Source organism: Rana temporaria, chromosome 11, assembly GCF_905171775.1.
Source record: "Rana temporaria chromosome 11, aRanTem1.1, whole genome shotgun sequence".
In the NCBI taxonomy this organism is placed as follows: domain Eukaryota; kingdom Metazoa; phylum Chordata; class Amphibia; order Anura; family Ranidae; genus Rana; species Rana temporaria.
Window position 1 is genome coordinate 22,845,390 of NC_053499.1, and position 51,328 is coordinate 22,896,717.

The 51,328-nt window shown below is 46.6% G+C and overlaps 1 protein-coding gene across 3 annotated transcripts; it reads left to right on the plus strand.

The window, feature by feature from the left end:
• Nucleotides 1-26,921: 26,921 nt before the first annotated feature.
• On the plus strand, nucleotides 26,922-41,871 carry SLC35C1 (solute carrier family 35 member C1). 3 transcript variants are annotated; one of them, XM_040328162.1, is made up of 3 exons: nucleotides 26,922-27,029; nucleotides 34,339-34,853; nucleotides 40,779-41,871. In XM_040328162.1, the coding sequence occupies exons 2-3, from the start codon at nucleotides 34,367-34,369 to the stop codon at nucleotides 41,342-41,344; spliced, it is 1,053 nt and encodes a 350-aa protein (XP_040184096.1). In that variant the 5' UTR covers nucleotides 26,922-27,029; nucleotides 34,339-34,366; the 3' UTR covers nucleotides 41,345-41,871. The 3 variants fall into 3 exon arrangements, with proteins under 3 accessions (XP_040184096.1, XP_040184095.1, XP_040184094.1); XM_040328161.1 differs by lacking the exon at nucleotides 26,922-27,029 and adding an exon at nucleotides 34,096-34,194; XM_040328160.1 differs by lacking the exon at nucleotides 26,922-27,029 and having other exon boundaries at nucleotides 34,201-34,853.
• Nucleotides 41,872-51,328: the final 9,457 nt, after the last annotated feature.

Below are 51,328 nucleotides of genomic sequence, written 5' to 3' on the forward strand. Positions count from 1 at the left end.
TGGTCTTCTCTTTTGGGGGCACCAAAGTAAGTAGTCTAGGGAAAGATGGGGGACAGCCTGTTTCTCTATATGGACCCAGTCCGGTTTATCAAATTTGGAGTAAACTACTGATAGTTGAGCCAGCCTGGCGGCTAAGAAGTACTTATATAGATGCGGTAATCCCAGCCCCCCTCTTTTCCTATGGTTATATAGGGTGTTTTGGGGGATTCTGTAACCTGACTTGCCCCAGATTAATTTGAGTATTTTGCTTTGTAAAGACTGCAACTGGTCTTTTCTGATGGGGATGGGAAGGGAGCGAAATAGATATAAGATTCTAGGAAGCAAGGTCATCTTTATAGAGTTAATTCTGCCTAGCCAGGAAAGTTCATATTTGGCCCAGTTATTCATGTCTGCTGTAAGTTTTCGGTATAGGGGAGGATAATTGTTTGTGTATAGGGATTCTGTACGCGCTGTTAAGGAAATCCCTAGATATTTGATGGATGAGGGACACCATTCAAATTTGAATGACTGTTGGAGGAGGGATACTGTGGAAGGTGGGAGGGACACATTCAAGGCTTGTGATTTGGCATAATTAACCTGAAGCCCAGAGATTTTAGAGAATTCTGAAATTACCCTGTAGAGGTTTGGTAAGGAAGTAATGGGAGAGGTTAGAAATAATAGTAAATCATCGGCAAAGAGCCCACATTTATGAATTTGATCTCCGCATGATACACCCAAAATGTCAGGGTTCTGTCGGATAGCTATTGCCAGGGTTTCAATTGCCATTGCAAAAATGATTGGGGAGAGAGGGCATCCCTGTCTGGTACCCCTAGCTATGTCTATTGGGGAAGAATAGTACCCTTGGATTCGGATTAGGGCCTTGGGGTTGGAATAGAGAGCTTGTATCACCCCCAGGAATCTCGGGCCAAAGCCCCATCGCTCTAGTAGGGGGAGGAGATATTGCCAGGACACAGAATCAAAGGCCTTCTGCAGATCAAGTGCTAGGAGAAAGCCTTGTTGTTTCGGACCTCTGTCCCAGTTGGATTGCAAGATTGAGACAATGTCTACTGCCCTTCTCACTTGATCTGGGCCTTGTCGACCTGGGATAAACCCAACTTGGTCCTTGTGAATATATTTACCAATGAAAGAGGAGATGCGGACAGCTAGAATTTTTGTAAGAATTTTTAGGTCATTATTTATCAGGGATATGGGGCGGTAATTACAAACTTCTTCTAGATTTTTCTCCGGTTTTGGAATAACCGTAATGTATGCAGTATTCAGTTGTGTACCCAAGGGGGAGCCTTGAGTCTTGAAATTAAAAAAGTTTGTCATATGTGGGACTAGGGTATCTGCAAATGTTTTATAATAGGGGACTGATAGACCATCTGGGCCTGGGGCTGAACCCTTACGGAGGCCCTTGATTACTGTCGCCACCTCCTCAACCGAAAAAGGTGCTTCCAACCTGTCTCTATGTTCTGTGTCTAAGGATGGGATGGATAGGCTGTCCAGGAAATCGTCGATCGAGTCCCTGGGAAGCTGTGGAGGAGCACTATACAGGTTAGAATAGAATGTTTGAAATGCTTCCAGAATCTTTTTTGGATTGGCCGTAGGTTCTTGACCCGCTATGCGTATCTTGGGCAAGGAATGAAACCTTGTTTTAGGGGACAATTTGGTCGCTAACATCTGACCTATCTTTTCTTTTTGGGTGTAAAACTTATTGCCACTCCAGCGGAGAGATCTCTCCGTTTTTGTTGTGAGAACTAAATTAAGTTCTAGTCTCAGCTTGTCAATATTCTCTAGTAAGGCTAAAGACGGTTTCTTTTTGTGTTGTGCCCTTAGGGTCCTGTATGACCTCTCCAATCGCACAACGTCCGCTTCGTGTTCTCTTTTGATTCGTGTGGAGATCTGAATAATTTTACCTCTAATACAAGCTTTATGGGCTGCCCATAGGGTCTCTGCGGAGATATCCTCAACATTGTTAATTGTGAAATATTCTTGAAGAGCTTTATTGATTTCTGTTGTTGTGGTTGGATTGGAGAGAATGGACTCGTTTAGCCGCCAATGTCCACTCTTTGCCATACCGGCTATAGTGCGTATGGACATGATGACCATGGAGTGGTCAGACAGGACCGTGTCTCTGATTTGGGCCTTGATCACTGCCGGAAGGACAAATGAAGGAATTAAAATATGGTCAATCCTGGCATAGGTATTATGCGGGTGAGAGTAATGGGTGTAGTCTCTCTTTGAAGCATTAGACTCCCGCCAGACATCCGTCATCCCCCTGTCATGGAGTAATTTGGCAATTTTCAGGCTGACCCTAGTGGGTCTAGTAAGTTGGGCAGATGGAGGTTTGGATTTGTCCAAACCTTGGTCAAAAGCCACATTGGAATCCCCCCCCCAAATGACTGTGCCTTCCATAAGGGGGGTTACAGTATCCAAGATTAGTTGGAAAAACTTGTCTTGCCTTTTGTTGGGAGAATAGTATGAGACCAGGGAGTAAAGATGACCCTCAATTTTTCCCTTAACCAATATAAACCTTCCCTCTGGGTCTTTGAAGTCAGAGAGATATTCAAAGTTACAGGATTTGGAGAGAAAAATTGCAACCCCATTATTTTTTTTCTCAGCATTAGCCAAATAGAAAAGGGGAAAATGAGAGTGGACAAATTTGGGACTGTACCGCCCAGGAAAGTGGGTCTCTTGTATCATGAGGATGTCAAGTCCGAGCGCTTTGTAACTATCAAAGATCTTTCGCCTTTTGACGGGGGAGTTCAGGCCCTGAACATTATGTGTGGCTATTTTGAGGGAGCTCTGTACGTGATCAGCCATGGGGATCCGAAAAGTCACTGTGTCTGTCTCCACCTCCACTCACCCTTAGATGTCTTCCGCTCTCCCAAACCTGCCAGCTGTCAGGATGGACATCAGGCAGCCAGGTGAACACCCTTTGTTCGTAGGTAATGCAAGCTGTAAAATATTGAAAGGTTAGGCACATGTGGGAAAGGCAAGGAACAGAAAAGGAAAGAACAGAATCGAAAGAGAAAAAGAGATGAAAGGAAGGTCTCCCAATCCAACTAAAGGAGAATAGGTAAAAAAAGCGAAAATACATTCTCGGGGGGGGGGGGGTTGGGAGACGCCCTCGAGAACTTCTACCAAGGTAGAACAAGTCAAGCTTGCTCCAGGAGGGAACAAGCGACCTCGCCCCCAGAGACCTTCTGGAGTCTGAGGGAAAGGCGGAGGTACATGGGGCCCACCCCAGCCAGGGCGCCCCTGAAAAAATGCATGAAACAATTTTCAAAAACAGTAACTGGAAGGAATCAAGTAAGTCAAGACCCAGTTCGGTCGGATCTAGGTCCGACCCGAAAGTCCCCCTGTCCTCCGCTCTGAGGGAATCGAGGAGGGAGGGACCCCAAAATCAAGGTGGGGACATCCCCCTGCAAAAAAAAAAGGGGGCCGATCTTTTAAGGAAGTGAAGTAACGGTGTAATAGCAAGTGTCCAAGAAATTGTTAAGCTGATCAGAGAAAGTCTAATCCTCATGCTTAGGTCCATCCGAGATCCTCTAAAGTTCAAGGTGAATATGACCAATGTGTCAACCAAGGTCAGATGGGTCCGCCGTCTCTAGCCTTCTTGGACTTTGACCTGGTCCAGAGCAGGGATTGAGGACTGGTGGGGGTCGGTCTCTTGGAAGTATTTGGAATACTATGAGAAGTATCCATGGCGGGTTCTTGCGATATGAGCTTAAGGCGTAGAAGTAATCTTTCACCATCAGGGAAAGTGGAGAAGGAGTAATTCTTCCCTTTTTCTGAGAACTTGACCGCAAAGGGGAATGCCCATTTATATTTTATATCCTTTTGGGCCAGGACTAGAAGTAGCGGTTTCAATGACCGTCTTCGCTGCATTGTGGAGGGAGAAAGGTCTGCGTATATTTGGACGGGATGACCTTGACACAAAACATTGGGCACAGAACGTGCTAGTCTCATGACTTCATCCTTTACTGCGTAAAAGTGAGGTTTGGCGATGATGTCCCGCGGTAAGCCGTCCTTTCTGGGTGGCCCCAGGGCTCTGTGGGCTCTGTCAAGCTCTAGGCGGTTTTGAGGAATGTTAGGGATCAGACCCTGGATCACATTTTGTACCGCTGCTGGAATGTCAGTGATGGATTCAGGCAGACCTCTGATCCGGATATTATACCTCCTGGATCTGTTCTCCAATTCGTCGATCCTGGAAAGGGCCACATCCAATTGCTCCTGTACTGTTTGGATATGCTCTGAGTTCTGGTTTGTGGCTGCCACAGTTTGATCAAGCTTGTTTTCTATAGCTTCAATTCTGGTGCCCAAATTCTGAAAATCTGCTTTTAATTCTCCTGTTATCTTGGTAGCAGTTTGAGAAAGTCCCCTATCCAGAAGTTCAGCCAGTGCCTGATATAAATCAGTCACTGAGAATGCAGAGGCTGCAGTCAGGGGGCTGACAGAGAATTGAGCAGCCTGATTTCCTATGTTAGGTCCCATGAGGGGAATTGCAAAGTCCTCCATATTACAGCCTACCAGGGGTTCTGCAGAATTTATTGAGGGGGGTATATCTTGCTGATTATTCACTTGAACCAGGGGGTTAAAAAGTAGGGGAGCCGCTTCTGAAAGATTCCTTCCCTCAGGCATCTCCTCAGCTCTGCTCTTGTGAGGTGCAGCAGCAGCAGCCATCTTGGATTTCTGCCGTTTTTTGCAGTGTTTTTAAACAGCAAAATAACAGCTTTAATGTGTCCCTTTAATTAATCCAAGTATATAGAGGGGTGCCCTGGTGTCTGGGGGTGCTGTGTGTAGCGGTGGCACGACTTCCAGACTGTTTTTGGCTTACTTACAGGCACCGCTGGACTGGGGTGGTGAGGAGCTCCCGGCTCAAGCAGCCATCCTCTGGGCTCCTCACATGCGCCTCTGAGTCTTAGATTTCGAGTAGAAAGCCATACTAAATCACCGATGTTGTATGCTGGTGGAGGTGTTCTACGAGTATCATAATATTTTTTTTGTCTTTGCTGGGCTGCTATTAAATTGGAACGAAGTTCAACCAAAGTATCCTTTATAGTAGTGAGATAATCGTTTACTGCTGGAACATCATTTGCCGAAATAGTGGAAGGTAGGCTGTTGGGATGGAAACCGTAATTAGCAAAAAAAAGGTGAGAACTGAGAGGAGGAACTGGTAGTTTTGTTGTAGGCAAATTCAGCACAAGGGAGTAACTGGTACCAATCATCCTGGAGGTGACTACAATAACAACGAAGATACTGTTCCAAAATTTGGTTTATACGTTCAGTTTGTCCGTTTGTTTGAGGATGGTATGCGGAAGACATCCGGTGATCAATGTGTAAAGACTTGCATAGGGCCTTCCAAAATTTTGAGACAAATTGTGATCCACGATCTGAAATAACTTGAGTAGGAATTCCATGAAGCTTAAGAATGTGTTCGGTAAAAGCTTTAGCTGTCTCTAATGAGGTAGGAAGTTTCTTTAAAGGGACAAAGTGTGCCATCTTGGTTAAAAGATCCACAGTGACCATAATCGTGTTTGCGCCTTGTGATCTTGGGAGATCGACAATAAAGTCCATAGAGACTACTTCCCAAGGTCTACTTGGTACAGGAAGAGAACATAAAAGTCCGTATGGGGGTCTCTTAGAGTGTTTATTGGTGGCGCAAACATCACAGGAGGAAACATAAACCTGAACAGTTTTGACCATCTGAGGCCAACAGTAATCTCTTTTAAGAAGTAAATAAGTCTTCTTGATACCTGGATGTCCAGCTAGAGGAGAGTCATGGAACTGTTTAAGAAGTTGAAGCTGTAGTACTGGAGGTACATAGGGCCAAATCCTCAGCCAGGCGGCGTAACTTAACTTTCAGCAGTTAAGTTACACTGACTTAAAGTTTTTACCTAAGTGCCTGATCCACAAAGCACTTACGTAAAAATTTCAAGCCGTGTAAGTTAAGTGCCGCCGTCGTACGGCGTTCCTTCTCTCCGGGGGGCGTTTACAATTTAAATGAGGCGCGCTCCCGCGCCGGCCGTACTGCGCATGCGTGTGACGTCATTTTCCCGACGTGCATCGCGCGAACGTAATTGACGCCGGGCGGCTTTGTGGATTGCGACGGGACACTAAAGTTGCGACGGGTGAAAAAAAGACGCGCCGGGAAAACAAATAATTAAAACAAAAAATGACAGCGTCGCTCAGCATGCATTCCTGAGAGGGAGAACTCCATGCCAATTTTCAACGAAAAAACCGGCATGGGTTCCCCCCCCCAGGAGCATACCAGGCCCTTAGGTCTGTTATGGGTTGTAAGGAGACCCCCCTCCGCCGAAAAATTGACGTAGGGGGTCCCCCTACAATCCATACCAGACCCGTATCCAAAGCACGCTACCCGGCCGGCCAGGAAAGGAGTGGGGACGAGCGAGCGCCCCCCCCCCCTCCTGAGCCGTGCCAGGCCGCATGCCCTCAACATGGGGGGGTTGGGTGCTCTGGGGCAGGGGGGCGCACTACGGGCCCCCCCACCCCAGAGCACCCTGTCCCCATGTTGATGAGGACAGGACCTCTTCCCGACAACCCTTGCCATTGGTTGTCGGGGTCTGCGGGCGGAGGCTTATCGGAATCTGGGAGTCCCCTTTAATAAGGGGGCCCCCAGATACCGGCCCCCCACCCTAAGTGAATGGATATGGGGTACATCGTACCCCTATCCATTCACCTGTAGGCAAAAAGTAAAATGTAGTAAACACACAACACAAGGCTTTTTAAAATAATTTATTATTCTGCTCCGGATGCCCCCCCTGTCTTCGTTATTAGCTCAATTACCAGGGGGGGCTTCTTCTTCCACTCTCCGGGGGTCTTCTTCGCTCTCCGGGGGGGGCTTCTCCGGACTCCGGGGGGCTTCTTCCATCTTCTCCCCTCTTCCGCTCTTGACTCGGCGAACCCCGGTTCTTCTGCAGCTCTCCGGTGCCTTCTTCTTCAGCGCTGGCTGCCTGCTATGTTTGTGTGTTAGCTCGATTTCAAACAGGCAGCCGGCGCGGTCTTCTGTGGCGTCAGGGTCTTCTGGTCTTCTCCCCTCTTCCGATGTTGCCTCGTCGCCTGTTGTCGCTGTAATGATGGAAGCGCGCCTTGCATCACATTTATATAGGCATCACCGTCCCATCATGCTCCGGTAGGTACCCACGTGGTGGGTGCACGTGGGTAGGCACCCACCACGTGGGTACCTACCGGAGCATGATGGGACGGTGATGCCTATATAAATGTGATGCAAGGCGCGCTTCCATCATTACAGCGACAACAGGCGACGAGGCAACATCGGAAGAGGGGAGAAGACCAGAAGACCCTGACGCCACAGAAGACCGCGCCGGCTGCCTGTTTGAAATCGAGCTAACACACAAACATAGCAGGCAGCCAGCGCTGAAGAAGAAGGCACCGGAGAGCTGCAGAAGAACCGGGGTTCGCCGAGTCAAGAGCGGAAGAGGGGAGAAGATGGAAGAAGCCCCCCGGAGTCCGGAGAAGCCCCCCCGGAGAGCGGAGAAGACCCCCGGAGAGCGGAGAAGACCCCCGGAGAGTGGAAGAAGAAGCCCCCCCTGGTAATTGAGCTAATAACGAAGACAGGGGGGGCATCCGGAGCAGAATAATAAATTATTTTAAAAAGCCTTGTGTTGTGTGTTTACTACATTTTACTTTTTGCCTACAGGTGAATGGATAGGGGTACGATGTACCCCATATCCATTCACTTAGGGTGGGGGGCCGGTATCTGGGGGCCCCCTTATTAAAGGGGACTCCCAGATTCCGATAAGCCCCCGCCCGCAGACCCCGACAACCAATGGCAAGGGTTGTCGGGAAGAGGTCCTGTCCTCATCAACATGGGGACAGGGTGCTCTGGGGTGGGGGGGCCCGTAGTGCGCCCCCCTGCCCCAGAGCACCCAACCCCCCCATGTTGAGGGCATGCGGCCTGGCACGGCTCAGGAGGGGGGGGCGCTCGCTCGTCCCCACTCCTTTCCTGGCCGGCCGGGTAGCGTGCTTTGGATACGGGTCTGGTATGGATTGTAGGGGGACCCCCTACGTCTATTTTTCGGCGGAGGGGGGTCTCCTTACAACCCATAACAGACCTACGGGCCTGGTATGCTCCTGGGGGGGAACCCATGCCGGTTTGGAATTTACAAATTGCCGTGGAGTTCTCCCTCGGGAATGCATACCAAATGCCGTCGCTTGAATGGGCCTTTACAAGGTGTGACTAACTTTACACTTTGTAAAAGCAGCCCTAGTTTTACACCAGGCAAACTAACACTTACGGCGAAAAAACTAGGCACAAAAGCTTTGAGGATCGCCCTAAGTGCTAATTTGCATACTAACAGAGGCATTTCGACTCGAAATGCCCCCAGTGGCGGATGCGGTACTGCATCCTAAGATCCGGCAGTGTAAGTCCCTTACAGATGTCGGATCTTCTGCCTAACTTAGGAAAACTGCTTCTGAGGATCAGTTCCAAAGTTAGAACCAGAGATACGACGGCTTACGCCGGAGTATCTCTTTTGTGGATTTGGCCCATAGAGTTTATCTTTGAAAGTATATACACCATCAGGTTGTCTAGTGAGATCAGGAGGTAATGGGGAGTCATTACTTGCGAAAGAGAGAGAAAGCAACTGCCTAAAGTTAGTAGTAGCCCCGATGAAACAATGTGGTGGTATAATGGAGAGAGGAGGAACGTCAGTGGTTTGGTCCTAGAGCATTCGAGAAAGGGAATCAGCCTTTGTGTTTTGTGATCCTGGTCTGTAAGAAATGAAAAAATTAAATCTGTCAAAAAACAAACTCCACCTAACCTGTCGGGCCGATAGAGTCTTGCAGGTTTTGAGGTGTTGTAGATTGCGATGGTCTGTAAGAATAGTAATTGGGTGAGTCGAACCCTCTAATAAGTGTCTCCAGTTTGTTAAAGCATCCTTAATGGCTAAAAGTTTCTTCTCGCCTATGGGGTAATTCTTCTCAGAGGGTGTTAGGGTCCTGGAGTAGAAAGCCACAGGATGTAAAGGTTCTGATAGAGAGGGTTGTTGAGATAGTATTGCACCTAAAGCGAAATGAGAGGAGTCGACCTCTAAAGTAAAATGACATGATGCATCAGGTAGCTGTAGAATGGGTGCAGAGGTGAAGGAATGCTTTAATGACTCGAAAGATCTTTGAGCATCATTAGTCCAGCGAAAGGGTACTTTAATACTAGTCAGGCTAGTCAAAGGTTTTACTGTGGAGGAAAAATCCTTAATGAATTTACGATAGTAATTTGAAAATCCCAAAAATCGTTGTAAGGCTTTTCTTGATTTAGGAGTTGGCCAGGAGAGAATAGTCTCCACTTTGGTTTGATCCATCTGGATTCCCTGAGGGGTAATCTGATAGCCAAGGAAAGAAATGGTACTTTGACTAAAAACACATTTCTCCAGTTTGGCATACAAAGAATGTGTTCTGAGCCTGGCCAATACCCACCTAACATGTTTTTGATGATCTTGAATGTTGTCAGAATAAATCAGGATATCATCCAGATAGATCACGACACAGACATCAAGTAAGTCTCGAAATATATCATTGACAAACCATTGGAAGGTCGCAGGTGCATTACAAAGACCAAATGGCATTTCCAAATATTCAAATAATCCGTAACGGGTCTTGAATGCAGTCTTCCATTCATCACCCGGACGGATCCTGATTAAATTATAGGCACCCCTAAGGTCCAATTTAGTGAAAATCTTTGAAGTCTGAAGTCTTTCAATAAGTTCTGGGATGAGTGGTAGAGGGTAACGGTTCTTTACTGTGATATTGTTAAGAGATCTGTAGTCAATAATAGGTCGGAGAGATCCATCCTTGTTCTTAACAAAAAACATGGCAGCACTAGCAGGTGATGTAGAAGGGCGTATAAAGCCTTTTTTGAGGTTGTCGTCTAGATAATCCTTAAGATGAACTAACTCGGGTTGTGATAGAGGGTAAATTCTAGCTGTCGGTATAGAACTACCAGGAATAATCTCAATAGGACAATCGTAGATGCGATGGGGTGGTAAAACATTAGCATTAGACTTACTAAAGACATCTGCAAAATCATGTAAGTATGTCGGAAGGTCAGGATTAAGTGTATTGGCAACAAGCAGAGAGAGGTTAGGGTAACAGGTCTCATTACAATATTTTGAGTGTAAGAATACTGATTTACTGAACCAATGGATAGTGGGTTGATGGAGATGTAACCAAGGTAAACCAAGTACAACAGGAAAAAGAGGGGAAGGAATGATATCAAAAGAGAGACTCTCAGTGTGTCCATTCTCACAGGAAACCGTAAGAACAGAGGTTTGTGTAGAGACAGGACCACAGGAGGAGGTTGAGCCATCAATGAAGGTGACTGACACAGGTAATTGCTTAAAGGAAAAGGGAATTTTATTTGAGTGTACAATTCCAGCATCTATGAAATTGCCACAAGCTCCAGTATCCACCATTGCATCAATAAAGATCTTTTCTTGGTCCCACTGTAAAGCAAGAGTAACAAAAATATAAGAATTAGAGGTAGAACCTCGAGAAGTGGGCATACATATGTTGGTAATGTTAGCTTCAGAGTTCTTCTTTAGTAGGGGACAAGTGGAAACAATGTGATCTGGTGCGGAACAGTATAAACATAAATTATTCAATCTACGTCGTCGTCTTTCTGAAGGGGACAGAGGACCTCTAATGGAGCCGAGCTCCATAGGTATCTCTTTGGAGGGTGATTTGGATCTTCTGAACGGAGTATGTGGGTATTGAATAGCACGTTCAGCCTTCCTCTCACGAAGGCGTCGATCTATAGTTACAGATAGGTGCATCAGATCCTCTAGAGAGGTAGGAAGCTCTACACGAGCAATCTCGTCCTTTAATGCCTCTGAGAGGCCTAATCTAAACTGATTCCTTAGTGCGACGTCAGTCCACTGGGTCTCACGACTCCAACATTTATATTCAGAAATATAATCTTCAACTGGTCTTTTCCCTTGTTTAAGATTACGGATAGTGTTCTCTGCGGTTAATTGCTTATTGGGATCCTCATAGAGTAGGGACATTTCATCAAGGAATGTATTGAAGGCACCAAGAAGATCTCCATGCTCCTCTACATATGAGTCTGCCCAAACTCTAGGTTCACCTTTGAGGTAGGAAATTAAGGTGAGTATCCTGACTCTGTCCGAGAAATATGTGCGAGGGCAAAGTTCATACATGAGACGACATGAGCTAATAAATTGTCGAAAAACTCTTCTGTCACCAGAAAAAGGTTCTGGAGAACATACTTTAGGTTCGGGGCGCTCTCTGGGTTGGGCAAAATTTTGATTGCGAAGTGCATCATTTTCAAGCCTAAGCTCATTCATAGAGGCGGTTAATGTGTCAACCCGTTGTGAAAGTCCAAGCAAATGATTAGTTAAGTCAGCAGGATCCATTTACAAAAAAAAATCTTTTTTGGGTTCCACAATTATGTAAGACCCTGCAAGGTGTATAAAAGGATTGGATCACAGCTGGTTGAGGTTTCTCAGGTGTGATACCCTTGGTCACTCTCTATGTATTTAAGAAAGTTTAGGGATCAATTCATCACAACCTCTGTAGTAGCAACATCACCAAATCCTATATACTTATTTGCATATAGGCATCATATATATAGATAGACAGTCTCCAGAGTACTCAGGGGTACAACAGCATATGAACTACTGATTAATAACTTCACTTAATTCTCAGGTAACACTTCAATCATAAGGCAAGTGTATCTGCATTAACTTCATGCAGATAGTAAGAATATATATATGCAGGAAACCCAGATACTTGCGGTTTGTTGATTTGGTAGTTTAATCCAGGTCCCAATAGTAGTAGCAGTCCTGCTTAATGGGAAGGTTTAGACAGAGAGTCCCTGGAGTGTGGCTTCCAGCAGAGGATGTAAGTTGTAATAGTGCTGAGTGAAGAGTTGCAAGAAGGCATGGAGAAGATGCTGGGTCTGCGGTGAGAATTTCCTGAGTGCTGTACTGAGGTCCCAACGGAGAGCGTGGTATGCTTGGTTCTGTCTCCCAGGAGGCGGCAGGCGTCCTACAAGAATTGTGGAACACCTGATCGCCATGCCTGGAGGTTTAAATAGGGGAGAAGCATGGGAATCAGCTGGAGAACGCCAGGCGCACTTCCGCGTTCCAGGGTGGAACGCAATCGTCCGCGCACCGGAAGTGACGCGGCCGATTCAGAAAAGAGCGCTGGAAGGCGAGAAATTTAACTGGGAGCAGGTAGAATGAAAGGGGGAAGGAACCAGTCGTTATAGGTAACGACAGGGGCATTACACCATGGCTCAAGTCGGCGCACCATCAGTATCCCCGGTGGCTATAAAAACTGAAAGCATCAACGCTATGGAGCTCAGCAAGAGTATGGCTTTACAAGAATTGATCACAACTGGACTGTATAAATTTGATGACCGCCCAGAGAACTACAGGAGTTGGAGATCTACATTTAAGGCGGTAATCAAGAGCTTGCCCGTTGAACCTCAAGCAGAACTTGATTTACTAATAAGGTATTCGGGGCGACAATCTTCAGAACAAGTAAAGAGGCTTAAATCTGTTTACATCTATAACTTTAATGCAGGCCTTGATGCTTCCTGGGAACGTCTAGAACAAGACTATGGGAGTCCCGAAGTCATTGAATCTGCCTTATTCCAGAGACTAAACGACTTTCCTAAGATCTCTGTTAAGGACAATCATAAGCTTAGAGAGTTAGGTGACCTCCTTCATGAACTTGAAATTGCTAAGCTAGATCCTAGTTTACCAGGTCTTAGCTATTTAGAGACTGCTCAGGGCGTGAATCCTATTGTAGCAAGGTTGCCTAGTTATCTTCAGGGAAAGTGGACTAGTGTAGGATCAAAATATAAGTATGAACATCATGTTTCCTTCCCTCCCTTTTCTTATTTTGCAGAGTTTGTGCGGAAGGTTGCAAAATCCAAGAATGACCCAAGCTTCTTCTATCCAGATACAACCACCACTCCTTTAACCACTTCAAGGGGTATTGCCACCAACAGTAAGTTCAAGGATTTAAAGTATCCTATTGCCGTGAGGAAGACAGAGGTAGCATCCAACGTCTTGGCTACAGGCATTAAGGCAAGCAATCTCAATCAACAGTGTCCTATCCATAATGCGCCACATTCTCTGTCCAGATGCCGTGCATTTAAGGACAAGCCTATTGAAGAACGCAAGTCATTTCTCAAAGAGCATAATATCTGTTTCAAGTGTTGTGCATCCTCCGATCATTTAGCAAGAGACTGTAAGATCACCATCAGATGTTCTCTGTGCAACAGTGCCAAACATGTGGACGCTCTTCATTCAGACCTGTTCAAAAGGAAACCTTCACCCGGCAGAAACCCCAAGCCTACATCAGATGATGGCGGGGAGAGAACTGAGCAACATGCCAACCCCGTAACCACAAGGTGTACAGAGGTATGTGGAGAAGGGCTTCATAGCAAGTCTTGTAGCAAGATATGTCTTGTAAGGGTTTTTCCTGACGGATGCCCACAAAATTCTATAAAAATGTATGCCATACTCGACGATCAGAGCAATCGCTCATTGACCAGTCCAGAATTCTTTGACCTATTCAACATTCATGGAGAGGCCTGGTCCTATGCCTTGCAGACATGTGCAGGAAAGATCAATACTTCTGGAAGAAGAGCCCATGGCTTCATAGTGGCATCAGAATATGAGGACATAGAGTTTCCTCTTCCAACTCTAATCGAATGTGATCAGCTACCGAACAACAGAGAAGAAATCCCCACACCAGAGGCTGCACGTCATTACCCCCATTTAAGCCACATTGCTGACTACATTCCACCACTTAACAAGGATGTTAAGATCTTGATTCTACTAGGGAGAGACGTTCCTAGAGTCCATAAAATAAGAGAGTTATGTAATGGTCCAGACGATGCTCCTCAGGCCCAGAAACTTGATCTTGGATGGGTGATAATAGGAGAAGTCTGTTTAGACCAATCTCACAAGCTCTTGGATGTAGCTTCCTACAAAACCAATGTTGCCAATCGGTCAATAGAATGTCCATCGACTTATGATGTGAAGAAAAGACTTGAATTTAAAAACAAAGTTCCATATCAAGCACTCCAAGGTATAAACTGCAAGCTCACTTCTCAGAAGGACCTTGGTGATTCAGTGTACCAGACTACTTGCGATGACAACAAGATTGCCCCTTCAGTCGAAGACAAGGAGTTCATCAAGATTATGGATGAAGAGTTCTTCAAGGACAATTCCAACAGTTGGGTAGCTCCATTACCCTTCCGAGTACCAAGGCTTACTCTCCCTAACAATCGAAGACAAGCTTTAACCAGATTTGCTGCACTTAAGAAAACTCTCTGTAACAAACCAGAGATGCAAGAGCACTTTCTAGCATTTATGCAGAAGATTTTAGATAACCTTCACGCTGAACCAGCACCAGACCTATTGCCTAAATGGGAGAAATGGAGAAACTCCATGAAAGTACTGAAAGAACTTAATATCCCGCGCTGCTATTCACCCACTTCAACTTCAAGAAGTCTGAGGAAAGAGATTCACGTCTTTTGCGATGCATCCACCGAGGCTATAGCGGCCGTGGCTTATCTCAAGATCATAGATCCCTTCGGCAGATCCTATGTCGGTTTTCTACTAGGAAGAGCCAAGTTAGCTCCAAAACCTGCTCACACTATTCCAAGATTAGAATTGTGTGGCGCAACCCTAGCTGTCGAAGTCGCAGAATTCCTGCAAAATGAAATGGACGCTGAAATTGATCAGGTTAAGTACTACACTGACAGCAAGGTCGTACTTGGCTACATATGCAACAGCGTAAGGAGGTTCTATATGTACGTGGCTAACAGGGTAGAACGAATAAGAAAAGTCAGTAAACCTGAACAATGGAACTATGTCCCGACTGGTTTGAATCCCGCAGACATTGCAACAAGGTCAGTGTCAGCAGTTGTCCTCACGCAAACCATTTGGTTTTCAGGACCCAAGTTTTTATCGGACCAGTCTTCTACAAACTCAAAGGAGGATATCGATTTCCACCTGGTGGATCCAGATACTGATCCAGAAATCTGCCCTGAAGTGATAACATTGAGTTCCAACATCTGCTCAAGAAGAAACTTGGAAGCAAGACGCTTTAAACGTTTCTCTTCTTGGAAAAGATTGGTCAAGACTATAACAAGATTGAGACATATTGCCCAGACTTTCCGCAAGCCCAATCAGACATCGTCTTGTCATGGATGGCACACTTGCAAGGAGTCACCCAATGCGGTAGAGTATGAGAACGCAGAATTATTAATCATACGTCTTGTGCAAGAAGAAGTCTTTGCAGAAGAGATTAAATGCTTAAGAGGCAATAGACCAGTCTCAAAGAGTAGCCCACTACTCAAACTGAACCCAATAATCAACTCAAGACCGTTGACCACAGTATCTACAGACCCAGAATTTCTGACTATCTTAACTCCAGCTACATTATTGAGCCAGAAGATTGGACAGATTCCAGCGCCAAAGGGTATCTTCGATGAAAAGGACATATATATAAACGTCAGTGGAGATACGCTCAATACCTTGCAGATTGTTTCTGGGACAGATGGAGGAAGGAATACCTCACACTTCTTCAAGGACGTAAAAGGTGGCAAACCCAGAAGCCTAACTTAAGGGAAGGGGACCTGGTCCTGCTAAAAGACCAGCTAGCTCACCGGACCCAGTGGCCAGTTGGACTTATTACAAAGGCCATCACCAGTGATGATGGAAGAGTCCGAAGTGTGGAAGTCAGGATCGTTAAGGATGGGGCTTCAAAAACCTTCCTGAGACCAGTCACAGAGACAGTCCTAATAATGCCTGCTTCCAAAAATTCTGATTCAGTGTTATGTGAAGGAGCCACTTAAGACCTTTAATATAGGTAGCTTATAGACTTGAGAAGGCTAGATAGCATGTTACTGTATGCAATGTTAATAATATGTAAAAGAAAAACAATGTAGAGTATAGTGGTATCTCACGATACCAGGCGGGGAGTGTGCTGTCACGCAGCTTTTACTGTCTAGCAGTTATTACATGTTATGTTATTATGTTATTTGGTATGATCCTTACCCCCCTGCTGTTCTGACTAGTTTGGTTGCTCCCACCCACCATTTCCTGCTCTAAACCCCATCTTTGCTTAGTTGCTTGAAAAGTCTGCAGAGTGTGAGAGCTGTGTAACTTCATTGGAAATTTAACTATGGAAAAGCCTCTATGTTCATATCTTTGTTACCTTGAAGCATAAAGAAGCATTGGAAAACACCTCTGGAGTCTTTATTCATTGAGTAAGCTGTCTGTTAAAGTCATCATTCAACCTGCTGCATACATCCTTACAGACTGGGTCTACAAGAAGCTTGTCACAGGTACAACCGATGCTGATACAGAACACTTTACATTGCACAGCCCCCTACAGCTCTAGATACCTATATGTTACACAGACACCCCCCTAACCGTTCTGGACCCCTGCATGTCACGCAGACCTCCCTACAGTCTCCCCCTACAGTGCAGACCCATCCCCCTACACTCCCCCCCTACAGTGCAAACCCCCCTTATAATACAGACCCCCCCACACACAATACAGATCCCCCACAATGCAGAACCCCCCCCTACAATACAGAACCCCCTCCCCCCTACAGTACAGAACCCCCCCACAATAAAGAACCCCCTCCCCCCTACAATACAGAACCCCCTCCCTCCTACAGTAATAACCCCCCCCACAATACAGAACCCCCTCCCCCCTACAATACAGAACCCCCCCACAATACAGACCCCCCCACAATGCAGAACCCCCTCCCCCCACATACAATACAGACCCCCCACAATGCAGAACCCCCCCCCCCACACACAATACAGATCCCCCCACAATGCAGAACCCCCTCCCCCCTACAATACAGAACCCCCTCCCCCCTACAGTACAGAACCCCCCCACAATACAGAACCCCCTCCCCCCTACAATACAGAACCCCCCACAATACAGACTCCCCCACAATGCAGAACCCCCCCCACACACACACAATACAGACCCCTCCACAATGCAGAACCCCCCCAACACACAATACAGACCCCCCACAATGCAGAACCCCCTCCCCCCTACAATAAAGAACCCCCTCCCCCCTACAGTACAGAACCCCCTACAATACAGAACCCCCCCCCCCACAATACAGACCCCCCCACAATGCAGAACCCCCACACACACAATACAGACCCCCCCACACACAATACAGACCCCCCTCACAATGCAGAACCCCCCCCCACACAATACAGACCCCCCCACAATGCAGAAGCACCCACACACAATACAGACCCCCCACAATGCAGAACCCCCCACACACAATACAGACCCCCCCACAATGCAGAACCCCCCACACACAATACAGACCCCCCACAATGCAGAACCCCCCCACACAATACAGACCCCCCTTACACAATACAGACCCCCCCACAATGCAGAACCCCCCACACACAATACAGACCCCCCCACAATGCAGAACCCCCCACACACAATACAGACCCCCCCACAATGCAGAAACCGCCCACACACAATACAGACCCCCCCACAATGCAGAACTTACCCCCCCCCCCCACACACACACAATACAGATTATTTTAGCCACATGCTGCACACACACAGCACAGGAAAAGGGGGAGGCGGCCCACACAATACAGAACCCCCCCACAATACAGACTCCCCCACAATACAGAACCCCCCCCACACACACACAATACAGAACCCCCCCACAATGCAGAACCCCCCCCCAACACACAATACAGATCCCCCCACAATGCAGAACCCCCTCCCCCTACAATACAGAACCCCCTCACCCCTACGGTACAGAACCCCCCCACAATACAGAACCCTCCCACAATACAGACCCCCCCACAATACAGACCCCCCCACAATGCAAAACCCCCCCACACACACACACACACACAATACAGACCCCCCCACAATGCAGAACCCCCCACACACAATACAGACCCCCCACAATGCAGAACCCCCCCACACACAATACAGACCCCCCCACAATTCAGAACCCCCCACACACAATACAGACCCCCCCACAATGCAGAACCCCCCCCACACACACACAATACAGACCCCCCCACAATGCAGAACTTACCCCCCACACACAATACAGATTATTTTAGCCACGTGCTGCACACACACAGCACAGGAAAAGGGGGAGGCGGCCCACACAATACAGAGCCCCCCACAATGCAGAACCCCCCCCCCCACACACACACACAATACAGACCCCCCCCACAATGCAGAACCCCCCCCCAACACACAATACAGATCCCCCCACAATGCAGAACCCCCTCCCCCCTACAAAACAGAACCCCCTCACCCCTACAGTACAGAACCCCCCCCACAATACAGACCCCCCCCCCACAATACAGACCCCCCCCACAATGCAGAACCCCCCCCCACACACAATACAGACCCCCCCACAATGCAGAACCCCCCACACACAATACAGACCCCCCCACAATGCAGAACCCCCCCCCACACACAATACAGACCCCCCACAATGCAGAACCCCCACACACAATACAGACCCCCCCACAATGCAGAACCCCCCACACACAATACAGACCACCCCACAATGCAGAACCCCCCACACAATACAGACCCCCCTCAATTCGCGGCAGCCCCACCGCTTCTCAATTTCAGGCGGCAGCACCCCCCCCCCCCCGGTTCCATGCCTGAAGCTGTGTAAGGGGCCCCATAATTCCTGATGGCGGCCCTGACTATACCACCCCCTAACCTGCCCTTTGCACCCCTAACTGGCCCTATGCCACCCCAACCCGCCCTATACCACCTCAACCTGTCCTATACACCCCTAACCTGCCACTAAACCACCCCAACCTGCTCTTTACACCCCTAACTGGCCCTATGCCACCCTAACCCCAACCCGCCCTATATCACCTCAACCAGCCCTATACCACCCCTAACCTGCCATTATACCACCCCAACCTGCCCTTTACACCCCTAACTGGCCCTATGCCACCCTAACCAGCCCTTTACCACCCCAACCCGCCCTATTTTACCTCAACCTGCCCTATACACCCCTATACCACCCCTAACCTGCCATTATACCACCCCAACCTGCCCTTTACACCCCTAACTGGCCCTTCGCCACCCTAACCAGCCCTTTGCCACCCCAACCCGCCCTATATCACCTCAACATGCGCTATACCACCCCTAACTGGCCCTATGCCACCCTAACCTCAACCCTCCCTATATCACCTCAACCAGCCCTATACCACCCCTAACCTGCCATTATACCACCCCAACCTGCCCTTTACACCCCTAACTGGCCCTATGCCACCCTAGCCAGCCCTTTGACACCCCAACCCGCCCTATTTTACCTCAACCTGCCCTATACCACCCCTAACCTGCCATTATACCACCCCAACCTGCCCTTTACACCCCTAACTGGCCCTTTGCCACCCTAACCAGCCCTTTGCCACCCCAACCCGCCCTATATCACCTCAACATGCGCTATACCACCCCTAACTGGCCCTATGCCACCCTAACCCCAACCCGCCCTATATCACCTCAACCAGCCCTATACCACCCCTAACCTGCCACTAAACCACCCCAACCTGTTTTTTACACCCCTAACTGGCCCTATGCCACCCTAACCCCAACCCGCCCTATATCACCTGAACCAGCCCTATACCACCCCTAACCTGCCATTATACCACCCCAACCTGCCCTTTACACCCCTAACTGGCCCTATGCCACCCTAACCAGCCCTTTACCACCCCAACCCGCCCTATTTTACCTCAACCTGCCCTATACACCCCTATACCACCCCTAACCTGCCATTATACCACCCCAACCTGCCCTTTACACCCCTAACTGGCCCTTTGCCACCCTAACCAGCCCTTTGCCACCCCAACCCGCCCTATATCACCTCAACATGCGCTATACCACCCCTAACTGGCCCTATGCCACCCTAACCCCAACCCGCCCTATATCACCTCAACCAGCCCTATACCACCCCTAACCTGCCATTATACCACCCCAACCTGCCCTTTACACCCCTAACTGGCCCTATGCCACCCTAGCCAGCCCTTTGACACCCCAACCCGCCCTATTTTACCTCAACCTGCCCTATACACCCCTACACCACCCCTAACCTGCCATTATACCACCCCAACCTGCCCTTTACACCCCTAACTGGCCCTTTGCCACCCTAACCAGCCCTTTGCCACCCCAACCCGCCCTATATCACCTCAACATGCGCTATACCACCCCTAACTGGCCCTATGCCACCCTAACCCCAACCCGCCCTATATCACCTCAACCAGCCCTATACCACCCCTAACCTGCCATTATACCACCCCAACCTGCCCTTTACACCCCTAACTGGCCCTATGCCACCCTAGCCAACCCTTTGACACCCCAACCCGCCCTATTTTACCTCAACCTGCCCTATACACCCCTATACCACCCCTAACCTGCCATTATACCACCCCAACCTGCCCTTTACACCCCTAACTGGCCCTATGCCACCCTAACCAGCCCTTTGCCACCCCAACCCGCCCTATATCACCTCAACATGCGCTATACCACCCCTAACTGGCCCTATGCCACCCTAACCCCAACCCGCCCTATATCACCTCAACCAGCCCTATACCACCCCTAACCTGCCATTATACCACCCCAACCTGCCCTTTACACCCCTAACTGGCCCTATGCCACCCTAGCCAGCCCTTTGACACCCCAACCCACCCTATTTTACCTCAACCTGCCCTATACACCCCTATACCACCCCTAACCTGCCATTATACCACCGCAACCTGCCCTTTACACCCCTAACTGGCCCTATGCCACCCTAACCAGCCCTTTGCCACCCCAACCCGCCCTATATCACCTCAACATGCGCTATACCACCCCTAACCTGCCATTATACCACCCCAACCTGCCCATTACACCCCTAACTGGCCCTATGCCACCCTAACCAGTCCTTTGCCACCCCCAACCCGCCCTATATCACCTCAACCTGCCCCATACACTTTAAAGTGGTTGTAAACCCTGTTGGACTGCTTCTACCTATAGATAAGGCTTACCTATAGGTAGTGGAAATATCTCCTAAATGTGTGGCGTTTAGGAGATATTTCACTTGTAGTCTGAACCTTGTCTTTGAGAATATCTCTTGACGTCTTCAGTGCCCAGCTACAAGAGGAGTTTGCCGTTTTCTCTTGGTGGAGGTGGTTTATGCAGCATCACTTTATCGACACACTTTTTCCACCTTGAAATTGCTTTATCTTCAGACGCTGCTCCTTTTTTTGCCAGGCTTGAAATTTGGGAGAAATTTGCGGACTGTTCTCTCTTTACTCTGCATAACTCCTGCAAATGTTTATACTTTGCCATGTTGTGCCCTGTGGATGGTTTCTGGGCAACATCCGCTGGTTTTGCCTTTGTGCCCTCCAGGGCTTTTACTTCTCTATAGAGTTTCTGTTTACTATATTGCTCTTTTATGCTTGGAACTGCGGGTCCAGGTGTCAAGGGTTGAGGGTAACTTTGGAAGTTTGCTCTTTTTAATCTGCACGACTCCTCCAAAAGTTTATACTTTGCTGGGTCGTACTCTCTGTAGACTTTCGGGGCAACGTACCCTCGTTTGGGCTTTGTGCCCTTCGAGGCTTTAACCTCTGCAGGGAGTGACTGATTACTTAATTGCTCTCTTTGAGGTCCAGGAGTTGTCTTCTTTTTCACTCTGACCTCATATTTCTCATATTTCCCATATTTCTTGTCGATGAATTCCTTTAATTCCATTCGATTTTCATTATTTAGTCTGGAAGCATAAGGGACTAATTCTTTAAGGGCTTTCAGTCCAAATATATGGTACGGTATATCATTTGGGGTTGGAGGTCCTGAGTATAGAACCTCACAAATATTGTGGCACTGCTCTTCTTCTGAGAGCTGGGTAGACGGATCGTCATAACAAATTAGATCGGTGTCTAAAACATAGTCCGGATTGGGGGATTTGCAGACAGGTGGGAAACGACTCTGGAGAAACTCAATGATTTCGTTTTCTTTCTTCTCTTTGATTCTTTTCTTCAAGGCTAATTTTTGATCCTGATTTTTTAAAAGCCTTTTCTTTAAAGCCTTTTCCGCTGCTGTTTCCTGCCTTACGGCGGAATATTGACGTAATAACATTGTGAAAAAAGTAAAAAGCTATCGAAAACTAAAGCTTACACACGCGATTGAAAACGCGAGAAAACGTGTAATTAAATATACGATTAAACGTATAAGAACTATGCGAGACAATAATGCGAACTGAGCACAGAAAAACAGGTCTTCACTGCACAGAAGCTCCTCACACACCGAGCCAGACCTCTGTCCCTTCGGAATTTATTCAGCTGGACACATGACATTGTGACATCACAGCTGGCCAGAAAAACAACCGCTTCTACTGATTGGCTGCCTCAGTGGCAGTTGGAAGAGGGGCGGAGTCTGTGAGCAGAAGGAATGTACAGGCTTCTGTTGCTATGGCGATACTGGCTTTTGTTGCTATGGCGATACTGGCTTTTGTTGCTATGGCGATACTGACTTGATGGAAGAGCACACACTCTGTGTACACTGAGATTCCTTCACTAAATATTCAGCATTTCTGTGTGTTTTTGCAGGGTCTTTGTGCGTCTTGAGGCTGCATTCACACCTTTGCGTCGGCGATATGCGGCGTATTGCGGCGATATTAAATAGGCGTTTTGTCCTGCGATTTGCGGCGTTTTTCAGCCTTTTTTTTTTGCTGGAGGGGTGATTTTACACTGTCAGCTATGCCCGAACGCCGAAGCTGCCCGAAAAAAAGGGTCCGGGACTTGTTTTGAGCTTCAGGCGTTTCGGCGTGGAGATGTGAACCATCTCCATAGCCGACAATGTAAAATCACCCCTCCAGCGTATTGCAGGCTACAATAGCGGCGGGCGTCTGGCGTGAAAACGCCTCGATGTGAATGGAGCCTAAAGGGACATTTTATTTTTGTCATTTTGTCATTTTTTTCAAATGACAAAATTTTTTTTTTTCATAGTATTTTAGTCTTAATATGACATCGGAGGTAATTTTGACCCCAGATCTCATATTTAAGAGAACCTGTCAAGCTTTTTTCTATTACAAGGGATGTTTACATTCATTGTAATAGGAAAAAAAGTGACCCAATTTTTTATTATTTTTTTTAAAAACTGTGTAAGAATCCAATAAAATCAAGTAAAATAAGCAACAATTTTTTTTGATTTTTTTTTTAAGTGTCCCATCCCGACGAGCTCGCACGCAGAAGCGAACGCATTCGCGAGTAGCGCCCGCATATGAAAACGATGTTCAAACCACACACGTGAGGTATAATTCTAGCCCTAGACCTCCTCTGTAACTCAGAACCTGTAGAACTTTTTAAACGTCGCCTATGGAGATTTTTAAGGGTAAAAATTTGACGCCAAGTTTAACGAATGCCATATCCAAACGAAAGGAACGTAACAAATTAATAATAATAATAATAATAATAATAAATACCGTATTTATCGGCGTATACCGCGCACTTTTTTGCCCTGAAAATCAGGGCAAAATCGTGGGTGCGCGATATACGCCGATACCCGCTTTCCCGCGCCGAGTTTGAACACTGCGCCGGCATATACCGAGCGCAGTACACTCGGGTATAGTCGGGCAGGCTCGGCCCCTCTCGCGCTCACGTCCTGGACCGGCGCAGTGTTCAAACTCGGCGCGGGAAAGCGGGGATCGAGCGGCAGCGGGGAGGACACTGCAGCCTAAGGACGCCGGACCCGACGAAGAGGACGCCGTACCCGACGAAGAGGACACCCGAAGCCGCGGACGGACGCCGGACCCAGCGAAGAGGACACCCGAAGCCGCAGACGGACACCGGACCCAACGAAGAGGACACCCGAAGCCGCAGACGGACGCCGGACCCGACGAGGCCGCCGATGGACGCCGCGCAAGACACCAAAACTGTAAGTAGTAAAATGTAATAAAATGTTTTTTTTACAGGAATGTCGGGTCCACTTTAGGGGTGCGCGCTATACGCCGGAGCGCGCAATACCCCGATAAATACGGTAACAATAATAATAAAAACATTATTATTATTATTTAGTTTTGTTTCATTTGTTTGTTCAAATTTCTGAATTTTCGGACTTACAAATTCCGAATTTTCAAATTTACGAATTCTGAATTTTCAAATTTACGAATTTCCAAATTTGCTAATTTTTGGTGTTGAAGTTGATTGGATTGTACAGGTTTGTCATCATATTACCTTGTTTTGGTAAATGCGTTTAAACAATCAGATTGGATTGTGTATGGTCACCCTTAGTAAAACACAGGGCTAGATGGGCTCTTCATAGAGGGTTGTAATTGTATTCACAGGCTTGTTTACCACATGGAGAGCAAATGTGGAATGGTTACCATAGCAACCATAGAGTACACCTAGCTGGTTGCTAAGGGGGGTTCCAGTAGCAGTGTCTGTAAATCACATTTATTTTTTTTTTTTTATTGGCTGTATTTTCCAATACATTTATTATGTTAAAAAAAATCAAATATATTGTATTCAGTGGATTGATGGGTGATCATTGGTGCCACGTTGCTTACCAATTCAACCAAAATATATATTTTTGAATAAGAAAAAGAAAGTTTTGCTTTAGTTTTATTTTATCTTTGAATAGAGTGGAGAGGGATTAGAACTCCTGTCAGTCATTATTGATGTCTTGTGACCCCGTTAGGGAGATTCTCCCTCTCTATTTGTCATGTTTACCGTTATCATCAAAAGTGAAAGAAAATCCCAAATGTTGGGTTGTCGTCAGAACAGGAATAAGGGGGGGTTAGTTTTTCAATTGAGACACTAGTTCTGATGACCCTCCAGAATTCCCACACTCTGGAGTGATTTCCTCTCACTTCCTGTTTTGACTATGGGACAGGAAGTGAAGGGACATCTCCCCTATGGGGGCACAGATGGCAAAAAAGTGACTGGGGTTATAACCTTTGCTCTAAAATGGAAAAAAATAAAAATTGTGCCTTTATTTACACTGTAAGTCCGAGTCCCAACCGCCCCAGATTCCGTGGGACCGCCCCAAGATTTAAAGAAATAACCAAGATTCCTTTCACACTGATGCCGTATTGCAGGTGCTATAGCGTTAAAAATAGAGCCTGCAATCCGCCCTCAAACAGTTGCTCCATTGTCTTCAGTGTGAAAGCACAAGGGCTTTCACACTGGAGTGTTGTGCTAGCAGGACGATAAAAAAAGTCCTGCTAGCCGTATCTTTGAAATAGTGAAGACGCAGTGTGTTTACCGCTCCTCCACCGCTCCTCCCCATTGAAATCAATGGGACAGCGCGGCTATACAGCCCGCAATGCGCTGCTTCAGCAGCGCATTGCGGGCGGTTTTAACCCTTTCTCGGCCGCTAGCGGGGGTTAAAAGCTCCCCGCTAGTGGCAGAAATGCGCCGAAAATCTGTCCACAGTGCCGGAGGTAAAAAGATATTCGTTATACCGAATCGATCCGTTTTGTATGTATATCGATCCAATATTTATTGTATGTACGTATATATTTTCGGGATAACGATTCGTAGTTTGGAAAGTCGTTTGTTTATTTATTCCATTAACACACACAATGACAATATCTCTTTTCCTCCGCCCAAATACAATACAACACCCTTCTCACTCAGTTCTCAGGAATGCACTTTGCCAGTACAGTTGAACCTCGGATTACAAGCATAATTCATTCCAGGAGAATGCTCGTAATCCAAAGAACTTGCATATCAAAGCGAGTTTCACCATTGAAGTCAATGGAAACTAAAATAATTTGTTCCGCATTGACTTCAATGGGATGCAATACCGCATGTGGCCAAAGGTGGGGGGGCGCCAGAGAGCCTCAGAAACAGACGGAAAGGCCCGAGGACACGTCAGCTGACCTCGGCAAACGTCGGAAATGCTCGGAAACTGAGTATTTCCGTGTCTTTCCGAGCATTGCCGAACAGCGCAGATCGGCTGCGATCATCGCTGTTCGGCTCTGCTCAGCTCCGGTGAGCCCACACCTCAGGCCAAATGCGGTACTGCAGACTCCATCAGTTGCCAGTCAATACCCCATCAAAAACGGCTGTAGGTGCCCACCACAGTGCCAATCAGTGCCCATCACAGTGCCATTCAGTGCCCTACAGTAACACCTGTCAATACCTCATCAGTACCTCATCATCAGTGCTGCCTATCAGTGCCACCTGTCAGTGCCTCCTGTCAGTGTCAATAAGTGCCACCTGTCAGTGCCCATCACAGCCACCTGTCAAAGCCCATCATCATAGCCACCTGTCAGTGCCACCTATCAGTGCCCATCAAATCTACATATCAGTGCCACCTTATCAGTGCCAACTCATCAGTGCCCATCAGTGAAGGAGAAAACAAAAATGTTATAACCGAAACAAAGAAAAAAAAATGTTTTTGTTTTTATTTTGGACTTTTTTAGTTTGTTTAGCAAAATATAAAACAAAACAAAAAAATAAATACCACCAAAACAAAGCTCTATTTGTGGGAAGAAAATGATAACAATTTAGTTTGGGTGCAGTGTTGCATGACCGCGCAATTGTCATTCAAAGTGCGACGTCACTAAAAGCTAAAAATTGTCCTGGGCAGAAGGGGGTGAAAGTGCCCGGTATTGAAGTGGTTAAGCAGCGATATGTTTTTCGGGTTCTATAGAGTTGAATCTTGGGAGGTGACCCCCCCCCCCCCCCTGTAACGTAACACAGAATGATAACCCACTGTGTCTTGCGTAACACTTACGTAAAATGTGCTATATTAAAATATATAGTTGGGACTGCATGTCTGAGATGTGGGTGGGTCGGTGTAGTAGGGTGTAGCTGTATGGAGGAATTGCATGGTAAACCTGTTCTCCAGGCTGTTGTGTGATAAGGAAATAGAGACAATTAGTGAGGAGTGTGGGGCGGGACTACTTTGAATACATCTGTTCCTGGTGGTGACGTTGGAGCTGAGGAGTCAGTAGTTGCAGCTAGCTTCCTTAGAGACCTCCAGACTTGTCACAGGTAAGAGGAATCTGGGGGTGAAGGGGTCTTTAGATGGGGGAGCAGGTTGCATCAGACTTGGGGTACCCCCTAACTCTCTATCTGCTGAAATGTATTCTATTCTCAGCAGAAATATCACATCTATAGAATTGGGCAGACACCAGCCAGCCAACCTCGGCTCCATTCACACCTAGGCGTTTTGTCGCCTGTAGCGCGACGCTATTGCAGCCTGAAATACGCTGGAGGGGTTATTTAACATTGTCGGCTATGGAGATCGTTCACATTTGTCACGGCAAATCGCGGGACAAAATGCCGCAATTTGTCGCGTCAAATCGCGGTAAAATACGCCGCGTTCAGGTGTGAATGCAGCCTAAGAGGAAAATGCTCTGGGCATGTTAGAAAAAGTATTACCATACTGTTGCCTGTCTTTCTATATCAGTCTCATTTAAATCGCATAAACCAAGAGGGTCAGCTGAGCCGAGCGTACATGTTTGGAGCCGAATCATAGGCGCTTGAGACAAATTTGGCTTGTGGCTGCATAGGCGAACGCCCCTTTAATATCTTAACGCACTTTGATGCAAAATGTTTTATTGTTGTAGATCAGTGGTCCTCATAGGCGTGCGCACAGGGTGTGCCAGGGCACACCCTAATCCCCCCTGTGCTGGGCAGATTCCCCCTGCTGCTTGGCTACAGAGAAAGGTACTGGGTAATCTCTGTCCCCAGTAAGGATGAGCTCTGGCGTGTTCGCATAGTACACGTGCAGGAAGTGTGCACGGCGCTGCGCTAATCACAGCCAGGGAGACATTTCATGATCCCTGCAGCAGAGCATCGGGACAATGTCTCCCTGACTGTGATTAGCGCAGCACCGTGCGCACTTCCTGGCGGGCTCTGCACGTGTACTATGCGAACACTCCAGAGCTCATCCTTAGTCCCCAGTCCCTTTCTTTGGCTCCATGCACACTGAAGCTGATAAACTGCAGTTTATTGGCGTTTTGGCTTTTTTTTTTTAAAAGCCCACAAACTGAACTCTATGTTAGCCTATGTGCCCATGCACACCTGGGAGTTTTTTAGTGTTAATGAGCTTTGGAGTTTATTGGCTTTTTTCTGAACCGCCGAAATTTGCGTTAAAAGTGCCATTTTTCAGGCGGGAAAAAGCGATTAAAAACGCTCAAAAACGCTGGTGCCTGCGTTTTTTCGCGTTTTTTTTTATCCATTAAAAAATTAAAAGTAAAAAAAAAAAAAAGCTACACTCAAAAACGTTGATTAAAGCTATTGCAAAAACGCAAAAAAACGTTGAAAGGCTCCCTGCAAAGCTACTGGCGTTTTTTTATAGCTTTTATCAGCTTCAGTGTGCATGGAGCCTCAATCTTTCTTTATCTCAAAAGTAAGACTTTAGGGGCCCGTTTAGACCCCTAACATTTCACTAAAACCCCCAATGGAGAAAATTGTGAAAAAAAAAAATTATTGTGTAAAAAATGATGCAATTGTAAAAATGTAATAATAAAAAAAATATATAAAAAAATTTGACCACTCACACCAACCTCTGCCCTACTGACTTTGTCCACTGCTCTACCGATGCTGTCCATTGCCCTACCGCCCTATATATTTATACATACACGCGCATGTGTGTTTGAGCTTTGGGGTGCACACCCTAATGCAATAGGCTGCGCACACCTATGGTGGTCCTCAACCCTGTCCTCAAGTACCCCCCATGGGCCATGTTTTTCTTTTAAATCAATATCAATGGTATTGATAAGAGCTATTTTATCTAGGGGGAGTTCCCAAAACATGGCCTGTTGGGGGTACTTAAAGTGGAGGTTCACCCAAAAACATAATTTTTAACATTAGATTGAGGCTCATTTTGTGAAGGGGAATCGGGTGTTTTTTTTTTAAATCGAAGCAGTACTTACCGTTTTAGAGAGCGATGTTCTCTGCCGCTTCCGGGTATGGGCTGCGGGACTGGGCGTTCCTATTTGATTGACAGGCTTCCGACGGTCGCATACAGCGCATCACGATTTTCCTAAAGTAGCCGAACGTCGGTGCGCAGGTGCCGTATAGAGCCACACGACGTTCGGCTTCTTTCGGCTACTCGTGACGCGATGTATGCGACCGTCGGAAGACTGTCAATCAAATAGGAACGCCCAGTCCCGAAGACCATACCCGGAAGCGGCGGAGAAGATCGCTCTCTAAAACGGTAAGTACTGCTTCGATTTTAAAAAAAAAAACACCGATTCCCCTTGACAAAATGAGCATCAATCTAATGTTAAAAATAGTTTTTCGGGTGAACTCCCGCTTTAAGGGCTGAGGTTGAACACCACTGCCCTAGACCAGTGGTTCTCAACCCTGTCCTCATACCCACAACAGGCCATGTTTGCAGGTTTTTCCTTTATCTTGCACAGGTGCTTTAAATCAGAGTCCATGGTTTTGGTATTTTGGACAGCTATTTTATCCAAGAGAAATTCCCAAACATGGCCAGTTGGTGGTACTAACAGACAGGGTTGAGAATCACTGCTGTAGAGAATGGGGCCAGATCTAGCCTGTCTGATGTGGGGGGTGTAGTAAAAAGGTCAGGGGGGCAGAAGATGGGAGGGCAGTGTACAGGGGATAGCATTGGGGGCACAACTGAAATCTAGGAGGGGGGCATAGCCCCTTCTCAGCACCTCTCTGGACCTGGCCATGGTAGAGGTTTGTATCATATTCAAGTATACTTAAATCTTCAATCCAAGTGAGAAAAAGAAACCTGCAGTAGATCTCCGCACCCCACACCGCAAGGGTTAAAAGCTTAATAAGTCTAGGAGTGGAGTAATAAGGTGTAAGGTCTGGTACACATCCGATTTTCACAAAGATGCATTTCGTGATGTCACTGAAAAATGTATTAAAGCAGTTGTATACCACTGGAAGTTTTTTTTTTTCTTCCTGCAAGGTAAAGTCATAGGGCCAGATTCAGGTAGGGAGCGCGTATTTGTGTGCGGGCGTAGCGTATCTTATTTACGCTACGCCTCCGCAACTTTGACAGGCAAGTGCAGTATTCACAAAGCACTTGTTCCGTAAGTTGCGGCGGCGTAGCGTAAATTGGCCGGCGTAAGCCCGCCTAATTCAAATGTGTTAGATGTGGGCGTGTTTTATATAAATTAATTGTGACCCCACGTAAATGACGTTTTTTATTAACGGTGCATGCGCCGTCCGTGGATGTATCCCAGTGCACATGCTCCAAATTACGCCGCAACTACTCAATGCTTTCGGCGTGAACGTAACTTACACACAGCCCCATTCACGGACGACTTACGCAAACAACGTATAACGTGAAAAATTCAACGCTGTTCCGACGTCCATACCTAACATTGGTACGCTTCATCTACGCCTCATAGAGCAGGGGTAACTTTACGCCCAAAAAAGCCTTATGTAAACAACGTAAAAAAATGCACCGGGCGCACGTACGTTTGAGAATCGGCGTATCTAGCTCATTACCATATTTGACGTGTAAATCGACGGAAGCGCCACCTAGCGGCCAGCGTAAATATGCAACTTAGATACGACGAGACTTACGCCGGTCGGATCTAAGACAAATCTATGCGTAACTGATTCTAAGAATCGGGCGCATAGATACGACGCCTCACACTCAGAGTTATGACGGGGTAACTCCTTTGAGAATCTGGGCCATAATGTGCTAGTATACATTGCATACTAGCACATTATGTTAAACCTACCTTAAAACAAAGCTGTTGCAGTCGCTACTATTTTCTCTCTTGCTTCCGAGTTCGCAGGCTCCAGCTCTGTGATTGGCCGGAGCCGCGATGACATCACTAGCGCACATGCACGCGGGAGCCGCCGTTCACGGCACAGGACTCGGAAGGAACGGCACCCGTTCCTTCAAAGCGCATGCGCCAGTGATGTCACTGGCTGCATGTAATGAAAATATCTCCTAAACGGTGCACATTTAGGAGATATTTACACTACCTCTAGATAAGCCTTATTATAGGTTTACGTATACTGTAGGTAAATGTCAGCAGAGGGAGATTACTTCCTCTTTAACTTGTATGAAAATTCACAAACAACAAAGACAATTACTGTATACATTGAACGCTACCGTCGGGCCAGTTAAAAAGCGCCACGTGCTTCGCGCAGTAGGGAACCGGCTGTGAAGCCGAAAGGCTTTACTGCTGGTTTCCCTTACCACAAATGGCGGCGGTAGCGCCCGAGAGCCGATCGGAAAATCAGCTGGGGTGCCGACTTTACAGGATCGATGGACAGGTAAGTGTCCTAATATTAAAAGTCAGCATCTACAGTAGTTTCTACTACAATGATGTTTTAATAAACTACTTCATCATTCATGGAATTTGAGAGACTGTCAGGTTTTCCTACATTTATTTTAACTGGAATATACACCTGGATTCACCTGGGTAGAAAATGTGCCAAGCCCAGCATCAGTAAGAATAAATATGGCCTCAGGGTTGGTGGTCAGTAGGAGGCGTAGTGCCCCATTATTAGTATTGGTAGGAGGAATAGTATCCCATCATTGGTATCAGTGGAAAACATAGTGCTCCATTGTTGGCCTCAGTGGGAGGAATAGTGCCCCAAGGGCTGGATAAAGGCTAGCAAAGGGCCACATCTGGCCCTCGAGCCGCAGTTTGGAGACCCCTGCTTCAGAGCCCTGTGCCGTAAACAGTGATTCACTGCATGGGAGTGACATCATCGCGGCTCGCCCACTCAAAGGACAGCAGCCCGTGAACCTGGATCGAAGACCAGGTGAAGATGAAAGCCCTGTCAGCGGTGAAAGCGTGCTGCTGGAGGGCTTTCTTTCAAGGTAAGTCTTTTATAATGTGCTAGTATGTGTTGCCTACATGAGTGACAGTTATCATTCATGGAATGCGTTGAATGTAACCAATTTAGGAAACGGTAAAATCTGTGGGTTTAAAGGGGTTGTAAAGGTAAAAAAAAAAAATCCTAAATATCTTCCTTTACCTTAGTGCAGTCCTCCTTCACTTACCTCATCCCTCGATGTTGCTTTTAAATGTCCTTATTTCTTCTGAGAAATCCTCACTTCCTGTTCTTCTGTCTGTAACTCCACACAGTAATGCAAGGTTTTCTCCCTGGTGTGGAGTGTCGTGCTCGCCCCCTCCCTTGGACTACGGGAGAGTCAGGACGCCCACTAACACAGCTCCTTTCTCTATCTGCAACGTAGAGAGCGTCCTGACTCGCCTGTAGTCCAAGGGAGGGGGCGAGCACGACACTCCACACCAGGGAGAAAGCCTTGCATTACTGTGTGGAGTTACAGACAGAACAGGAACTAAACCCATCAATTCAATTGTTTTTCAAAAGAGTTACATTCAAGGCATTCCGTGGAAAAACTGTCACTTTTGCAAACTGTCAAACTATAAGGCTACTTTCACACTGAGCCGGGGGGGGGGGGGGGGGGGGGGGTTTACCTCTGTTATAGTACCACTTTTCGGCCGCTAGCAGTGCGCTTTTAACCCCCACTAGTGGCCAAATAAAGGATTAAAAGCGCTGCTACCAAACTGTTTTGCAGGCGCTTCGGCAGCGCTGGCCATGTATACACCGCTCCCTCACCGCCCGCTCCCTCACCGCCCGAAAGATGCTGCTTGCAGGAATTTTTGGAACGTCCTGCAAGCGCACCGCCCCAGTGTAAAAGCACTCGGGCTCTCACACTGGGGCTGCAGGGGAGGCATTTTACAGGTGCCATTTTTAGCCCAATAGCACCTGGGAAAAATGCCCCAGTGTGAAAGGGGTCTTAAATGGCTAATCACAGGTGCAGCACCTGTGATTAGCCAGCAGATCAAACAGAGGCTAACATGGCGGCTTTCTTGGCTGTGAAGGATGAGAGGGTTTAGTTCCGCTTTAATACTTCTAGATTGCAAGCTCTTGCGAGCAGGGCCCTCTGATCCCTCCTGTATTGAATTGTATTGTAACTGTACTGTTTGCCCCATGTTGTAAAGCGCTGTGCAAACTGGCGGTGTAGTGTCACTGTTTGCTCCCTATCGCAGAATGCTGCCTAAGTCACGTGGCGGCGAACTGCGCATGCGCAATGCGTTCCAACGGCAAATGTGATGCGTTTCAGGGGATTCACGACACTACCCTTCAGTGAACCCATGACAATTTGTCACAGAAGTGACGTATTACCATACACGGAGCCGGGGGGACAGAGAGAGAGAGAGAGAGAGAGAGAGAGAGACCCATTCAGAGCGACAGAGAAATAGACATATAGAGATACGTAGATACATTCAGAGCGAGAGAGGGATATAGATATAGAGATACTGAGAGAGAAGTGGGGCTCGGGGAGGGGGAATACCTCCCCTATGTGCATTACTTCCGTTATATAAAATATATGTACACGATCTCTCTCTCGCTCTGAATGTATCTCAGTATCTCTATATCTTTATTTCTCTCTCGCTGTGAATGGGTCTCTCTCTCTCTCTCTCTCTCTCTCCCTCCTCTCCCTCCTCTCCGTGTATGGTAATACGTCACTTCCGTGACAAATTGTGATGGTACACTGAAGGGTAGTGTCGTAAATCCCCTGGAACGCATCACATTTGCCGTTGGAGCGCATGCGCAGTTGCCCGTCACGTGACTTCAGCAGCATTCTAGGATAGGCAGCAGAATATGACACTGCAGCGGCACAATATAAATCCTGTATAATAATAATAATAATAATATTATTAATAATACACAAACATTTACTTTTTCCTCACACCTTCTATTTCCTCATACTGGCTTTTCAGAATTAAAAATACAATCAATTAGAGCCTATGTGAAATGTTTAGTACAATTTATGAGGTGCTTGATAGTTTAATAATGGTTTTAAATAAAGGACTTGGTCATAGGGAGACTCCCCCTTCCAAATGAGGGACAGTTGGGAGTTATGTTGTCACCCTAGGTCTGGGACAAGGACCACCAGGTGAAAACAAATGAATAAAAGCCTAAAGAAAGGGAAAAGGTAACCAGCTACGCATTCAAGTACTATAAACCTGCAATATTTTTTATTTTATGTGCGTTTATTGTACAACACGACTATCCACCAAAAACATGGCCGCCGCTGCTACGTGGAGGCGACATGTGACGTCATATGTACGCGGCGAACCCGGAAGCAAGTTGCGGGTTGTCATTAGAAATAAGTGTCCGGGGGAGGGCGCTCACGTGTTGGGTGTCCCGGCAGGTGTCGGGGGGTTGGGTGAGGAGGACTGACTTTCTTCTCTGATGCTTCTTCTACTTTGTATGACTGAGCTGCTGCCGTGTTTGCTGTCTGCTCTCCTTCTTCTTCCTCCTCTGTGTATGTCTCATGTGTGCTGACCTTGCCTGTGTTCACCATGTACAGGACTCTGAAACGCTCCAGCATCCTGAGGATGGCGCTAGAAGGGGAAGGAGAGACGGAGAAGGGGGGCCGGGAGTCCTTCCTGATCACATCACTGAAGATTGCCATGGTGGTCGCGCTCTATTGGTTCGTCTCCATCACCATGGTCTTCCTCAACAAGTACCTGCTGGACAGTCCATCCCTCAAGCTGGACGCCCCGATCTTCGTCACCTTCTACCAGTGTGTGGTCACCGTCCTCCTGTGTAAGACCCTCGGCCTGCTCACCATGGTCATCCCCACCCACATGCTGGAGTTCCCCTCCATACGTTTCGACCTCAAAGTCCTGCGCAGCGTGCTGCCCCTCTCCGTCGTCTTCATCGGTATGATCACCTTCAACAACCTGTGCCTCAAGCACCTCGGGGTGGCCTTCTACACGGTGGGCCGGTGCCTCAGTACCGTCTTCAACGTCCTGCTGTCCTACATCATGCTGAAGCAGACCACGTCCCTCTACGCCCTGCTGTCCTGCGGGGTCATCCTTGGTAAGCCTTGCCGCAAGAGCTCACTTAAAGCGTGCATAGCGATGAAGGTTTTTTCAGGGGTTAGAACCTCTGTTGGGTTTTTATGTCTTTGTCAATGCTGGGTGTCCTAATACCTTTTGACACCGGTACTCTGTTCCTCGCTGACCATTTGGTGACGGGACTCTCTGCCCCGGTGACTATTGGCATCCAACATTTTGAGGTATGCAACAGGGAATCTTCCAACGGGACTCTTTTTGCCCCGGTGACCATTATGGCAACGGGACCCTTTTTCCCTTTTTTTTGCCCCGGTGACCATTATGGCAACTGGACTCTTTTTGCCCTGGTGACCATTATGGCAACTGGACTCTTTTTGCCCCGGTGACCATTATGGCAACTGGACTCTTTTTGCCCCGGTGACCATTATGGCAACGGGACTCTTTTTTTGTCCCGGTGACCATTATGGCAACGGGACCCTTTTTTTGTCCCGGTGACCATTATGGCAACGGGACCCTTTTTTTGTCCCGGTGACCATTATGGCAACGGGACCCTTTTTTTTTTGTCCCGGTGACCATTATGGCAACGGGACCCTTTTTTTGCCCCGGTGACCATTATGGCAACGGGACTCTGTATAAAGTTAGATATCTGTGCTAACCCATGTAGTGATAGTGAGACAGGTGCTGCTGTTTAAGATGGGCTGAATACTCGGCTAATAGTAAATGTCTATGGGATAAAATACTCTTTGCCCTGGTGACATTGAGCCAATGAGACCCCTTGCCCCGGTGATCATTTTGGCAAGGACACCCCTTGCCCCGGGGACCATTTGCATTCAACATTTTGAGGTTTCAATGCAACAGGAAATCTTCCAACGGGACGCCTTGCCCCGGTGACCATTGAGGCAACGGGACGCCTTGCCCCGGTGACCATTGAGGCAATGGGGGACGCCTTGCCCCGTTGACTATTGAGGCAATGGGGGACGCCTTGCCCCGTTGACCATTGAGGCAATGGGGGACGCCTTGCCCCGGTGACCATTGAGGCAATGGGGGACGCCTTGCCCCGGTGACCATTGAGGCAATGGGGGACCCCTTGTCCCGGTGACCATTGGCATCCAACATTTCAAGGTGTCAATGCAACAGGAAATCTTCCAACAGGGACACTTTTTGCAGTGACACTTCTCAAAGAGAGCTCTTCCCTTGCTTTGAGAACTTCTTTTAACTTCCTGTTATGCTTTTATACAGGAAGTGAAGGAAAATCATCCTAAATAGATAAGGGGGGGGGGACGACACCATAGAAGGGTTTTAGAGCTGTAAAGGCAAAACTTTTTTTTTTTTCTGTGTCTGATCAGTTAAAGCGGGGGTTCACCCTAAAAAAAAATTCTAACATTGCATGGAGCCGACCTATGAGACCGACAGTATGCTGCTGTTGTTGTTTGTTTTTTTTTGTTTTTTTTTCTTGTGTACATACCTTTTTAGGGCGTTTTTTTTTTTTTTTTTTTTTTTTTTAACCCCCGGCTTTCCCGCGGGAGTGGGCATTCCTAATCACAGGCTGTGATTGACGTGCTTCCGACCGGCGCATACTGCGCGTCACGAGTTGCCAAAAGAAGCCGAACGTCTCTGCGCAGGCGCCGTATAGAGCCGCACCGACGTTCGGCTTCTTTCGGCAACTCATGACGCGCAGTATGCGCCGGGGCGGAAGCACGTCAATCACAGCCTGTGATTAGGAACGCCCACTCCCGTGGGAAAGCCGGGGGGGTGAAAATCGCCCTAAAATGGTATGTTAGTATGAAAAAACAGCATACTGTCGGTCTCATGGGTCGGCTCCATGCAATGTTAGAATTTTTTTTTTAGGGTGAACCCCCGCTTTAAGAGCTGGAAAATGTTCGATCGATATATAATATACATTTTTTTTTTTTTTTTTTTTTTAAATGCCCATCTGTGAACAAGGATCCCCATTGGAGGATTTCTTCTTCATTCCTGTGATGCTGTCGGCTGTAAGAAACTGTCATCAGAACAATAGAGTGTGAATACTCCCAGCAGGGACAGACGGCAGTAAAAACATGTTTTTTACTCTTTGACTCTATTCATATTTTTTATTTTTACGTTTTGGATATATATATATATATATATATATATATATATATATATATATATATATATATATATATATATATATATATATATATATAAATACCGTGTTTCCCCAAAAATAAGCCCGGGTCTTATATTAATTATGCCAACAAAAGACACAGTAGGGCTTATTTTCGGGGTAGGTCTTACCATGTAATGTGCTGTCTTCTCTCTCCCTCCCTGCCTGCCAGGAATCCCCAGTGTGAACTGAGTTAAAATGCTTGTAAAAATCCTCTAATCCCCTCTATTACAGTATAGGTCTTATTTTTGGGGAAACGGGGTGTGTATATATATATATATTTTATATTTCTCCATAAGTTTTCTCCAGTCTAAGTTAGACTATGCATTCCAAGGACTCTTTTTCTATCTGCTTAAGACTTCTGGTTTTCATCCAGGCTTAGCTGTCGTGCACAAGGACACCCCTGCAGAGTTTATTGATGATGATGATGATGATGATGATGTCTGGTCACCTATAAAGTTTGGGTGCAGAGTTTAAAGCTGATCAGTCTCTCTCTGTGCCTACTGACCTATCTAATATATCTGATATACGGGTTCTACAGCATTCATTCAATGCCCCACCTGTCATTCAGTTAGTAGTTCAAGTAGAAGCAAAGTTCACTGGTGGGGTGAATTTTTATTGATAGTTCCAGACACCTCACTGCGGGCACCACCATCGTCCTCTCTAGTGCTGATTTCTCTGCAGTGTTCTTGTCAGTTGTGGGCGGGGCTTGTTGGCACCTGATTGGGAATTCTAGCAGCACTGTATGCCAGATTTTAAATATTTTTTTTTTTTTATTTTTTTTTATCTGCTTTCCCGTTGCATGTTTCCTCGCCTCCTGTTTTGTGAAAGGTTGTCTCTAGATCAGAAAGTGAGGGGAAATCTCTCTGAGAACTGGAAAGCAGTAAAACCTGACAGGGCTTCTAACCTTACTCCTATTCTTTTCAAAACTAAAAAAAAAAAAAAAGTTTTGGATGTACACTATATTGTCAAAAGTATTGGGACGCCTGCCTTTACACACATGAACTTTAATGGCATCCCAGTCTTGGTCCGTAGGGTTCAATTATTGAATTGGCCCACCCTTTGCAGCTATAACAGCTTCAACTCTTCTGGGAAGGCCGTCCACAAGGTTTAGGAGTGTGTCTGTGTGGGAAAGGCAAATAATTTAATGAACAAAATGTCTACTAATCTACAAATGTAGCTCAGTGCCAACTGTAGGCGCAGCTCTCTGCAAACATTTAATATTAAAAATAAGCGCATCCTTCACAGGATGCAAATAATTGAACTACCTGGTTTTAAAGGAGTTCTCTAAGCTAAAACTTTTAACCCCCGCTGTGCCCGGGCTGTAAAACTATACAAAATAAACTTTCACTTACCTGCCTACGATCCCCCGTTGTTCCGATATCGCCGTCCCGGTCTCTTCCGCTTCCTGGGGGTCGGTGACTCACAGTGCGCTTAGCCTATCAGCGGCCGCAACGGGACATTGCTGCGGCCGCTGATAGGCTGAGCACACTGTGAGTCACCGACCCCCAGGAAGTGGAAGAGACCGGGACGGCGATATCGGAACAACGGGGGATCGTAGGCAGGTAAGTGAAGGTTTATTTTGTATAGTTTTACAGCCCGGGCACAGCGGGGGTTAAAAGTTTTAGCTCAGAGAACTCCTTTAATAAAGGATCACTAAAGGAATTTTTTTTTTCTTTAGCTAAATAGCTTCCTTTACCTTACTGCAGTCGTGGTTTCATGTCCTTATTGTTCGTTTTTACTTTGAAGTTGCTGTAATTCTGCTGTGATCTCCACACTTCCTGGTTGTCAGCTCCCAGTATGATGGTTATAAGGAGCCATTCTCACGGTGGTCTAAGCTGTCATTACTGTGTGTCTAAAACTCCTCAGAACCAATCGGATGCATTTTAAAAACAAAACACTGCCCTGGATTTGTTTGTTTTTGTTCTGTGTGTCTCTCTAGTTCACAGGAACATGAAACCAGTTTAAAAGTGAAACTAACTTGCATGTACATTATATGATTGGTTTTTATCTATTTGTAATCATTTTTAAAAGGAATCGGTTAACTTTTATGTCTCTATACCAGTGATGGCGAACCTTGGCACCCCAGATGTTTTGTAACTACATTTCCCATGATGCTCATGCACTCTTCAGTGCAGTTGAGCATCATGGGAAGTGTAGTTCCAAAACATCTGGGGTGCCAAGGTTCGCCATCACTGCTCTATACCCTGTAAACAGTCATTTCAGCAAAAAACATTTTTTTCCTTTAGTGACCCTTTAAGTTGTCATTGAAAGAAGATTCTATTTAATAGCAGAAGCAAACGTTTTCAATCTTCCTAAATCTTTCTTTCAAGGAATCCCTGATGATCCCTCCTTGTTCTGGCACTTTCTGTTATAGCGTGACAACTACGCTATACTACCGAAAGTATTTACCAAAAATATGTAGCAGATTAGGGTATATATTGGCCTAAATTGATGAAGAAATTTGATTTTGTTTCAAAAAACGTTTTAATCGGATATGAATTTTATCAGAAATTAAAAATAATTGTCGGTGATCAAATACCACCAAAAGAAAGCTCTTTGTGGGGGGGGAAGAAAATATATTATTTTGGTACAGCATTGCATGACTGCACAATTGTCAGTTAAAATAACAGTGCCATATTGCAAATTAACGGCCTGGTAAATCGTCAATTGGTTAAATGGCGGTCAGGAGGTTATTTAACCACTTGAGAGCCACGCTATAGACGAAAGACGTCCACAGCGCGGCTCTCAAGTGGCGAGTGGACATCCTGTTGACATTTCCCGTGCGCGCCGCAGGGGAAACAATGTGCCCGGCGCATCGCTGAGAAGCCAATGCGTGTGCCTGGCGGCCGCGATGTCCGCCAGCTACCCGCGATCGGCGGTGACAGCAGGGACGTGGAGCTCTGTGTGTAAACACAGAGATCCATGTCCTGTCAGGGAGAGGGGAAACCGATCTGTGTCTCTTGTACATAGGGACACAGCATCGGTCACCTCCCCCCACACAGTTAGAACACACCCAGGATACACATTTAACCCCTTCCTCACCCCTAGTGTTAACCCCTTCCCTGCCAGTCACATTTATACAGTAATTAGTGAATTTTTATAGCACTGATCGCTGTATAAATGTGAATGGTCCCAAAATTGTGTCAAAAGTGTCCGATATGTCCGCAATATCGCAGTCCTGACAAAAAAAAACGCAGATCGCCGCCATTACTATTAAAAAAATAAATCATAAATCTATCCCCTATTTTGTAGGCGCTATAACTTTTGCGCAAACCAATCAATATACGCTTATTGCGATTTCTTATTTTTGTAAAAAAAAAAAAAAAAGAGGACAATATGTAGAAGAATACGTATCGGCCTAAACTGAGGGAAATTTTTTTTTTTTTTAAATGGGATATTATAACAAAAAGTAAAACATATTGTGTGTGTTTTTTTTTTTTTTCAAAATTTTCTTTTTTTTTTTTAATTTTTTTTTAATTTTTTTTTGTTTTGTTTTGCTTATAGAATAAAAAATAAAAACCGCAATGATGATCAAATACCACCAAAAGAAAGCTCTATTTGTGGGGGAAAAAAATCATAATGTAATTTGGGTACAGTGTTGTATGACACTTTTGTCATTCAAAATGCTTCAGCGCTGAAAATTGGTCTGGGCACGAAGGGGGTTTAAGTGCCCAGTAATGAAGTGGTTAAAGTAATATTAATATTGATAGCCTTGGCACAGTTGTGTTGTTTCCAGCTTGTATTAATATTTAATTGATTTTGATTTTACATGTTTTTCTCATCACCTTCTTACCTCCGCAGGTGGCTTCTGCCTCGGCATAGACCAAGAGGGCGCGGAAGGCACCTTGTCCTGGGCTGGAATATTTTATGGCGTCCTGGCCAGCCTGTGCGTTTCCCTGAACGCCATTTACACCAAAAAGGTCCTTCCTGCCGTTGATGGCAGCATCTGGCGCCTGACCTTCTACAACAATGTCAATGCTTGCATCCTCTTCCTGCCCCTGCTGCTGGTGTTCGGAGAGGTCGGCACCCTCATGGCATTTGACAAGCTGGACTCTTTGTACTTTTGGGGTATGATGACTCTGGGTGGGGTTTTCGGCTTTGCTATAGGGTACGTCACAGGACTACAGATTAAATTCACCAGCCCCTTGACTCACAACATCTCGGGAACGGCAAAGGCTTGCGCTCAGACCGTGCTGGCCATTATTTACTACCAGCAGGTGAAGACTGTGTTGTGGTGGACCAGTAATATCATGGTACTTGGAGGCTCTTTCTCCTACACATGGGTGAAGGGGTTGGAGCTGAAGAAGACACAAGATCAGCCTGGGCAGACTAATAGTACTGAGGAAAAAAGCCCTGCTGGGGTTTAATAATCCACCGTTCAGACTGAATATGGACCAATAGATATCGGACTAGTGAGCATCAAATGTGAAAAATTGTGCAGCCGTCTATGGACGGCTTAGAAGTTGTCATGCTCTAGTGCTTCAAAAACCTGCCGATCTGTAACATCTACCTAAACCTTTATAAGGACTTTATATTTAAAGGGTCAGCCCCCCCCCATACTGGTCATACAGTATTGAGTGCATTCCACTGTGCTGAAAATCCTGCCAGCGTCATACTTTTTAGGGTTGCAGCAGCGAGGGTCCATTCACACCATTTTGCAAGTTATAACTTGTGTTACTGTGCATGGTCTTTATGCACTGCAAATGTATGGTGAGTTGCAATGCAATCTTATTTGTATTTGTATTATCTAGTGCAAAAGCTCTGTGCATTTTTCATGCCTCAATGAACCTCCACACCAGAAAATGCTGGCATCCAAGTAAAAACGATATGGTGCGGATGATCCCTGAGGTGTGCTCTTCATGGTTTATGGCTCCACTGAGCCCAGTAGAAGGTTGGCACACTCTCTTAATTCTATAGGTAAAGAACTCCAAATCTTTCTTTCTTTTTTGTTAGCATAGGACAAAGGGCTCCAAACTATGGCCCTCCAGTTGCTCAGGAACTACAATTCCCATCATGCCTAGTCATGTCTGTGAATGGCGAAGAGTTTTGCAATTCCTCATGGGACGTGTAGTTCTGCAACAGTTGGAGGGCCATTGTTTGGAGATCCCTGGCATAGGAAATGGTTAAAGTGGTTGTAAAGGCAGAGGGTTTTAATTTATTTTTTGATTTAACCTTACTGCAGGTAAAAAAAACTTCTGCGTTGACCTCCCTTCGCATACCCCCCCCCCCCCAAAGAAACCTGAGCCCGATCTTAATCCAGTGATGTGCACAAGAGCTGTGGCTCTCTGCTGTCCTCGTACCTCATTGGCTCAAATACAGCAGAAGACACCATTGGCTCCTCCTGCTGTCAGCCACAGCCAGTGGTGAGTGATCGGGGGGGCGGCCGAGCCCCGCTCTGTGTTTTATAGACACACACAGTGCAGCTTGGAAGTGAGCATGCACAGGTGCCCCCATAGCGAGCTGCTTGCAAAACCATTGTTACAGAGCAGGTAAGTATAACCTGTTTGTAAACTTTGCACAGCATCTGTTTGTTATTGTAATAAAATAAAATAAAAATTGCAAAAAAAAAAGTTTCCCTTTGCAGTGGGGCTGTCCCGACACTGCATGGGTGAACCGCTCATTTTTGTCTGGGGGGTTAGAGGAAGCTTATACTCGCTCCACCTGCAAATGGTGCTCCCCCATGATCCAGCGTGAACTGTTCCTGACGTCCTCCCGTCCAGAGCAGGTCTATGGGTGTGATGGCAACAGGAACAGTCCACTGCACAAGGGGGGGGGGGTGTCTTGTGCAGGGAGGGTTGGAGAATTGTGCCTCGTTTCCACTGAGTGGATCGGTTCGGGTCGGTACAGTTTGGAAGGGTTGGAATGGTCCGGCCTATTCAGGTGAGCGATTCCACTGCAAGTCGGACAGTCGGGGGCCATACAGGGTTTAGAAAAAACTGCCTAGTGTGTCCACCAATCAGTGGAATGTATTGTAGCTCCGCCCTAACCAAACTACCATTTTCTATAACCCCACGTCTGAAGCAGGACCCAGAATGGTGCGGTATGATTTGGTTGTATGGGCCGCTTTCATAATGGAAACGCTCAAAATGGCGTACTGTACCAAACCGATCTGCTCAGTGGAAACGAGGCATTAGACAAGTATATCTCCGTTATCCATTCACCACCAGTCTAACCTTCTATTCAGGGACACTGGAAGGCTCTAACCTTCAGTTTATACTGCCACCTAACTACAGGAGGATTAGACACTGGCGAACAAAAATCAAGACTGTTCTCTATGTCGCTGGTAGAGCTTGCCTCCTCCATTGCAGCTCTCCAGCATAGCCATCCTCAGCCGGGATGCATCTGACCCCACGTGGCTGGACGTGTTTGGTGTAGGGTGCTATCCAGACTTCTATCTGGTGAAAGTTGGCTGTGGAGATCTAGAGCTGCTGCCATTGATTCAGCACTTGCCTTGTTTCTGAAGACTCGCTTTGGGAGTAAGTCGGTCGGGCCAAGCCATAGGGACTACTTCAGTTACATAGGTTGTGGGCACCTTTTACTATTCTCAGTTTTTCTGCTGTTGAGGGAACAGTCAGTCTGTTAGACAAGGTGGCTTTGAGTGTCCAGATGTTACAGAAGTTTGGCTGGATCCTGAACCTTCAGAAACGAACATCACGGCAGTAGTGCCCATCCATCGGTGAGAAACGAAGCCTTGCAGCAATGAGAGGTAGATCCGGTCCTGGGCAGATGGGCTTCTTATGCACCATGTGCTGATGACGTCGTCCATCGGCAGGTTTTCAGTGACCTCAGGGAGGTGGGTGGGCCAGGTCTTGTAATTGAAGGTGTTCCTGGGAAGGGCACCCCCCCCCCCCCGCCTCATTTATATACATGTCTTACCTGTGCTCCCTGGCAGATTTATGTTTCTCCACAGCCAGTGCTGAGTCCGGCTCTGTTGGCAACCCAGGATATTTTTGACATTACTCCCCAGGTCATGTGACTGTGCTCTAGCCCACGCCTGTCACAGGGGAGCAGGCAGGGCCGGCCCTATAATGGGACCGGGTGGTACCATGGGTACCAGGCGGCACTTTTAGGGGGGCAGCATACTAACGCCCGCCAGCCAGCCCATTCCGCCTACTCCGCTGCATGTGAGGAGCACGGCGCCGGGCTGCCTGTGAGGACACTCGCAGAGGGGGGGGGGAGCAGTCAGCAAGTGAGCGGGCAGGCGCCACTGCCTGTGAGGAGCCCGGCGCCGCTGCTGTTAGTGGTGACAGGAGCGGGTGGGCAGAACATTGATATATACATGTATAGAGCCATGACACGTCCTTTTACACTCCTATACACATGTATAGAGCCCTGACAGGTCCTTTTGTACTCCTTTATACATGTATAGAGCCATGACAGGTCCTCCTTATACTCCGTTATACATGTATAGAGCCATGACGGGTCCCCTTTAGTTATCATGATATAAAATAATGAATTTGGGGGCCTTTTGGTGGGCATGATTTTTGGGGGGGGGGGGGGCAGCATTTCACAATGTCTTGGACCGGCACTGGGAGCAGGTCCCTTGCTCCTCAATACCAAAGTGCTGGGTATCCTTACTAGCTGCAGATGCAAGGGGAGCATGGGTAATGCAAGTATGAGAGGGCTGGAGAATGTTCTTCTTAAGCTTCGTACACCCGATCGGATCCGTGCAATTTTGTGCGAAGGGTCGTTGGCCATGAACTTGTTCTGCATACAGATGGCAGAACTTTTTCAGCCAACATACACAAAATTACATGTTTTTTCTGCTCTTTAGCGCCAGCCTTTGAACAACTTCTGCTAATGTTGTCTTATGGTTAGCATTGGTTCGGAGCATGCGTGTTTGTACGTTTTGGATTTTAGTCCGACGGAACACATTTGTTGCCGGAAAATATGAGATCATTTGTTGTCGGAAATTCCGACAATTGTCCGACGGAGCGTACAAACGGTTGTATTATACGACGAAAACCCTGCCATCACACGATTGTCGGAAAATCTGATTGTGTGTACGAGCGTTTAGCCTTACAGGCACAAGGTGACATTGGGATGTGATTTACTAAAACTGTAGAGTGCAATATCTGGTGCAGCTCTGCATAGAAACCAATCGGCTTCCAGATTTGTTTGTCAAAGCTTGATTGATCAAGCTTAAAGCGGAGGTTCACCCTAAAAACATTTTTCGAACATTACATTGTGCTCACTTCCAACATTGACAGTATGCTGATTTTTTATTTTACATACTGTCGTATAGCTATTCCCCCCCCCCCCCCCGGCTTCCGGGTAATGGGCGTTCCTATGCAGAGGCTAAGTGATTGATGTGATAACAAAAACTTCCCCCCGGAGCATAAGGCGCGTCACGCGTTTCCGAAAGAAGCCGAACTGCAAGTCGGCTCTATATTGCGCCTGCGCACCGATTTTCGGCAACTCGTGACGCGCCTTATTTCCCCCAGGGGGGAAGTTTTTGTCATCGCATCAATCACTTAGCCGCTGCATAGGAACGCCCACTCCCGCGGGATCCACTACCCGGAAGCCGGAGGGGGGGGGGGGGGGAAAAGCTATACGACGGTATGTACAGCAAAAAAATAATTAAAATCGGCATGCTGTCAATGTTGGAAGTGAGCACAATGTAATATTAGAAAGATGTTTTTAGGGTGAACCTCCGCTTTAAGTTAGGAGATGGTTGGCTACCATAACGGCTGCACCAGATTTTGCACGCTACGGTTTTAGTAAATCTCCCCTTTTTTGTCTCCTTTTTAAAGCAGTTGTGTACCCTCAGGGAAAAAAAATTATGCATACTAGCTCATTATGAAATACTTACCTTAGAACGAAGTTACCGTATCGCAGGCCGGTCCATGCCGAGGGAGCTGACATTTTGCCCTCTGCTTGTCTTCCGGGTTCGCAGCTCTGGCGCTGTGAGTGTCCGGAGCCGCGATGACGTCGCTCCGGCAGACCTTCAGCCGGGCATTCACAGCGCATGCGCCGCTAATGCATGCAAAGTGAATATCTCCTGTACAGGTTTAGGAGATATTAATTTTAAGTTGCAGTATATAAGGACATGAGCACCGAAAATCCCGGCAAGGCTTCCTGGCCAGACAGAAAAATGATTGCTGGCTATGAAAGGCCTCTGGTCACTCTGAATAAAAACTTTCCTATAATTTGTGATGGTGGAGATTTTACTAAATAATGAAGTTTAGAGGATTAATAATATGTATATGATCTAAACCAGACGCCTAGAATAAGATGGTGGTGGCCACTGTGCATTAAAGGGGTTGTAAAGGATTTTTTTTTCCTAAATAGCTTCCTTTACCTTAGTGCAGTCCTCCTTCACTTACCTCATCCTTCCATTTTGCTTTTAAATGTCCTTATTTCCTCTGATAAATCCTCACTTCCTGTTCTTCTGTCTGTAACTCCACACAGTAATGTGAGGCTTTCTCCCTGGTGTGGAGTGTCGTGCTCGCCCCCTCCCTTGGACTATAGGAGAGTCAGTACGCCCACTAACACACAGCTCCTTTCTCTATCTGCAACGAAGAGAGCGCCCTGACTCTCCGGTAGCTATTTAGGGGAAAAAAATGTACCTTTACAACCCCTTTAAGTCATTAAAGCTGAACCCCCAGGTACACTTCCCTTAAACATATATTTACCAATGGCCACAAAGGATATAAATCCACTTTGTGTGCCCCAAAATGTATTTAAAACCCCCCAGATATTACCTTGTAATAGTAGAAGTAACTTGTGTCTGTGTGTTGCACAGAAAGCAGATCTGTGGGAGGGATCCAGCAGGCTCCACCCATTACAGGCTGCCTGCTGAAAACGACAGGAGGGGGCGGAGACAAGACCAGTCTCCCTGCATGAGGAGAGAGAGCAGCAGTGAGCGGTCTTTATTACAGGAAGCTCCTGCACAGAGGTCAGTTTTCGTACTGGATAATTGCACTGATCTGGAAGAAATGTACGAAGCACACCGAGATTCAAAGAGGAATACACAGGACTCTTGTATTTAGACAATATATTCCGATCCTGGAGATTAGCTTTAAGCAATCCTGAAAATGTAATATTTTTGTATAGATAACCTATTTGTTACATGTCTCCTGTTAATTCAGGGATCCCCAAACTACGGCCCTCCAGCTGTTGCGGAACTACACATCCCATGAGGCATTGTAAAACTCTTTCACAGACATGACTAGGCATGATGGGAATTGTAGTTCCTGAACAACTGGAGGGCCGTAGTTTGAAGACCCCAGTGTTAATTGAAAACAAATTTAGCCAGATGCCGATGTTCGTATTTGTTGAGATCGCCAATGGATTGATGTCGATGGTTTTTACCATCTTTAGAGTTCTATTTAATCGTACTGAGCGTTAGATTTGATTACAATACTGTGTTTTACAATCCTATTTAATTGTATCTACGTTTGATTTCAACACAATATTTGTTAATATGCAGAAATCACTTTTTGTGAAAATGATCCTAAAAAAATTTTTGTATGGCATAAATGGGAGGAATTGTTGTATTGGTGACTATTTAATGTAGCGTCATTCCAAAAATCGGGGCTGTGTGTGTGTGTATATGTATATATATATGTGTGTGTGTGTGTGTGTGTATGTATGTATGTGTGTATGTATGTATGTATGTGTATATATATATGTATGTGTATATATATATATATATATATGTATATATATATATATATATATATATATATATATATATATATATATATATATATATATATATATATAATCATTCACTAAGATAAGTGAAAATGTACTTTTAACAAGCAACATGCTCTACACCTTTCTTAACCACTTAAGGACTGGACCAATATGCTGCTAAATGACCCAAGGGGTTTTTACAATTCGGCACTGCGTCGCATTAACAGACAATTGCGCGGTCGTGCGACGTGGCTCCCAAACAAAATTGGCGTCCTTTTTCCCCCACAAATAGAGCTTTCTTTTGGTGGTATTTGATCACCTCTGCGGTTTTTATTTTTTGCGCTATAAACAAAAATAGAGCGACAATTTTGAAAAAAATTCAATATTTTTTACTTTTTGCTGTAGTAAATATCCCCCAAAAACATATATAAAAATAATTTTTTCCTCAGTTTAGGCCGATACGTATTCTTCTACCTATTTTTGGTAAAAAAAAATCGCAATAAGCGTTTATCGATTGGTTTGCGCAAAATGTATAGCGTTTACAAAATAGGGGATAGTTTTTATTATTATTTTTTTTTTTACTACTTATGGCGGCGATCAGCGATTTTTTTTCGGGACTGCGACATTATGGCGGACACTTTGGACAATTTTGACACATTTTTGGGACCATTGTCATTTTCACAGCAACAAATGCATTTAAATTGCATTGTTTATTGTGAAAATTACAGTTGAAGTTTGGGAGTTAACCACAGGGGGTGCTGTAGGAGTTAGGGTTCACCTAGTGTGTGTTTACAACTGTAGGGGGGTGTGGCTGTAGGTCTGACGTCATCGATCGAGTCTCCCTATAAAAGGGATCACACGATCGATGCAGCCTCCACAGTGAAGCACGGGGAAGCCGTGTTTTCATATACGGCTCTCCCCGTTCTTCAGCTCCGGGGAGCGATCGCGACGGAGCGGCTATAAACGAATAGCCGTGCCGTCGTCCCGGATCGCTCCCCGTGGGAATCCGACCGCCGCATGTAGTGCGGGGGGGGGTCCCGATCGGACCCCCATTTGCCTGTACGTGCCATTCTGCCGACGTATATCTACATGCGGCGGTCGGGAAGTGGTTAAAGGAGTTGTAAAGGAACTTTTTTTTTCACCTTAAAGCGGGAGTTCACCCAAAAAAAAAATTTTAACATTAGATTGAGGCTCATTTTGTCTAGGGGAATCGGGTGTTTTTTTTTAAATCGAAGCCGTACTTACCGTTTTAGAGAGCGATCTTCTCCGCCGCTTCCGGGTATGGTCTTCGGGACTGGGCGTTCCTATTTGATTGACAGGCTTCCGACGGTCGCATACATCGCGATTTTCCGAAAGTAGCCGAACGTCGGTGCGGCTCTATATGGCGCCTGCGCACCGACGTTCGGCTACTTTCGGAAAATCGTGACGCGCTGTATGCGACCGTCGGAAGCCTGTCAATCAAATAGGAACGCCCAGTCCCGCATTGGTTCGCAGCATGCGTGTTTGTACTTTGGATTTTTTTCCGATGGAACAATCGGATAATTCCGACAAGACACATTTGTTGTCTGCAAATTTGAAAGCGTGCTATCCAACACTTGTCGGAAATCCCGACAACAATTGTCCGATGGAGCGTACAAACGGTCAGGTTTTCTCGACATAACCCTTCCCGCACACAATTGTTGTCGGAAAATCCGATCGTGTGTACGAGGCTAGACTAAAGTAGAACTTTTTTTACAAATTGCAACCAGATTCAAAGCTTTTTGCGATTTTTCTGGGCGTGTGTTACGCAGACGAGTGGCCGCGGGGCCAGCAGAAGACGGATGTTATTTCAGCTGTGCTGATTAATTTATTCTCTGTGCTCTTCAGTAGAAATACAATCTGTTTTGGTGTCCTGGGACAGAACTTCTTTCACTTGTCACTTTTATACAATTCAATAAAACTCTAGAGGAGCGCGCTCGTAAATGTTTTATTTTTTCCTCCTGCAAAGTAATAAACTGCCTATAATATCGGATGAACACCCATTGCAGAAGGTGATGTGACCTCTGTCAGTAGATACGCCGACCTAACTCGGAATCTGCGCCGGCCTAAGTTTAAGGGCTCTTTCACACGGAGCGGACCGTTTCTGGGTCCGCTCCGTGTGTCCGCGGGGGTCCCCGCTCAGCTGTCGGCGGATAGGGCGGTCCCCGCACACAGTGCAGGGACTGCCCTGTCTCTGCTCCGCTGTCCCCTATGGGGGACCGGATGCAGACGGTCCGTCTGCATCCGGTCCGTTCCGCCGGACGGAAGAAAAATAGGGTTTCTTCCGTTCGGAAAAGCGGATCCCGACTGACGCGGACGCTAGCGGATGCTCCATCCGCTAACGGACGCGTTCCCATAGGGATTCATTACAATAATGAGCGGACGAACGGTCCGCTAGTGTGAAAGGACCCTAAGTGTATTCTCAAACTGAGATACACTTAAACCTAGTTAAGATACAACAGCCTGCGCCGTCGTATCTTAGGGTGCAATATTTAGGCTGGCCGCTAGGTGGCGCTTCCATTGAGGTCGGCGTAGAATATGTAAATCGCTAGATAAGCCTATTCACGAACGTACGTGCGCCCGTCGCAGTAAAGATATGCCGTTTACGTAAGGCATTTTCAGGCGTAAAGTTATTCCATCAAATAGCTGGACTAGTCCATGTATGGCCGTCGTTCCCGCGTCAAAATTTGAAAATTTTACGTCGTTTGCGTAAGTCGTCCGTGAATAGGGCTGGACGTAATTTACGTCCACGTCAAAACCAATACGTCCTTGCGGCGTACTTTGCCGCAATGCACACTGGGATATGTAAACGGACGGCGCATGCGCCGCTCGTAAAAAACGTCAATCACGTCAGGTCACCCCCCATTAACATAAAACACACCTCCTCAGCCTAATTTGAATTAGGCGCGCTTAGGCCGGCCACATTTAAGCTACGCCGCCGTAAGTTAGGAGGCAAGTACTTTGTAAATACAGTACTTGCCTATCAAACTTAAGGCGGCGTAGCGTAAATACGATACGCCACGCCGCCTTAAAGATGCGGCGGTCTTTCTGAATCCAGCTATTAGTCCGTAGGGTTCAATATTGAGTTGGCCCACCCTTTACAGCTATAACAGCTTCAACTCTTCTGGGAAGGCTGTCCACAAGGTTTAGGAGTGTCTGTGGGAATGTTTGACCATTCTTCCAGAAGTGCATTTGTGAAGTCAGGTGCTAATGTAGACAAGAAGGCCTGGCTCACAGTCTGCGCTCTTAATTCATCCCAAAGATCTTCCATCGGGTTGAGGTCAGGACTCTGTGCAGGCCAGTCAAGTTCCTCCACCCCAAACTCGCTCATCCATTTATTTTATGGACCTTGCTTTGTGTAGGGTCCGACAGGAGGTGGCGCTATAAAGGACATCTTAATAATATAATGCATGTCGCCTATCATTCGATTTCCCATTCATCCAAATGACCAGACATCCCCGCATGGCTATGTTCTCAGCTCCTCAGCGTCTCTGCCTCGAGCCCTGACCTTTTAATTCATAAATCACAAAATAAATTCTCAACAGGAAGTTGATGTTACAGGATGTCGGCTCCACCCAGGAAATGACCATATAAAGACATCCTTCCAACAGGATGTACAATACAATACAAAACAATACAATACATGAATACTACAACAACCAATGAACACAGTTCCTGATGAGTGGAGCTTA

Bases quoted from the DNA above. Each gene is read 5' to 3' on its own strand.
- SLC35C1 (XM_040328160.1), top strand. From the start codon at position 34,331: ATGTACAGGACTCTGAAACGCTCCAGCATCCTGAGGATGGCGCTAGAA. The intron at 34,854-40,778 runs GTAAGCCTTGCC...TTACCTCCGCAG, and splicing joins GTCCTGCGGGGTCATCCTTG to GTGGCTTCTGCCTCGGCATA.